This window comes from Ornithorhynchus anatinus, chromosome 21 (genome assembly GCF_004115215.2).
Source record: "Ornithorhynchus anatinus isolate Pmale09 chromosome 21, mOrnAna1.pri.v4, whole genome shotgun sequence".
In the NCBI taxonomy this organism is placed as follows: Eukaryota; Metazoa; Chordata; class Mammalia; order Monotremata; family Ornithorhynchidae; genus Ornithorhynchus; species Ornithorhynchus anatinus.
This window is the reverse complement of record NC_041748.1, coordinates 15,636,999-15,692,670: the sequence shown is the minus strand read 5'-3', so window position 1 is coordinate 15,692,670 and position 55,672 is coordinate 15,636,999. Positions and strand designations below refer to the sequence as shown.

Below are 55,672 nucleotides of genomic sequence, written 5' to 3'. Positions count from 1 at the left end.
TCATTCATTGACTGGGTCAGTGTCCCCTCTGAAGGAGGCTTGCTGTTGTCTGAATTGAAGGGTCAGGGGACCCCAGGAGGGAGGGAGCTCCAGGCTTGGCAATCGGCAGTTTCCACATGTGGTAGAGTGGCGTAGGAGGGGCCCAGGCTACAGCCTTATCCCTGCAGCCAGAGAGGCGGGGCCTGGGAAGGCCGGAGCAGCTGGGTTGAGCCGCACCCCAGATAGCAGAAGCCAAAGCCCCCCAGCATGTGCTGTTCCCCCACCCCTGCTGACTCCCCCTTGAACTGTCCTGCTCGCAGCTTCCATCCCGGACAGCAGGGCCCAGGCCCCACCCCTTTCTCTAGGCCCATCTGAGGAGGAACAGAGCAAAAAGATGGGCCTACATTTGAATGTCCGTGATCATGACAACTGGAAGTTTTAACACATTTGTGAAGGATGGAGAGAAGATTGGAATAGTTGACATTTTTTCTCTCCTGGTATCTGGTCGATAATAATAAAGGAACTAGTAGTTGAGAAATATGCCAAAGATTACTTTTAGGAAAGCTTGCTACGAATAGCCTGGAAAAAGTCATGAAATGTTCTGATGTCACAAAAATTGTCACAAAAATACAAATTGTCAATTCTGTGGTGTTTCCGGTGACAGCGTATGGATCCTAAAGATGGATGGTGAAAAAATAGGATAGAAAGAGCATAGATTCTTTTGAAAAGTGGTATTGGAGAAGGCTTCTGAGAATACCATGGGCTGCCCGGAAAACAAATAAATGGATTTTGGAGCAAATTAAGCCAAAATGGTCTTAAGAAGCCCAAATGACTCGACTTCAGTTTGGCATATTTTGGACACATAATCACGAGGATTAATTCTCTGGAGAAGACACTAATGCTAGGAGAAGTCCAGGGAAAATGTGGATGAGGCAGACCAGCAACTAGATGGATAGAGACCATAACAATGATAGTGGAAGGACCGTTAGAAAGGTTGCAGAATATGGTAGAGGACAGGACGTTCTGGAGAAAATATATCCATAGAGTCGCTATGAATCAGAAACGACGCAGTGGCACTTGATAATAATAATAACTGCAGAGGAAGGAGGGGAAGGGGAGTCACCCACAAGGGCCCTAGAAGGCCCAGGACCACCCCACTCTCCCCTTCCATCCCTGGGGGCCAATGAAACAGCTCCCCTGGCCACTTCCTCCGCCACTGGCCAGCCAGGACCAGAGCTGGGTTCCAGGCTGGCCCCTGGGATGGAGCAGAGGCCGGGAGAGGGTCATCCAGGTGCTGAGAGGTGCCTCCTGGATCAGCCCCGTGGCCTGCCCAGGCCGAGAGCAGCGTTGCCTAGTGGATAGAGCAGGGGCCTAGGAGTCAGAAGGACGTGGGTTCTAATCCCTACTCTGTCACCTGTCTGCTGTTTGACCTTGGGCTAGTCACTTCACTTCTCTGGGCTTCAGTTACCTCATCTGGAAAATGAGGATTAAGACTGTGAACCCCATGTGGGACAGGAACTGTGTCCAACCCAATCACCTCACATCTACCCTAGTGCTTAGTACAGTGCATGGCACATAGTAAGCGCTTGACAAATACCATTAATTGTGGGCGGGGAATTTGACTCTTGTATTCTCTCAAACACTTAGTAAAGTGTTCTGCACACAGTAAGCACTAATTAATACAACCAAATAATTGTTGTATTTAATTGTGGTATTTGTTAAATGCTTACTATGTGCCAGGCACTTTACTAAGCGCTGCGGTGGATACAAGCAAGTTGCGTTGGACACAGTCCCTGCCCCACAGAGGGCTCACAGTCTTAATCCCCATTTTACAGATGAAGGAAATGAAATGCAGAGAAGTTAAGTGACTTGCCCCAGGCCACACAGCAGAAAAGTGGAGGATTCAGGATTAGAATCCAGATCCTCTGACTCCAGGCCCGATCTCTATCTACTACACCATGCTGATTGATTGAAGTGCCCGAGAGGTGTTTCATGTGTGTGAATAAAAGACTGAAGTGCCCACAGTGCAGGGCCAATGCTGCGCTCAAACCCCTGACTCTCCCCCTCCATCCCTGACTCTCTCCCAGTGACCCAGTGTGGACACTGGTCCAGGCAACTGCCCATCCCCCTGCCCGCTGCAGAAGCTGGCTGGTGTTTCAGGCAGCACAACTTCCTATGAGAACAGATTCTCTATGCTCACCCCTCACACCCTGGGGTGATGAGCATTTCCCTTTGATTTGAACCTGACCCTTCCAGATTCTTGGGGTGTCCCTCGCCCTTGGGAGAGGGGTTGATGCGGGGATCCTTGTATCTGTGGTATTTGGGGCTGATAAACAGGGCTGGTTTGGGAGCCAGTATACTGGGGCCAGTGTCTTGGAGCTGGTATGTGGGGCCAGTATTCCAGGACTAGTGTCCTAGACCAGTATGTGATGTCAGTATACTGGGGGTAGTGTCCTGGGACAAGTATGAGCAGTCAACCTGGCACCTTGGGGCTGGTAACCTGGGGTCAGTGTATTGGGAGTGGCATACTGGATCTAGTGCATTGGACCTGGCATATTGGGATGGTCGACCTGGAGCTGAAATACTGGGGTTAGTATACTGAGGCTGATATTCAGGGTTGGTATACCAGGATTGGTTCATTAGAGTCAGCAGACTGGGGCTGGTATGTCTGGTATGTTGAGTTTGGCACCTTAGGGCTGGTATGCTGGGGCTGGTATACTAGGGTCAGTGTATTAGGGCTGGTATACTGGATCTGGTGTACTGGGCCTGGCACATAGGGGCTGGTATGCTGGGGCCGGTATACTGGGGTCAGTATATTGGGGCTAGTATAGGTGGCATGTTGAGCCTGGTACCCCAAGGATGTTATGCCATGGGTGGTATATTAGGGTCAGTATACTGGATCTGGTATACTGGCTCTGGTTTGTTGGGCCTGGCACATTGGGATTGGTATACAAGGGCTGGCATACCAGGGTCATTATACTGGGTCTAGTACCCTGGATCTGGTATGTTGGGCTTGGCACAATGGGGCTGGTAGGCTGGACTGGGTGTACCGGATCTGGTATGTTGACCCTGGCATGTAGGGGCTGGTATCCTGGGGTCAGTATATTGGGGCTGGTGTAACTGGCATGTTGAGCCTGGCACTCTGAGGATGGTATGCTGGGTCTGGCTATAGTGGGTCTGGTACACTGGCTCTGGTATGTGGGTCCTGGCACATTGAGACTGGTATACGGGAGCTGGTACGCTAGGGTTGATCCGTGGGGCCAGTATTCTGGGGCTGGTGTCCTAGGGCCAGTATGTGGAGCTGGTACGTGGGGGTGGCCTTGGGGACCCAAGCCGGTTCCAGAGGTCCAGGGGGTTGGATGATGGAGAGATGTTTGGGGCTGGCCCGGGGGTGGGAATGTGTCAGCGCCGGAATTGGGGTGAGCCCATTCATTGGATCAGCCACTGGACTCGGCCTGCTGGGCGGGGGGGGTCCAGTTTGGGGCAAATGGTTACACCGAGAAAGGGAGTGGACACATGAGGCCCAGTGGGCCCCCGGGGTGGTCAGCATGGGCCTGGGCGGGGGGGGAATCTATCTCCTAGTACCTGTCAGTCTACCACCCCTCAAGACCCCCGGCCCCCTCCAGGCCCCACCCCCGCGCTGACCCCTCCCACCCCTGCCCTGGGCTGACCAATGGACAGGCGAGTGGGGGGTGCAGTTGGGCCAGGGTCGGGAGCATATAAACTCCGAGCCCACCGGATTCTGGCACTGGACTCGGCAGCTTCCAGCCACTCCCCAAGCGCAAGTCCCACGGTCCCGCACCGTTGTCTACCGTCCCCAGCCACAACCATGGTCAACTGGACCTCTGAGGAGAAACATGCTATTGTGTCCATCTGGGGAAAGGTGGACATCGAGGAGACCGGGGCCAATGCCCTCAGCAGGTAGGGTGTGCCGGGCCGAGGAGGACAGATCCGTGCCAGGGGCTATGTCGAGGTGGGCAGACCCGTGCTGGAGGCCAGGCCTAGCTTGAGCCAGGCAGACCCATACCAGGGGCTGGGTGGAAGAGGATGGACCCACATCAGTGACCGGGCCAGTCTAGCCAGGCCAGACCTGAGGGTCCCTGCTTTCCTTGGGGGTGGGCAGGATGGGAGTAGGGAGGACGGGCCCATGGTTGACCTTCCTGGGTTTCCGTGCCAGGCTGCTGGTCGTGTACCCCTGGACGCAGAGGTATTTCAGCGCCTTTGGGAACCTGTCCAGCCCCACGGCCATCGTGGGCAACCCCCGGGTCCGTGCCCACGGGAAGAAGGTGCTCACTTCGTTCGGGGAGGCCGTCAAGGACCTCGACCACGTGAAGAGCAACTTTGCCAAGCTCAGCCAGCTGCACTCCGAGAAGCTGCACGTGGACCCCGAGAATTTCAGGGTGAGCTGCCCCCCATCTCTCCCCCTCCAGGGTTCAAGGCCCCCAATACCCCAGGACCCCCCCCCCAACCCCGGTCTCCCCTTAACTCCCCCTCCCCCTCTCTGCTTTTCAGCTCCTGGGCGACAACCTCATCATAGTCTTGGCAGCCACGCTGGGCAAGGACTTCACCCCCGAAGCCCAGGCTGCCTGGCAGAAGCTGGTGGGCGTCGTGGCCTCGGCCCTGAGCAGCCAGTACCACTGAGATCCCTGGCACCGGTCGGGGTTGGGGCATAAGCGCTTAGTACAGTGCTTTGCATACAGAGAGCGCTCAATAAATAGGATTAAGTGAATGAATGCATCTGGCCCTCGGGCCTGGACGCCGGCGCGCCCTCTGCTGTTGAACGAGTGAATAAAGTTTGATTTTTTTTCCCATTTTTCTGTCCAGACTCTTCTGTAATAACAATAATAATTATGGTATTTGTTAAGCGCTTCCTATGTGCCAAGCACTGTTCTAAGCGCTGGGGTAGATACAAGATAATCAGGTTGTCCCACTTGGTCTTAATCGCTATTTTACAGACGAGGTAACTGAGGCACAGAGAAGTGAAGTGACTTGCCCAAGGTCACACAGCAGACAAGTGAAGGAGCCGGGATTAGAACCCACGTCCTCTGGCTCCCAGGCCCGTGCTCTTGCCACTAGGCCACGCTGCTTCTCTGCTGAAGGAGTGGGCTGGGGTGGTGGTGGAGAGGGGCGGGCTGGGGCCGACTCCTTTCCCCCTCAAAAAAAGGGGGTGGGCCTAGAAGCACCGTTCAAGCTGGGGTAGATACAAGATAAAGAGGTTGGACACAGTCCCTGTCCCACAAGGGGTTCACAGTAGAAGGGGGAGGGAGAACATGATTGAATTTCCATTTTACAGAGGAGGGAATAATAATAATAATAATAATATTTATTAAGCACTTACTATATGCCAAGCACTATACTAAGCACTGGGGTGACTAAAAGCAAATTGAGTTGGAAACATTCCTGTCCCATGTGGGACTCACAGTCTCAATCCCCATTTTACAGATGAGGTAACTGAGGCCCAGAGAAGTTAAGTGACTTGCCCAAGGGCACATGGCAGACAAGTGGCGGAGCCGGGATTTGAAGTCAGGTCCTTCTGACACCCAGGCCTGGGCTCTATCCACTACGCCATGCTGCTTCTCTAAGGCCCAGGGAATTTATGTGACTTGCTCAAGATTACACGGAGGGCAGGTGATAGAGCTGGGATTAGAACCCAGGTCCTCTGACTTCCAGGCCCTGGGCTCTTCCCACTAATCCATGAATTAGAAGTTCTTATGGTTTTCATGGGTGCTGGTGCCTAATTTCTTAAATTCAACAGGGGCACTCGACCACATTCCCAACAGTAGATATTTATTTCCCAAACCAGTAGATATTTATTTCTGACATCCCTTCTGAACATAGGCACCCCCCTCTGTCCTCCCTCCACCTCACCACGGTCCTGGTGTGGACCCTTTCCACTCCTCCCTCCGGTGGCCAAATCTTTCCCGGGCTCCCTCTCCCTCGTCGGCTTCCTCGCGGCTAGTCGGAGCCAGAGTGCAGGTAGGTGATGACCACCTGATCGTAGAGGGACGACTGCAGCTTCTGAAAGGACTCAGCTATCTCCGGGGTGTAGCAGGGGCCCAGGTAGTCTTGGCACACGTCCCCGACGCACTTCAGCATGAACTGGAGGGGGAAAGCCCCTCAACCAGTCAATCAACCGTATTTCTTGAGTGTTTACTGTGTGCAGAGCACTGGACTGAACGTGTGGGAGAGGATGATAGAACGGGCTTCCCTGCCCATGACGAGATTATAGTCTACACAAGGGAGGCAGACGTTAATAGAAATGAATAAATCACAGATGTGGACATGAATGCTGTGGGGTTGAAGGAGGGGGGAATAAAGGGGGAAAATCTAAGGAAACCGAGATGGGGGACGGAGGTGTAGGGGAGTGAGCAGAAGGCAGGCCAACCAGGCCCCAAGCCCACCCATACAAGTAGCTTCTACTACTACTACTGAAAATAATAATAATAATAATAATAATGATAATAATAATAGTTGTGGTATTTTTAAGCACTTATTATGTGCCCATCAGCGTTCTAAGAATTGGGGTAGATACAAGCTAGTCAGGTTGGGCACAGTCTCTGTCCTATATGGGGCTCCCACTCTTAATCTCCATTTACCAGATGAGCCTCCCCGGCCTACTCCTCGGCTCAGAACTCCCTCTCCCCCAATATCGGATGGACCCTCGCTCTCCTCACATTTGAATCCTTCCTAAAATCCCCCTCCTCCAATAAGCCTTCCCCTAATTTCCCAGGACCCTCGGCTACTATTCCTTCAGCTGACTCTAATACCGATGGGTTCATGTCCACTCTCCTTAGCATTCGTGTATAGATAATAATAATAATAATAATGTTGGTATTTGTTAAGCGCTTACTATGTGCAGAGCACTGTTCTAAATGCTGCGGTAGATACAGGGTAATCGGGTTGTCCTTCATGAGGCTCACAGTCTTAATCCCTATTTTACAGATGAGGTAACTGAGGCCCAGAAAAGTTAAGTGACTTGCCCACAGTCACACAGCTGACAAGTGGCAGAGTTGGGATTCGAACCCATGACCTCTGACTTCCAAGCCCGTGCTCTTTTCACTGAGCCACGCTGATGATTAGAGCATTTTTTTAAAGCACTTACTATATGTCAAACACTGTTCCAAGTGCTGGGTAAAGGGCAACTTAATAATAATAACAACAGTGGTATATGTTCAGTGCTTTCTATGTGTCAAGCACCGCTCTAAGTGCTGGGGTAGATACAAGTTATGCAGAATGGACACAGTCCCTGTCCCACATGGGGCTCACACTCTTAATCCCCATTTTTCAGATGGGGGAACTGAGGCCCAGAGAAGTGAAACGATTTGCCAAGATCACGCAGCAGACATGTGGCAGAGTTGGGATTAGAATCCAGATCCTTCTGATTCCCGTGCTTTATCCACTACGCCACACTCCTTTGCTCAAGGTCTTAATCCCTCTGCCACTTGTCGGCTGTGTGACTGTGGGCAAGTCACTTAACTTCTCTGTGCCTCAGTTCCCTCATCTGTAAAATGGGGATGAAAACTGTGAGCCCCACGTGGGACAACCTGATTCCCCTATGTCTACCCCAGCGCTTAGAACAGTGCTCGGCACATAGTAAGCGCTTAACAAATACCAACATTATTATTATTATTAAGTACAGTTGCTGGCCTAAGGTCACACAACAGACAAATGGCAGAGCCGGCATTAGAACCCATAATTCTTTTGACTCCCAGGCCCGTGCTCTGTGTATCCACTAGGGTTCACTTCTCCTATTATTACTAGTGGTAGTAGTAATAATAATAATTATGGTATTTGTTAAGTGCTTACTATGTGTCAGGTAGTAGTATATGTTTCTCTGGATCTATTTCATACATCTATGGATACATCCTGATCCTATTATTAGTAATATTATCGCTTACGTGTATTTGTATCTATTTTTACATCTATTAGCACATTCAGCTTATTCGCTCATTAGTTTCACCTCATGGGTCTGCACCGGTTCCTTCTCAACCTTATTCTTCTTCTCGTCTCATTACCTGTCCACCATTTCTGTCAGTCTCCCCACTTAGATCATAAGCTCCTCGAGAGCAGGGTGCCTGGGTCTGTTCCCAAGCGTTTATTACAGCAGTAAGGCGCTCAGGATGTGTCATTGATGGATCGTTCCAGGCCTCTACATCTATCTGCTACCTCTCTCTCTTAGACTACCGCAAGTGGGACAGGGACTGTCTGGTTGGAGCCTCCTGTGTCAACCCCAGTGCTTAGCACAGTGTTTGATGCATGGTAAGTACCCCAGCCCCATCCCCACTGCACTTACGGATATAACCATAATTAATTTTTTCGTCTATCTCGCCCTCTAGATTGTAAGCCCTTGGGGGCAGGGAATGTCTACCAACTCTGTTGCATTGAACCCTCACAAGTGTTTTGTACATAGTAATATTATAATAGTTTTGATTGGGTACTTGTGATGTGCCAAGCACTGTACCAAAAGTGCTGGGGCAGATACAAAATCAATAGATTCCACATGGGACTCGCAGTCTAAGTAGGAAGGCAACAGACATTGAAACTCCATTTTGCACAGGAGGGAACTGAGGTTTGGAGAAGTGAAGTGATTTGCCCAAGGTCACCCAGCATCGAGTGGCAGAGCTGGGCTTAGAACCCAGGTCTTCTGACTCCCGGGTCCGGGCTCTTTCTGCAAGGGTCCTCTGCTTCTCAGCAAGGGAATATGACTGATTGGCTTAGAAGCAGCGTGGTCTAGTGGGAAGAGCATGGGCCCGGAAATCAGAGGATCTGGGTTCTAATTCCAGTTCTGCCACTCATCTGCTGTGTGAGCTTGGGCAAATAACTTTAGCTTCTCTGTGCCTCAGTTACCTCATCCGTGACATGGGGATTAAGATTGTGAGCCTAGTGTGGGACAGGGACTGCATCCATCCCGATTATCTTATATCTACCCCAGCCCTTAGTACAGTTCCTGGCACATAATAAGCACTGACCAAATACCACTATTATTATTGTTGGTGGTGAGTACTTCAGCAATGCAATAGGGAAAATAAAAAACGATAAATGCAGCCAGTGGCCACCGTGATGGAGGTGAGGGTGGGGTTGGGAGGACCAGGAGCCGGGGTTCCTGCTGGGGGGATCTGCGGGGAGGGGTTGGGGGGCGCTTCTACCCACCTGGAAATTCTCCACATCCACAGAGTGGATGATCTTGTGCTTCTCGGCCAGGGGGTTGAGGATCTTGCACACCTGTTTCCAGTTGTCCAGGTTCTGGATGATGCGGTTGAGGGCCACCATGACACGGCGGCCGTGGGAACGAAGGAGAGGGTCTTCCTGCAAGTTTCCCTCTAACGGGATGTTCTTGAAGTACTTCTTTGTCTCTGGGTATTCTCTGAAGAGCCTGGAGGAGGTGGGAGGACGGGGCGGTGGGGAGGATGGGTTCCCCTCCAAGGCTGCCCTCCCCACCCTGTCCGGCCTGGCCCGGCCCCCTCCAGATCCCACCCCTTGGGACCCCGGCGTGGCTGGGAGACCCTGGGGTCGAAACGGGGAGAGCTACCTTTCAAGAAAGGTACTGGGCACCGGACATCCCCCCACCAGGGCAGAGAGATCAGAGGCTACCCTGCAGCTCAACCTGGCTCCTGATTTCCAAGGGAAGAAGGATGGACAGTCCTCTCCTCCCCCTCCATTCCTCTGTCTCCCTCATTCATTCGTTCAATCATATTTATTGAGCGTTCACTGTGACTGTACTAAGTGCTCGGGAAAGTACAATACAACAATTAACAGTGACATTTACGGCTCACAATGAGCCCTCCTGGGTCAGTCACAAGATGGTAGCCCCACCCCCTGTTCCCTGGCCCCCTGAGCCATCTCTGCTCCCCCCAACTCCACCCTCGTCCTCCACCGTCCGCATCCCCTCTGATTCCCAAGCCGTGTTCTTGTCACTAGGCCATGCTGCTTTACTAAGAACTGGGGAGAGTACAGTACACTAGAGTAAAAACCCTCCCTTGACTCCACAGCCCCCTCCAGTTATTGCCCCATCTCCCTCCTACCCTTCCTTTCCAAACTCCTGGAGCGAGTCGTCTACATTCGCTGCCTCCAATTCCTCTCCTCCAATTCTTCCTGGAATCCCTCCAATCTGGCTTCAGTCCCCTCCACTCCACTGAAACCTCCTGCTCAAAGGTCATCAGTGACCTCCTTCTCATCAAATCCAATGGCTCCAACTCCATTCTAATCCTCCTTGACCTCTTAGCTGCCTTTGACACTGTCAACCATCCCCTTCTCCTCAACTCATTATCCAACCTTGGCTTCACGGACTCCATTCTCTCCTGGTTCTCCTCTTATCTCTCTGGCTGTTCATTCTTAATCTCCTCCACAGGCTCCTCCTAACCCTCCCATCCCCTAACTGTAGGGGTTCCTCAAGGGTCAGTTCTTGTTCCCCTTCTGTTCTCCATCTACACTCACTTTCTTGGTGAACTCATTTGCTCCCACCGCTTCAACTATCATCTTTGTAGTTGACACCCAAATCTGTATCCCCTCCTCTGTTCTCTCTCCCTCCCTCCAGGCTCACATCTCCTCCTGCCTTCAGGACATGTCCACCTGGATGTCCACCCACCACCTAAAACTCAACATGTTCAAGACTGAGCACCTTGTCTTCCCTCCCAAACCCTGTCCCCTTCCTGACTTTACTGTCACTGTGAATGGCACTAACATCCTTCCCTTCTCACAAGCCCGCAACCTTGGTGTCATCCTTGATTCCGCTCTCTAATTCACCCCACATATACACTCCGTCACCAAAACCTGCCAGTCTCACCTTCACAACATTGCCAAGATCCTCCCTTTCCTCTCCATCCAAACCACTACCATGATAGTACAATCACTCATCCTGTCCCTACTGGATTACTGCATCAGCATCCTTTCTGATCCCCCAATCTCCTGTCTCTCCCCACTTCAGTCTATACTTCACTCTGCTGCCTGGATTATCTTTTACAAAAACATCTGCATATGTCACCCCCCCACACTCAAAAATCTCCAGTTGTTGCCTGTCAACCTTCATACCAAGCAAAAACTCCTCACTATTGGCTTCAAAGCTGTCCATCACCTTGCTTCCTCCTCCCTCACCTCCCTTCTCTCCTTCTCCAACCCAGCCCGTACACTCCGCTCCTCTGCCACCATTAACCTCCTCACTGGGCTTTGTTTTCTCCTGCCCCACAGTCGACCCCTGGTCCACAACCTACTTCTGGCCTGGAACACCCTCCCTTCTCACATCTGCCAATCTAGCACACTTTCCTCCTTCAAAGCCCTACTGAAGGCTCACCTCCTCGAGGAGGCCTTCCCAGACGGAACCCCCCTTTCCTCAGCTCCCCCCCCACATCACCCTGCTTTGCTCCCTTTGCTCTATCCGCCTCCCCCACACATCACCCCGCTATGGTCCCTTTGCTTTACCGCCCCCCCCAGAACTTGTGTACATATGTACATATCTATAACTCTATTTACTTATATTAATGCCTGTTTTCCTTGTTCTGATGTGTAAATATATATCTCCAATTCTATTTATCTATATTGATATTATTGATGCTTGTTTACTTGTTTTGATGTCTGTCTCCTCCCCTTCTAGACCTTGATCCAGTTGTGGGCAGGGATTGTCTCTGTTGCTGAATTGTACTTTCCAAGCGCTTAGTATAATGCTCTGCACACAGAAAGCACTCAATAAATACGATTGAATGAATGGAGTTGGTAGACATGTTCCCTGCCCACAAGGAGCTTACAGTCTCACAGGGGGAGACAGGCATGAAAATAAATGATGGATTTGGACATAAGTGCTGTGGTGCTGAGAGTGGGTAAACATCAAGTGCTTAAAAAGAAAGGGGAGAGACCAGTACAAGGGCAATGCAGACAGGGGAAAGAGAGTAGAGGAAATGAGGGCTTAGCCAGGGAAGGCTTCTTGGAGAAGATGTGATTTTAATAAGGTTTTGAAGGTGGGGAGAGTAGTGGTCTGTCAAATATGTATGGGGAGGGAGTTCCAGGCCAGAGGGTTGGCAGTGAGGTAGATGAGATCAAAGGTGGGTTGGCATTAAAGAAGCAAAATGAGCATGTGGGCTGGGTAGGAAATCAGGGAGGTAAGGTAGGAGGGGCCAAAGTGACTGAATGATTTAAAGCCAATGGTCAGCAGTTTCTGTTGGATGCGGAGGGAGATGGGCAACCACTGGAGGTTCTTGAGTAGTGGGGAAACATGGACTGAACAGTTTTGTAGAAAAATGATCCCGGCAGCAAAGGATGGACTGGAGGGGGGAGAGACAGGAGGCAAGGAGGTCAGCAAGGAGGCTCATACAGCAATCACGGTGGGAGAGGATAAGTGCTTGGATCAGCATGGTAGCAGTTTGGATGAACAGGAAAGGGAGGATTTTAGGGATGTTGTGAAGGTTCAACCGACAGGACTTGGTGACAGATTAAATATGTGGATTGAATGAGAGAGAGAAGTGGAGAATAGTGCCCAGGGTTACAGCCCTGTTAGACAGGGAGGATGGTGGTGCTGTCTACAGTGGTTGCCTATCCTCTGCACACGGTAAGCGCTCAATAAAGCGTATCATTGGTTGACGGATAGACTTTAGTCCGTCAGAAGGGCCCGCTCTGAGCTGGAATCTCTCTCGGAGGCATCCGCGCCCCTGCCTCACCCTGACCCCGGGCTTTACACCTATGGCCCCAAGCCATCTGTCGGAGTCTCCCTCCGCCCGCCTGGTTACCGGCCTGTGCCCCCCGTCCCACACCTAGTGAAGATGTCTATGCCGTTCTTCTCCAGGTTCTCCATCATCTTGGACCAGATACTCTGGATGTTGGCCTTTTCGACATCCGTCACCTGCACCATGGCAATGGTAGGACTCTGGATGGGGGGCAAGAAGGGCGGGTCAGAGGTACTGGCCCCAGAGGAGGCCGGAGGGTGGGGGCCGGCAGGGGAGCCGCCCTCCACCCCTTCCCCTCGCCAGGAAGGACTCGACTTTGTTGCTGGGGAGCGGGCAAGGGGGCGGAGGGTGAAGTGTGAGGGGGTGGGCAGTGGAGGCAGGGGAGCAGAGGGCGAGGGGTGGGGTGGGGTGCGGGTGGGAAGTCAGAGGGCTTGGGCAGGGGGTGGGGGCGGGGATGGTCAGCCGGGGCACTGGGGAGGGGAGAAGGGTGTGGTTTGAGGGACCCCCGGCACCTCTTGGCGATTCCTCATTCCCCAAATGTGGCCCGTACCCTAGTCAGCCGCCTGGTCCTTGTGGATCCGCGCAGGAGCCGGTTGGAGACCCCAGCGGCAGTGGAGGGAGAAGGGGAGATGTCAGTTCGCTACTTTCGGGGCGCCCCGAACCCCGGAAACCCAACCTCCAGGGAAGAGAAAGGTGGGCCTGCTGTGTGACCTCAGGCCGGCCTCCACCCTCTCTGGGCCTCAGATGGTTATAGGGTTAGTTCGAGGCAGGCCAACGGGGCACCGGCCCCCCGGATTTCGATTCGACCTTACCCGGGGGATGAAGGGGGGGGGGGACCCCGGCCAGATTGCTGACCCTTGGGGCGGGGGGCTGTCCGTTGGGAGGCCGCCGCTGCTGGTGGGCCTCGACCTCGGCTTCCCGGGATCCCCCCTGCCCTGGGTTGACCCCGCCCACCCTCGGGGCGAAGGGAGAAGGGGAGAGGGCCCAGGCCCGCCCACCGGGTGCCCCTCCCCTGACCCCCAGCAGGGATCTTACCGGAGGGAGGCCTTGGGGGAGGCCGAGGAGGAGGCGACGGTTGGGGTGTCGCTGGGCCGGGGGCCGGGGGGGGGCTCCCCCTCTTTTTTGGGGAGGGGGCTGGGGAACCGGGGATCCATCCCCCTGTCCTCCGCGCCCCCGGCGGCCCAGAGAAGCTGGAGGCTGGACGAGGCTGAACCCCGACCTCCCCCGGACAGACGGAAGGACCGGCTCACACCCGCTCACACCGCAGCGCAGCGCGCAGCACAGCAGCGCGCAGAAACCGATCACCCGCCCCGCGCGCCCAAACCGCCCCGCGCGCTCAAGCCGTCCGAGAAGAAGAACAGTAATAATAAAGGTGGTATTTGTGAAGCGCTCACTACGCGCCAGGCCCCCTACTGAGCGCAGCAGATCGGGTTGGACGCAGTCCCCCGTCCCAGGTGGGGCTCACCGTCTCCAACCCCATTTTACAGAGGAGGAAACTGAGGCCCGGGGAAGTGAAGTGACTTGCTCAAGGTCAGGCGGCGGACGAGCGGCGGAGCCGGGTACACGCACCGCACACCGGCAACACACACACGACCACGTCCTCACCGCACATCACGCACACATCACACACACCTCCACGCACACACACACACACACACACACACACACGCAGACGACATATACACAGCCACACACCATACATGCCCAGACCGCATACACACACACCTCGCGATCCTCACTTCACTTCTCTGAGCCTCACGTGAGACCCACGTGGACTGTATTCTCCCAAGCGCTTAGTCCAGTGCTCTGCACAATAAATACGACTTCATCAATATGGGACAGGGACTGGATCCAGCTCCATTTGTTTGTATCCATCTCAGTGCTTAGTATAGTGCTTGACACATAGTAAGTGCTTAACAAATACCAGAATTATTATTATTCATCCCCACTCCCATCCCCACGGCATTTATGTACCTATCTGTAATTTATTTATTTCTATTAATGTGCCTGGCACATAGTAAGCGCCTAACAAATACCAGAATTATTATTATTCATCCCCACTCCCATCCCCACGGCACTTATGTACCTATCTGTAATTTATTTCTATTAATGTGCCTGGCACATAGTAAGCGCCTAACAAATACCAGAATTATTATTATTCATCCCCACTCCCATCTCCACAGCACTTATGTACCTATCTGTAATTTATTTATTTCTTTTAATGTCTGTCTCCCCCTCTAGACTAAGCTCGTTGTGGACAGGGAATGTGTCTGTTTATTGTTATTTTGTAATAATAATAATGATAATAATGATGGTATTTGTTAAGCACTTACTATGTGCCAAGCACTGTTCTAAGCGCTGGGTTAGATACGAGGTCATCAGCTTGGATACAGTCTCTGTCCCACGTGGGGCTCACAGTCTTAATCCCTATTTCATAGATGAGGTAACTGAGGCACTGAGAAGTTAAGGTTCTTGCCCAGTCACACAGCTGACAAGTGGTGGAGTCAGGATTAGAACCCACGACCTTATGACTCCCAAGCACGTTTTCTTTCCACTAAGCTACGCTGCTTCGCTTGTATTCTTCCGAGCTTTTGGTACAGTGCTCTGCACACAGTAAGCGCTCAATAAATACAACTAAATGCCTGGCTGACAAGTGGGGAACCAGATAATATCCTCAAAGGAGTGTGGGGACCAAGAGGCTTGGTCCAGTTCCGGGGCCGACCCCCCTCTTCTTGGGCCTAGGGAGCCAAGAGACCCGAGACCTGCTGGCCGGCTGGGTGACCTCTGAGCTAGCCTCTTAAACTCTCTGGGCCTCAATCTTCTCAACTGTGAAATGGGGGTGGTGACTGCCTCTCCCTCCCTGCCCCCAGGGGGATCTTCTGAGGACAAGTGGGATTGTGAAAGCAGTTGGGAAAAAGCCAAGACTGCCCAATGCCATCCTCTGATTGAGTCTGGAGAGTCAGAGGACCTGAGTTCTAATTCCAGCTTTGCCATTTGTCTGCTCTGTGACTCTGGGCAAGTCCCTTCACTTCTCTGTGCCTCAGTTACCTCATCTGTAAAATAAGGATTAAATTCTCTTCCCTCCAACTTGGGCTGTGAGCCCTATGTGGGAAAGGGACTGTATCCAACTTTACCTTTAATCTAGTGCTTAGAACTGTGCTTGACACATAGAAGGTGCTTAACATACACCATGCCATAAAAAAAAATTGCCTGACCTGACATCTGGTTGTGGACAGGGATCACGTCTACCAACTATTGTCTTCTCTTAAGCCCTCAGTTCAGTGTACTGCACAAAGTAGGCACTCAATAAATACCACTGATTAATTTCTGTGTGACCTTGGGGAAATTACTTCTCTGTGCCTCACTTTCCCTATTAATAAAATGGGGATTAAGTACCTTTCCTTCCTCCTGTTTACACTGTGAGCCCTATTTAGGGCAGGGGCTGGGTCAGTCAATCAACCAATCAATCAATGGAATTTATTGAGTGCTTGCTGTGTTCAGAACACTGTACTAAGCACTTGAGAGGGTACAATAAAAGAGTTGGGAAGCAAGGGTCCACTTGGTCCACTTGATTATCTTGTGTCTACCCCAATGCTTAGTGCAGCAGTCTCAGCAACTACCAGAATCAGATGTCAAGAGCAAGAGGCCCTCCTGCCTCACCAAATGCAGCTGAAACTTGGGAGGGGCAGACATTTCCCAGGCTTTGGAAGTCCGCAGGTAGTCACTAAGCTCAAGACGTTGATATTCATTCCACCCTCAACCCCAAAGTACATACCACACTTCCCCCCTTCAAAGCCCCACTGAAGACTCACCTCCTGAGAGGCCTTCCCAGACAAAGCCCCCCTTTCCTCAGCTTCCCCTCCCCCTCGCCCCAACTCGCTCTTTGCTCGACCCCCCTCCCCGCCCCACAGCACTTGTGTATACATGTACATATCTATAATTCTATTTATATTGATGCCTGTTTACTTGTTTTGATGTCTATCTCCCCCCCCCCCAGACTGTAAGTCCGGTGTGTGCAGAGATTGTCTCTATTGCTGAATTGTACTTCGCAAGCACACTGCACCCAGTACATGCTCATAAATACAACTGAATATGTCCATATCCTTATACTCTATTTCCTCTGTCTGTAATTTATCTTGGCATCCGTCTCTCCCTGTAGACTATAAAGCAGCATGAGAAGCAGCATGGCCTAATGGCAAGTGCACAAAAGTTTGGGAGTCAGAAGATGTGGGTTCTAATCCCAGCTCTGCCACTTGCCTGCTGTGAGGCCTTGGGCAAGTTGCTTAATTTCTCTGTGCCTCAGTTACATCTGTAAAATGGGGATTAAAACTGTGAGCCCCACGTGGGACAACCTGATTGGCTTGTATCCACCCCAGTGCTTAAAATGGGGCTCCGCACATAGTAAGCGTTTAACACCATAATTATTATTATTACTATAAACTCCTTGAGGGCTGGAATCGTAATTACCAACTCTATTGTCGAGTATTCCCAGAACTTAGCCTGGTGTTCTGCACACAGTAAGCCCTCAATAAATACCACTGATTGCCTGAGCACCCCAGCAAGAGTTGCTCAGCTTGGACGCAGCCCCGTCCCTGCCCTTGACCTCTTTTCCTCTTCTCCCACTCCCTTCTGCATCATCCTAACTCGCTTCCTTTACTCATCCCCACCCTCCCAGCCCCACAGCACTTATGTCAGTGAGCCCCTCCATAGGACAACCTGATTACCTTGTATCTACCCCAGCGCTTAGAAGAGTGCTCAGCAAATAGTAAGCGCTTAACAAATGCCATAATTATTATTAAATCAAGACAGTAGGGGCCCACCACACCCCCGCTGACTGCACCAGCCAGGAGCAGCACTACACTGACAGGTTCCCCAAGCTGGTCAAGGGTCGGGCAGTTCTCCGTCCGGTGCCGCTGGCTGCCCTGGCCCGAGAGGGGTCGGGAGAGCCAGATGCAGATTTCTGGCCACTTGCTTGAGGCCAGCTTTCCCCTCCCAGGCCTAGGTCCTCTCCAGCTCGGAAATCAAGATGGGATCCCCCCCCCCCCGAGACACCTCCAGCTGTTGGGTGCCGGGGGAAGGCTGGAGAGTGGATAAGGGGTTAGCTAGGCAAATAGGATTACCTCTCAGAGTGGACATTGAGCAGCTTGGAACTCTCTGCCAACCGCTGAGTCTCAGGCCACTTCTGGCCTCTGCCACCCCCTACTGACCTGCTGAGTGACCTCGGAAAGGCCACTCGTCCCTTCCCGAGCTGTGAAAGGGGGAAGAATAAAACCGTCCGCACCCCCCAAGAAACAATGAGGACCTGGGCCCCGACCTTCTCTGGGAAATCAGGAGGGTCGTGAGTGACAGGGGTTAACCTCATCGATCCCAATGCTCTAAAGACATCGGCGATGGATGGTCTGGTGTTATGGGGGCCTGAGAATACTGCTCCCGTTGGACAAAGGGAAAGGCCGGCCTCCCTCTGGCCCAAGCAACCCCTGACCCCGAGGAGCCCCATCCTCGGCCTGCTGTCTGTGCAGAGGAGGGCACAGATGGCTTTGTGCCCTGGCATTTGGGCTCTGGGAAAAAATCAAATACACCTCCACCTTGTCCCAGTGCCCTCCCCTCATCCCCCCACCAGAACCAAACAGCAACGTTCCGCTCCAGGCCACGGAAACATAAAACTTTAATGTGAGTTAGACTGGCAGGAGCACAAGGTATTTTACGGACATGTTTATACTTAGACCAAAACTCCTTAGAAGCAGAGGAGCCACACAACAAATCCACTTTTGGCCGCCGGGACTCACACGCGGGTGTGTGTATGTGTGTATATGCATGGATGTTGGAACAGTGTGACGGGGCGGGCTGGGGGAGGGGGGACGATCTTCCAATGGCCTCCGCCTTGGGATCAGCTCGCAAACGCATCGGACACGGGGCCGGGGGGAGGAAGGTTGCCCTTCGGGTCTCTGAAGAGCAGGGAGGGCAGGGGAGAGGAGGGCAGGGGAGAGGGCCGCGGCAAACACCGAATCATCGCAAGGCGGTCTCTGAGGTACAGCCATGAAGAACAAGGTGGCTGCCATCGGGAAACATGCATCAGTGAGAGCCAACAAGGCTGGACTAGAAAGGGTGATGCCCCCCTCCCCCAGCCCCCCCAGAGGGGATCGCCCATCTTCAGCCTGCCTCCCACGGGGAACACTGGTGGAACCCCGAGGGCCACGTGCAAACGATGACCGGTGGGGGGTGGGGAACGGGGCAGGGACTTCAGCCTGCATCCCCCTCCCCAGGGCGTTCCAACCCAGGGCGGGACACCCTGCGGGGGATGCTGGATGCTCCCCGAGGCATCCGCCGGGGACCTGTTCCCATGGATGTGGACAAATCTAACGCAATTGGGAATGACTGGAATGAGCACCCGGGCCAGTCTTGTTGGCGACTGCTGCCTGGGGAATCCATGCGAGTGAAAGGTCAGCGGTCAAGGTAGGCCGGGCGACACGCTGGAGGTGACATTGTGACCCTGGGGGCAATGCCGCCGACCAGTCCCAAACCGGCCCGGGCCCTCCGGGGAGCTAGAAAACCGGTGACGATCATTGGAGACAATAAAAACCCCCCCAAAGCTAAGAAAGATGAGCTGTGCTCGGCAGAAAGGAACAGCCGAACAGGGTCCGGGAGAGAACATGTCTCGGGGTGTTTGCGGGGGCCGCTCCCCTGCCCCCCACCTCCCACCCCCCGCCCCGAGGTCAGATCTCGCCAGCTTCCCTTTCCTCCGACCGCCTGGGCCGTGGTTTGTCATTGGTGCCCTCGTGCCGCTTCTCCAAACTCTTCTCCTTCCTCTCTCCGTCCCGGGACTTTTCTCTTGTAGACCGATCTCTGGGTGACCTGGGAGAAGGGTGGCCCCATGAAAACTTTTCTTTGCTTTTTTACAGTATTTGTTAGGTGCTTACTATGTGCTAAACACTGTTCTAAGGGCTGGAATAATACACATTAATTAGGTTGGACCCAGTACCTGTCCTACCTAGGGCTCATAGTTTGGGAGAACAGGTACTTAACCCCCATTTTACAGTTGAGGAAATGGGCACAGAAGCAAAGCGACTTCCCCTAACTCACTCACGACAACTGGAGGAGCGGGGATCAAAACCCAGGTCCTCCAACTCCCAGGCTCTTTCCACTAGGCCCCATTGCCTCTCCTTCAGCGAGGGGCAGCGACTCTGCCCCTCGGCTCTCATGGGAGCCCACCTGACCAGGATGAGAGCTACCCTGCAAACCCTGAGCCCAGCCCTGGCCCTCTGGCCCACCCTGCGGACTCCCCCGACCTTCGGCTCCTAAGCCCCCTGAAGGTCCCCACCGATGGGATGTCTCCCCTCAGCCGGCGCAGATCCCCGCCCCCCGGGTCCAGAGGAGACCCCGTTTCCTGGAGGGGGTGGAGGGAGGCTCAGTGCTACAACGAAGTCCTTTCCCCAATGCACTGCACCCAGTGAGCTTTTAACAGCGATCTCAACTCTACAGACCAGTAAGGCGGCAGAGCCAAACCCCGCCATCCGCCCCAGAGCCCCGGCCTGCAACCCTCAGTGTGGACGTCACTAGCTGGGGCTGGGCCCACGAAAAAACCTGGGAAGAGCCCCCTGCTGCCATGCAGCCCAGGCCCCTGCCCTCCACGCCACCCTCGGGGGCCCCTTCCCGCCCCGGTCCCATGAGACAAAGAGAAGGAGGCTCACTCCTGCTTGCCGCGGCGCCCAGGAGTCAGGGTAGTTACTTGTGTTTGGAACTGCGGTCTCTGGAGCCCCGGCGGTGGCCCCGGCTGGGGCTGCGCGAGCGGGTCCGATGGCGCCTGTGGCGCTCGCGGGAGCGGGAGCGGGACTTCCGCCGCTCGCGGGAGGCCGACCTCGACCGCCTCCGCCGCCTGTCCCGAGATCGTGACCTGGGGGCCGAAACAGACCATCGCCCGCTGGGTCCCGGGCCCCGGCTGGTCCGCCCGGACCCCGGAACTGCCAGGCGCCTTTCCTTCTCCAGGCAGACCAAGGCACCGCTGTGCCCTGGACGTTTTGGTTTTTCAAAAAGGTATTTGTTAAGCACCACGTGCTGCACACTGAACCAAGCGCTGGGATAGTTACAGCGTCATCAGGTTGGACACAGTCCCTGTCCCACGTGGGGCTCACAGTCTTCATCCCCATTTTACAGATTAGGGAACTCGGGCCCAGCAATGTGAGGTGACTAGCCCAAGGTCCCACGGCGGACATGTGACCGAGCCGGGATCAGAACCCAGGTCCGTCCTCTAACCCCCAGGCCTGGGCTCCTTCCATCAGGCAAAACTGTTTCTCATTAAGCGATTACTATGGGTCAGGCACTGTACTAAGTGCTGGAGCAGATACAAGGTAAGGCTGGTTCCCCGCCTAACCTCCCCGTGCGTCAGGCTGGTCACCCCAACTGGTGAGGGTGAGCAGGCTGGCCTTTTCCTGCTGGCATTTCCTCCAGCCTAATGGTGGGCGGGGTCCACCGGGGCCTGGAACCCACCTTCTGCGATCCCTGGTTCTTGATCCGGACCTGGAAGATAAGAGTCTGGATGAGGGGGAGGCCGGGCAGCACGTCCCGGGAAATCTCTGGACCGGCGGTCACCTGGGGTGTGCTTGACAGAGCCGCCCCACGGCGACAGGATGGATGACCTCCAGCGGAGGTTGCCATCAGGCCTGTGGACTGGGACCCTCAGAGGCTCACTTCAGCTCATCTCCCACTCCCTTTGGCGTCGCCCTGACTTGCTTCTTTTGCTCTTCCGACCTCTCCGAGCCCCATGGCGCTGATGTATATCTGTCATTTTATTTATTTGTATTGATATCTGTGTCCCCTCTAGACTCTGAGCTCATTGTGGGCAAGGAATGTCATTGTTTATGGTTGTCTTGTACTTTCCCAAGTGTTTAGTAAAGTGCTCTGCACACAGTAAACACTTAATAAATATGACTGAATGAAGTGAATGGGAGGCACGGTTTTGGGGTTTAGCCAGTTGGGCTTCCCCTAAAGAAAATAACCCCAACTCCTTCACCACAGCACAAGTGTATCGTGCTCTTCCAGCATATGCGGCGGCAGGGGGGTGGGGGTGGGTGGGGGTGGGGTGGTTTTTTTTGTTTTTTAAAATCCTTGATCTTTCCCATCACAGGTGGATCAACCGCTTCCCAGGAAGAGGTTCTCGGGTCAGAAAGGCTCTGGACCACAAAGGTCCTAGGAACCCAGTTGCCACGACCTCTCCATTGCCACTTGGCCAGACCCCGGCCTCCACAAAACCCAGCGTCCGATGCCTTTCTCCGACCCCAAAACTCTCCATGGGCGCCTGAGGGCTACCAGAGGCCTAGAAGGGAGAGAGAGTCCGGGACTGGGAGTCCCAAGACCTGAGTTCTAGTCCCAGCTCTGCCCCCAGCCGGCTGTGTGACCTTGGGCAAGACACTTGATCTCTGTGGGCCTTCGTTTCCTTTTCTGATAAATGGGAACTAGACACCCACCATCCTTCCACTATGTCAGCCCTGGGTAGGGCAGGGCCTGGGTCCTGCATCTACCCCAGCGCTCGGCACAGAGTTTGTGCTTCATCGATCCCGAAATCATTGAGGGCTGCGGGGACCCTTTAATCCATCCTCTGAGCCGGTTCTTCCCGACCCTGCCATTCTCTGGGCCCAGCCCAGTAGCGACAATCTTGGTCAGCCCCATTGAGGGACCGGTCTCCACCTGCCCTCAACCACTGCTTCAGAGCCACGTCATAAATGTTCCTCCCGGGTCCACCCAGACTGCCTGCCGCTCCCTAGGATCGAACCCTGTACTCACCTCCTGCCCAGCCTTTCCTCGCGTTCGCGCTCTTCTCGCCGCCTCAGGCGATCCTGGTTTCTTTTCTCCTGTTTCTCCGCCACGGTTTTCTAAAAAGCGGGGAGGATCGATGAGTGTGAACCGCTTCCCATGGACATCTGTCGGCTGAAGGGGCCCGGGCAGTGGCCATCCTTCCCAATTTGGGGACAAGACACGACCTTGCTTTCTAGCCTCCATGAACAAGGCTAGGAAGACACCCGGAGCATATCTGACCCACCCACTGATTTGCCAGTGGTGTTTATCGGACACCTACAGTATGCTCGGTGCCTCTTGAGAACTTGGTAGGCTACCAGTCAGCAGACACGATCCCTGCCCTCGAGCAGAGTCTGGTCTGGGGCCTCTCAGATGCTGCCCCTGCCTCCGCCTGGGCACGGCAACTGACTGGAGAAAGCTACCCACCCCAACTGCTGGGCGTGAACCTGCCTTCTTTCAGGGAGGCGGCCACCGATCGCCGCTGCTCAGTTGCCAGAGCAGACGCTGCCAGCTCCCGCTGTCTCGTATCTGGGCACAGTGGTTGGGATAGAGGCGGGGAGACTGGCTTCCAGAGCCCCCTTGGGACCAAGCCCTAGCAGCAGCTGACGGAGAGCATCTTTAGTCCGTTGCTGCGGCATCCATGGGGCTGGTAAGGGACAGGGGCATCAGTGGGACCAGGCGAGCAAACACCCTGGGCCCAGTAAGGGGCAGAAAAGGAGCGAGGACAAGGACACTTTAGAAGGCCAGCACCTGCCAACTGGCCACCCTGGCCCAGTGGGTTCAGATCTCGGCTATGGGACCCCCCTCCCCGTCTCTAGTCTTTCAAGGGCCTCAAAGGTCCTGCCTCACTCCAACGCCTCGGCCAGCGTTTTGGCCCCTGAACTGTGAATGGTTTTCATGCGGAAACCCAGAAAGGGAGCGAAGTTTGGTAGGGAAGCAGTGTAGCCTAGTGGAAAGTGCCCAGACCTGGGAGTCAGAGACTTGGGTTCATTCATTCAATCATCCTTATTAAGCGCTTACTGTGTGCAAAGCACTGTACTAAGTGCTTGGGAGTGAACAATACAACATCAAGCTCACAATCTAGAGAAGGAGACAGACATTAATGTACATAAATAACATGCGCACACACGCACACACACACACACACACACGCACACACATGCTGTGGGTTCTAATTACAGCTGTCACTTGCTGCTTTGTGGCCCTGGGCAAATCACTTAACTTCTCTGCCCCTCAGTTTCTGCCCCCATACAATCAATCAACGGTATTTATCGTACACTTACTACGCGCAGAGCATTGTACTAAGTGCTTGGAAGAGTACAACATAATTAGTAGACACCTTCCCAGACCCTAACAGATTTATAATCTAGAGAAGGAGATAGACATTGAGATTTGCTACCCGTTCTCTCTCCCTCTTAGACTGTGAGCCTTATGTGGGACAGGGACTGGGTCCATCCTGATTACCTTATGTAATAATAATAATGATGGTATTTGTTAAGCACTGACTATGTGCCAGGCACTATACTAGGCACTGGGGTAGATAAAAGGAAATCAGGTTGGACCCAATCCCTGTCCCACACGGGGCTCACAGTTACAATCCCCATTTTAGGGCTGAAGGAACTGAGGCTCAAAGAAGTGAAATGACTGGGTCAAGGTTACACAGCCATAATCTTCTGACTCCCAGGCCTGTGCTCTATCCACTACACCATGCTGCTTCTCTTATAGCTACCCCAGTGCTTGGTACAGTGCTTTGCACAGAGCGAGCGCATAACTAATACCATTAGTATTATTATAATCATCATTACCAGGAACGGCAGGGTAATCAGAATCTTTCGGGGCAATAGCAGGATCGGCTCTATGGGCCCCTCTGGTGAAACCAAACCTGCTTGTTAACAATAATAATAATAATGGTATTTGTTAAGCACTTACTATGTGCCAAGCACTGTTCTAAGCACTGGGGTATATACAAGGTAAACAGATTGCCCCACGTGGGGCTCACAGTCTTCACCCCCATTTTACGGATGAGGTAACTGAGGCACAGAGAAGTGAAGGGACTTGCCCAAAGTTACACAACACTGACAAGTGGAGGAGCTAGGATTAGAAGCCATGACCTCTAACTCCGAGGCCCGTGTTCTTTCCAGTAGGCCATGTTAACTAAACAGTGGGCAGGTGGGGCAGGGAAGGGCAAGACGGCAAACTCACCCTCAACTGGTCCAGCTTCTCCCGGATCTGAATGAAGCCCAAGTGTAATTTGCCTCCAAAGTGGTCGGCCAGTCGGCGATCGTTGTCATGGAGACCCAGGTACGCCGAACAGACTTCACAGACCCGCAATTTCTGCTGCTGGAAGCTGGAGGCGGGCATGGAATTTCGATATTCTTCCTAGGGAGGAGAACATCAAGCAAGATACTTAGCTGGGGTGAAGTGCCCAAAAAACAGCCCCCGCTCTGCACCCGGGACCTAGTAACCAATGACTAAGAGAGAAGCCAGGGCCCAACTGGTCCAGTGCCGCCCGCCGTGTGAACTTGGCCGGGAACCAGCTATAGCACTAGAAACCGGGGACTCCGGGGAATGGAGGGCCGGGCTATGGGGGAGGGGCCCTGGAGTATGAGTCGCTTGGACACACTTTGCTCTTAGGAGGGTAAAGCGAGGCAACAAGAAAGGTCTTTGCTGGGGTCAAATGGGGTGAGCCCGGTCCCTAATTTCTCTCCTAGGCCAATGGAATCCCTAGCTCCGTTTTCCGCACTCAGAACCAAGGATGGGCGTGACACACGACGGCCGAGGTGGAGCCGGGCAGGGGCCCTTCACGGCCTCAGCCGAGAGCAAGCTGGCAAGTCTGCACCCCCGGCTGTCCCCCCCGCAGGGGTCCGGAGGCCCAGGAACGGACCCCCAGGGTCTGATTCCGCTGGACCTTCCCTCGTCTTGGCAGTTGGGGAGAAGCGCTCCCTGAAATGGAGGCCAAGCTCTCGGTGGGGAGAGGCCCGTCCTTGGGAGGCCGGGGGAACGGCCATTACAATTTACAAGTCCACCCCCCACGAACCCGGCAAAGTCTGCCCCTCCTCCTTGGGTGCAAGGGAGGACTTGGCCCGCCTCGGGCGCGGAGGGCGGGCACGGGGCTGTGGTTCGTCACATCCTAAGCTGCCGCCCACTGAAACTATAAGGGCATGGACAGGAGCCAGAGGGGCACCTCTCCCGGGCAGGCAGTGAGCGTGTGGGAGCCAGAGGCTGGCCGCCAAAGTGGTAGATTCCCAGGGGACTGGATGAGCTGGGTAGGGGAACGAGACATCCTTCCCTGAACCATGCACGAAGGGTGGGCGGGGTGGGGGAACGACCTGGATGGGCCACTGAGGGATCCCCATTTGAGGTTACCACATAGTAACAATAATAATAATAACTGTGGTACTTTAGTGCTTACTGTGTGCCAGGCACTGAACTAAGCGCTGGGGTGGATACAAGCAAATTGGGTTGGACGCAGTCCCCGCTCCACATGGGGCTCACAGTCTTAATTCCCATTTTACAGATGAGGTAAATGAGGCCCAGAGAAGTGAAAGGCTTGCCCAAGGTTATATCACCCACCAAGGTTACATCTGGCAGCACCCCTGCCCAGCCCCCGATACGGCCCCCAGCAGCAAGGCGATGCCTAAGGCTGCCTGGGATGGCCACTTTGCTCCTCACTAGTTTCATTCTTGACCATTTGGGGGCTCCAGATCCAAGGTGGGCCCACTCACCTTCCCAACTCCCCTGGCATCTGGCAGCTACCCCACCTGGGCCCCCGATATGTCCATCTACCAGTGCCCCACTCCCTCCTCAACTCCCAGGCTGGTTCCCCCTCCGGACCACTGGCCTGGAGGGGGGTGAGGGGCAGCTGTAAGGGGCTGCCGTCTGCTCCGGCTCCCCGCACCCCCGCCATTCTTGGGGTGGCCCCAGACCACCCTTGGTCCCTGAGCAGCTGTCCTGGGTCCCAGCGTCGGGGGAAGAAACTGCCAACCCGACCCACCTCGGCCTCTTTCTTCTTGGCCCGGACCTTCTCCACCTCCATGAGGACCTTCTGGGACTCGTCCACGTTGCCCTCGGCGCCTAGCTGCTCAGCCTTGGCCAGCAGCTTCCCGATTTCCTCATTCAGCTCGTGCACTTTCTCCGCCTGCGAGGAAGAAGGGAGTCGTGAGCCATGGTGTCCGGCAAGGAACCAGTACATGTTAGGGAGCTGGCTGCCTCACTGTAACCTGACCCTCTGGACCGGTGCCATTTGGGGGAGTGTGCTGGAGAGGGAGAGGAAAGGGTCCCTGCCCTCCAGGACCTCGTCACCTAATTTGTTCATCCTCATCCATGGCACTAATTGAGCACTTACTATGTGTAGAGCATTGTGCTAAGCGCTTGAGAGAGTATGATACAGCAGAGTTGGTAGAGACCTTCCCTGCCCAAAATGAACTTAGAGGGGAAGACAGATATCAATAGGAATAATCTTTAGCTAATAATTTGTAGATAGGTACAAAAGTGCTGTGAGGCTCAAAGTGGGGCAAATATCAAAATGTCCAAAGGTCACAGATCCACATGCGTAAGCAATGCAGAAAGAAGGGGGGTAGGAGACAATCGGGGAAGGTTTCTTGGAGGAGATGTGTTCTTAATAAGGCAGGGAGAGTGGTGATCTGGTGTGTGTATGGAAGGGTAATGATATTTTAGTAAGTGCTTACTAAGAGCTCAGCGCTAAGGGTGGTCACAGGGTAGGAATGGGATCGGACACAGTTCCTGTTCCCCACAGACTAAGAGGGAAGGAGAGCAGACCTCTTCTCCCCCATTTTACAGAGGAGGAAATGAAGGCCCAAAGAGGCTAGGAGACTTGCTCAAGGTCACAGAGCAGGCCAGGGATTAGGGGCCCGGGGCCACTGTTCCTACCAGGTTACGCTGCCCTGCACCAGGTCTAAAGAGGAAGAACAAATGAAGACAGACACAGATGGAGTTGCGGGCACGTGCATGCACATACACACACACATAAGGCAAGAGTGGCACCGGGCAACTTCCCTGAGGCTCCCCTAGGCCCCTGGTTGGAAGCTGCTCGGCTGTGGCCCCTGTAAACCTGTGCTTGGGAGGTCAGACATGACAGCCACGCGACCCTGGGAGTCAACCTTGGAGTCAACGTCCCCATAAGGTTATTTACTGAGCTCCCTTGGGCACAAGGCACTCAGATAATAATAATAATAATGATAATAATAATAATAATGGTATCCGTGAAGCACTTACTATGTGTCAGGCTCCCTACGAACAAGCAAATCAGGTTGGACACAGTCCATGTCCCACATGGGGCTCAGAGTCTTCATCCCCATTTTACAGATGAAGTAACTGAGGCTCAGAGAAGCAAAGTGACTTGCCCAAGGCCACAGCAGACAAGCGGCGAAGCCGGGATTAGAACCCATGACCTTCTGACTCCCAGGCGCTCTTGAAAAGGTCTGGAGCCAAAGTGACGTGTTCCCTGCCCACCAAGAGATCACTCAACAGACTCAGGTGGCAAAATACTAGACTGTGAGCCCATTGTTGGGTAGGGATTGTCTGTATTTGCTGATGAATTGTACTTTCCAAGCACTGAGAACAGTGCTCTGCACACAGTAAGCGTTCAATAAATATGATTGAATGAATGAAAATACTTATTCTGTGAGCCCCATGTAGGACCTGATTGCCCTGTATCTACCTTAGCACTTAGTACAGTGCTTGGCACAGAGTGAGCACTTAGCAAGTACCACAATTAGGATTTCCCCTAGGGCACGCTGCTTCTCAACCTACTATGGGGCTGGCAGCACAAGCTGAAATACTGTGTTGGGGTGAGAAAAATGCCATTCGGTGTCAATGGGCAGGGGACGGAGGAAGGGAGAATTCAACTGTCTGAGAAGTCTGAGTTTAACCGTTCACAACATAGAAGCCCCTGCAAAGGGCAGAAGGGGATCTGAGATTCCCCTCCGAATGATGGGGGGAAAACATTCCCAGCAAAAACAAAAGAGCTGGAAGGGGAAAATATGCTTGGGGAGATTAATCTTTCAATCTGCTTACCCACAATGAGGTCAAAGACAGCTCGTTTGGTGAGTCAACCGGCAGCCTTGAAAAAAGACGGGCTTCAAAGAAACGGCTGCCGCCTCCTCCCGATCCTTGGGAGACAGAGCAGGCGCCAGCGGGGATTTGGGGATTTGGGGGATTTTGGAATCGTTGGGTTTCGGGCAGGGCTAGGGGCTGTCCGAAGAGAAATGGGCCCTGCCCCTCGGCCTCTGCCCGAAAACCAGCATCCATCTGCTTCTTTGAGCTGCAGTTTAGAGCAGGGAGAATCCGGGGCATAAAAACAAAGCAGAGCTAAATAATGTTCGCTTTAGAAACGAGAGCTGGCTGCCCAGCTCTGGAGGGAAGGGGCTGGATTGTGGGCAGTCATTTTTTTTTTTAATGGAATTTGTTAAGCACTTACTATACGCTAGGCACTAGGCAAAGCGCTGGAGTGGATACAAGTTAATCAGGTTGGACCCAGTCCCTGTCTCACATGGGGCTCACAGCCTTTACTCCCATTTTACAGATGAGAAAACTGAGGCGCAGAAGTTAAGTGACTTATCCAAGGTTATACAGCAGGCAAGCGGCAGAGCCAGGAAGAGAAGAACACTGATGCCCTGACTCCCAGGTCCGTCCTCTTTCTACTAGTCAGTCAGCGGTATTTACTGAGCACTTACTGTGTGCAGAGAGTACTAAGTGCTTAGGAGCGTACAATATTATATTGTGTACTCATTCCCTGCCCAGAGCGAGCTTACGGTCTAGAAATGGAGTCAGACATTAATATAAATAAATTACAGATAAACGTATAATAAATGAATTATAAGCGCCCCTAGTACTCCAGGGGTATTAGGTCACACTGACCCCTGGGCCCAGGCACCAATCTGCCCCTCATATTCTTTCATTCAGTCGCATTTATTGAGCACTTACTTTGTGCAGAGCACTGTACTAAGCACTTGGGAGGGTACGATACAATAATAAGCGGACACGTTCCCTGCCCACAAGGAGCTTACAGTCTAGATGGGGGGAGACAGGCATCAATAGAAATCAATGAACTACAGATATGGACATGAGTGCTGGGGAGGTTGGGGGGGGCTGGGGCTGAATGATAGGTGCAAATCAGGGCGATGCAGAAGGGAGAGGGAGAAGAGGAAGGGAGGGGCTTAGTCTAGGAAGGCAGGGGCTTAGTCTAGGAAGGCCTCTTGGAGGAGATGAGCCTTATAAGGCTTTGAAGTTCTCTGCTGGATCTGAGGCCCTCGATGGGTTCCACCCCCAGGGAACCCCCAACATCAATTTCGACCACCTTGCAGCCTACGGCTCCGGGCCCCCAGAATCGAGCAGGACCTTGGAGCGCAGGGGGATCTAGGGAAGGAGAAAAGGCAGGTCTTCCATGGGCACCCGACTGGGCTACAAACCCTGTCGGTGGGAACTGGCTACGACCCCGACCACTGGCAGGTGGGGCCGGGGTGTGGACAGGGAGACTTTGGGTCTGCTGGACTCTCCAGCCCCCGGTGGTTGTTCCTGCCTCCCAGATCCCGACTCCACCCCTCCCACCTTCCCAAGCACCGACCAAAACCCACCCTTCTCCAGGCGTCTTCCCGGATTAACTCAACCTGCTCCCCAGACCGCCCACCGTGCCCTCAACCCATCCACCCTCCAAGTTTCAGACCTCCTTCATGTCCCCCCATTTCTATGTCTGTCTCCCCAGTCAGAGAATAATCAGCCAATAAATGGTATTTATGGGGCGCTTATTTAGAGCAGAGCACTGGACTAAGTCCTTGGGAGAGGACAATACAACAGAGTCGAGAAGCAGCACGGTCTAATGGAAAGACCCTGGGCCTGGGAGCCAGGACCTAGGTTCTCGTCTCAGCCGTCTGTTGTGTGACTCTGGGCAACTCACGTAGCTTCTCTGGACCTCAGTTTACCTCATCTGCAAAATGGGAAATAATAATAATAGTGGTATTTGTTAAGCGCTTACTGTGTACCAGGCAGTGTACAGCCAAATCAGGCTGGCCACCGTCCCTGTCCCAGATGGCACTCATAGTCTTAATCCCCATTTTACAGATGAGGCAACTGAGGTACAGATAAGTGAAGTGACTTGCCCAAGGTCACACAGCAGACAAGAGGCAGAGCCAGGATTAGAACCCATGACCTTCTTACCTCCAGGCTCATGATCTATCCACTATGCCAAGCTGCTTCCAATTCCCTGTCCGACACCCTTTTAAACCTGTCTCCCCTGTTAGAGACTAAGCTCTTCGTGGGCAGGGAATGTGCCTCGAGGGTCTGTTGAATGCGCTTATGTGCTCAGTCCAGTGGCTAGCACCCATTTAACAGTGTTGCCTCCTTGTGGGTGTTGAACTTGTCTACTTTCTCAAGCGCTTAGTTCAGTGTATCGCACCGAGTGGGTGCTCAATCCGTGACTTGAAACCAACAGGCTGCAGTGCCAGGCCCAATCTCAATCTCTCTCTCTCTCTCTCTCTCTCTCTCTCTCTCACACACACACACACACACACACACACACACACACACACACTACCTTGGCAGACACTTCGGCGCTGATCTCCTCCTGTGTCTCAGCCAGCCTTTTCTTGGCCAGCTCTGTCCTCCGGTCGCACTCGGCAATGAAAGACTCCAGGTGATCCATCGCCTGGGTTTGGAGAGAAACAGATGGAATCATGAGCTGGTTTAGTCTGCCTCCCACTCTGAGATCGTCGGCTCCGTGCAGGTAGGGATCGTGTTTACTGAACCTACTGGACTCTCCCAGGGACCTAAAAACAGTGCTCGGCATACAATAGGTGCTCACTAAAGTCTACTGATTGAGAAAATATCTGTAGGTAATTTAAGCCTGCCTGACTCCCTCATTATAACTTTTAACTTCTTAGGGGCAGCAGTCTGGTTTACTATCTCCATGGTAACAACAATAATAATGGTGATAGTAATAATAAGAACAACAACAACAAAACTGCAGTGTTTGCTTACTGTGTGCAGGCCCTGTTCTAAGAGTTAGGGTAGATGCAAGCAAATGAGACTGGATGCAGGCCCTTGTCCCACATGGGTCTCACAATCTTAATCCCCATTTCACAGATGAGGTAGCTGAGGCATAGAGAAGTGAAGTGATTTATCCAAAGTCACATACCAGGCATATGGTAGAGCCAGCATTAGAACCCAGATCTTTCTGACTCCTAGGCTCGTGCTCTATCCATTGCTACTCGCATGGTACTCTGCCAAACTCCCAGCACGTTGCTCTGCATACAGTAGGCGGTCAGTGCTATTTGTTGATCGACTTGGGGTTTTGAGTCAGGCGGTGTTCCCTCAGGACAGGACAGCTGTCCAGACCAGGCCCTCGGTATTTTCAATGCACACTCTGAATCGAAGACAGATCTTTGGCTTCCGGATGCTAAGTGTTTCAAAACAGGGAGCGTCTAAGTTTGAAGACCGTCACTGCCCTGGCCAGGACCAATTGTTGACTCGGGTTTGTTTATGCAGAGGAATAGGAGGATTTTCTAGATTTGGAGGGGAGAGAGAACGGAGATCACCCTGGCCAATGGCCCTGACCCAAGAATGCAACGTGGCTGCCATTGGAGGACAATGGTAAATTAAGTATTCTGCTTGGCCCCTAGAGCTGTAGCTAAAATAGATGGTCGAAGGATTTATGCACTTGGGGAGAGTACAATGTAACAATAAACAGATATGTTCCCTGCCCACAGGGAGCTGACAGTCTACCCAGGGATACAGACAGTGGCAGCTCTTTTGAACAAACATTACAGGAAGGGAATAGAAGAAGAGCAGATTGACAGCAGGGGCTAAGGATAGATCAGTTAAGAAAATTACTAAGGTAATGAAAAGAATCAATGCTTAAAGCCAATATAAAAGGCCCTAAAACATTCCCTGATTAAAGGGATGTTCCAGATTTACCCAAAGGGCATAGGAGAAAGCTGATCACAGGGTGTGGGAGTTACTTCAGAACCCCCCCCCCGCAAAAAAACAAACCCAAACCAAAACAACAACAACAAAAAAAAAACTACCTACAAGTTTAGAATAAAAGCGGTGATTGGGAAAACAGGGGGACAGGTCCATAGAATGAAACTATCAAGTTGCTGCATTCAAGGCCAGGTTTTTTATTTGTTTTTACTTATTCATTCAATCGTATTTATTGAGTGCTTACTGTGTGCAAAGCACTGTACTACTGTACAATTTGGCAATAGAGACAATTCCTGCCCAACAATGGGCTCACAGTCTCATCGGGGGAGACAGACAACAAAACAAAACAAGTAGACAAATTAATTAGTGTACTCTCCCAAGCGCTTAGTCCAGTGTTCTACATAAACTAAGCACTCAATAAATACGTCTGACTACTGACAGACTGACTGCTCTGCAACCCCACAGGGATAAGCCGATTAGACTGTAAGCCCGTCAAAGGGCAGGGACTGTCTCTGTTGCCGATCTGTACATTCCAAGTGCTTAGTACAGTGCTCTGCACATAGTAAGCGCTCAATAAATACTACTGAATGAATGAATAAGCTACTTGTCCCTGAAAATCACTTCCTGCTAGAGAATAAGTTCCCTGAAGAGGTGGATGGTGTCTTTTTAAAAATGGTTACAAACGGTAATAAATAAGCGCTCGATTGACTGATTTCCCAGGAGGTTCCACTGTCACTTCCTGCCTGCTGGCTAGGCTGACCTGGCTTTGGGTCACCAGGCTCTGGGTCGTCAGTCTAGCCGTTGGTCACTGGCTGCCTGCAGCTGGAGAAAAGAGGGGGACTCCGCCACCGGGCACCCCTACAACACCCCTCCAGAACTGGGCCATATGGCAAGGAACTGTGGGATGTTTGGATGGGACTTTTCCTCTGGGCACCTCATCCTGGCCCTGGGAGTCTATGAGGCAGGAAAAACAGCTCTCCTAAGTCCATCTGCACCATTTATTCATCCCCACCTTCCAGCCCCACAGCACTTATGTCCACATCTCTAATTTATTTACATTAATGTCTGTCTCCTCCTCTAGACTATAAACTCGTTGTGGGCAGCGAATGTGTCTGCTGTACTGTAAGGTCTCCCAAGCTCTTAGTACAGTGCTCCGCACACAGTAAGTGCTCAATAAATACGACTGATCTGCAACTTCACTGGGATAAGCCAAATGACCCTGGAAATCACTTCCTGCTAGAGAGTAAACCTCCTGAAAACTTAGATTGTGTCTTTTTTTTTTTTAAATGGTATTGATTAAGCATTATTATGGGTTAGACATAGGCCGGGTGGAAGAAGGCGGTGGCTCCACCCCGCAGGATGGGATGGCAGGGCAGTCGAAACTGGCCACGGAATATCCAACCGGGAGAGGGAGTGGGTCTGTGTGAGAGACAATTTTCAGTCTGATGGGGGGCTGTGAAACTTGGCATGGGAGCAGAAAAAACCATTATGGTATTGTGTGTTAAGCCGTAGCAGTGTGTCAAACATTGTGTTTAAAGTGCTGGGATAGATACAGGATAAACCGTATCTGTCCTTGTCTCATAGGGGGCTCAGGCACACTAAAGCAGAGGGAGAGCAGTTAGCATCTCTTCCCTTCTTACAGAGAGAGCAACCAAGGCCCAGAGAGGGGAAGGGACTTGCTCGAGGTCACCCAGCGGGCCATTGGTCAAGCTGAGACTAGAACCCAGATCTCCCGGTAGAGCCCTGCCCTTCCCCGAAGGCCCTGCAGGAGGGCCCGGACGTCCGCCCAATACGGGAGCCATGAGCCGACTCTAGACTGTGAGCTCGTTGTGGGTAGGAATGTGTCTGTTGTTATACTGTGCTCTCCCAAGGGCTTAGCATGGTGCTTTGCACACAGTAAGCACTCAATAAATGGGACTGAACGAACGAATGAGGGAAGGGACTCGAGCCTGGAAGCTGGACGACCTGAGTCCTAATCCTGGCTGCGGGACTTGTCCGCTGTGGATCCTTGAGGAAGTCTCTTCACTTCTCTGCCCCTCAGTTCCCTCATGGGTAAAATGGGGATTAAGACTATGGGCCCCATATGGAATGTGGACTGTGTTTGACCTAATTGGCTTCTATTCACCCCAGTGCTAAGTACAGTGCCTGGCACATTGGAAAAAAACCATTAATAAAAGAAAACCCACTGCTAAACCTTGGTTCTCCCCTCTCTGCCCCTGGGCTCTGACCTTCTACCTCCATGATCTGGCAACCCTTCTCCAACCCTAGGTTGCTGAACTCCAGCTCCGCTTGCTCCTTAAGCGCTTAGTACAGTACTTTGCACACAGTAAGCGCTCAATCGACCTGACAATGAATGACCAGCTGGTCTGTCCGCCTTTTCCGGCAAACTCTCAGTCTCCTGACGCTGGGATTCTCCCACTCCCCAGGGACCAGAGGGAGGAACTATTTCCTTCCGTTTTAAGTCCCATTAAGGTAATGGTTCCTTGTGGGCAGGAAACGGGCCCTTTCTTCAGGCAAAATTTTCCCCACGTGAAGAGCAGCTCAATATGCTCAGTGAGTACCAGCACGACCCCTCAGCGTGTGGGGATAAACTTGTAGTCAACATCGCATCCTGTGCCCAAGGGATTCACTAAAGGGCCCGGATGTTGAGCCAAGCTTGTGGAGGAAGCGAACCCTGGGACGGGTAGAAGGGGTGAGGGGCCCAGCCCAGCCAACTTACATCCAGCTCAAAGAAGAGGTCTCTCTCTTTACTTGCGATCTCATAATCCGCCCGGAGTGCCAAGTCATGGATTTTGGTGCACTCTCCCAGGTCCATGCGCTGCGGAGAAGAAGGCAACAGATCAACGCTCTTACCCAGAATCCCCGCTCCCGCCATTAGCAAGGACATACGAGGGGGCGAGTGAACGCGGGTTGACTGTGAACAGTGATGTTGATCGGCAGCCGATAGGGTCAGGCAGGGACAGCCCTTCCCCGACGGCCAGTTGGTGGCTGGGCCAGGCTGCTGGACCGCCGGCGGTCGTCCCCTGGAATCCGACCTCCGGGGCCCGACCGGACGGGAGAGGCACTGTGCCCTCCTCTGGCCGCCAGGGCTCCTGCTGGCTCTCGATCCGGCCCGGGCAGGATTGGCTGGAGGCAGGTGATCATCTCGACTTTCAGCCAGCCGTCATGGCCACCGCCGATTCTGAGGCTGCTGGTCCGAGCTGGAAGGGGCCCCAAATCCTTTCCTGTTTATCATCATCCTCCTCTTTTGCATCTTTATCTTTCCTTACGTGTCAGTCACCCCTCCCCACCCCCAACCCCATCCAACCCTCACCTCAAACATTCACAGACTGAGGACACCTTGGAGCCAGAGACTGAAACCAAATCCCATCCGTGAAATTCTTCCCCGGCGCTTAACATAGTGCTTTCCACACAGTAAATGCCACTATGGCTAAAGTTGAATATTAGCATCCAGATGACTTTGACTCATTTCCTGGACATATGGTTACTATATTACATTAAGACTATACTACTACTACTACATTAAAAAAGTGAGCCCCATGTGGGACAGGAACTGTGTCCAACCCAATCTGCTTAAATCCACCTCAGCACTTAGTAGAGTCCCTGGCACATAGTAAGCACTTAAATACCCAAATTATTTCAGCTCCCACAGATAATTGCATGTGCACACAAGCCCATAAGCAAACATGTATGGGGGTAGTACAGGAATTAGAGGAGGGAAAAGAGTGGAAGAGAGGGCAGAGAAACGGAAAGGGGCTTTTCATAATGTCTAATAATAATAATAATAATGGTATTTGTTAAGCGCTTACTATGTGCCAGGCACTGTACTAAGCGCTGGCGTGGACACACGCAAATCGAGTTGGACACAGTCCCCGTCCCACATGGGGCTCACAGTCTCAATTCCCATTTTACAGATGAGGTAACAAGTAGGGAGAAGTGAAGTGACTTGCCCTAGGTCACACAGCAGACAAGTGGCAGAGCTGGGATTAGAACCCATGACCTTCTGACTCCCAGGCCCAGGCTCTATCAACCTCTGGGAGGTCAGCCCTATTGGAGGGGACTGCCTCTGCCCAAGCATCTTCCCCAGCCCACTGAGGGCACAGCCTATGACGCAGACGCCCGATAAAGAAATGGCGACCTTGCGTCCATCCTCGGAAGGCCTGGTGGGTGGACTGCAGTGGGATCCTGGCCCCGGCCACGAGGTCCCAGGCGCCGGCGGAGTTCACTCCGAGGGTGGTTGTCGGCACCTACTGTCTCTCCGGCCCCCTCAGAGTCGTGTCCCAACACTCGGCTTTCCACGGAGCTTTACAGGGAGGTAGAGGGAGAGGAGATAAGGGGGACCCAAGAGGTGAGAGGAGAGGTGATATGCAGTTGTCTGCTCATATTCTTCATCTGAGGATGCACTTCCTTCTACTGAAGACAAGGCGTGCTTGATAATCATCCCTCCCTCAGCAGCTCTGCCCACACCTCTAATTTATTTATTTTGATGCCCATCGCCCCCTCTAAGCTGTTAGCGTCAGATGGGCAGGGAACACATCTGCCAACTCTACCGTACTGTACTCCTCCACTTGCCTGTTGGGTGACCTTGGGCAAATCACTTCACTTCTTTGGGCCTCAGGTCCCTCATCTGGAAAAGGGATTCAGACTGTGAGCCCAAAGTAGGACACGGACTGTGCCCAAACTGATTTGCTTGTATTCACCCCAGTGCTTAGTACAGTGCCTGGCACATAGTAAGTGCTTAACAAATACCGTTATTATTATTAGACATTGTGAAAAACCCCATTTCGCTTCCACTCCCCACCACTACCCCCCCACCCCAGCACTTAGTACAGTGCCTGGCACATAGTAAGCACTTAATAAATACCAGTTACTATTATTATTATTATTACTCTCCAAAGCGCTTAGTACAGTGCTCTGCACACAATAAGCAAGCACTCAACAAACACCATTGATTTTCTGATTGAAGCAAACAGCATTTTAGATGACCCAGAGCAGTGAAAGCAGCAGCATGGCCTAGTGGAAAGAGCCCAGGCCTGGGAGTCAGGGGACCTGGGTTCTCATCCTGGTCTTACCACTTGCCTACTGTATGACCTTGGGCAAGTCACTTCACTTCTCTGTGCCTCAGGTACTTCAACTGTAAAATGGGGATTAAGACTGTGAGCCCATGCGGGATATGGACTGTGTCGATCTAATTAGCTTCTACCTACTCCAGTGCTTAGCACAGTGCCTGGCACAGAGTAAGCGCCACTTGTCAGCTGTGTGACTGTGGGCAAGTCACTTAACTTCTCTGTGCTTCAGTTACCTCATCTGTAAAATGGGGATTAAGACTGTGAGCCTCACGTGGGACAACCTGATTACCCTGTATCTACCCCAGCGGTTAAAACAGTGCTCTGCACATAGTAAGCACTTAACAAATACCAACATTATTATTATAAGCGCTTAACATACCATCCCCCCCCCCCCAAAAAAAGACTCCATTTTTCTGGACATCAGTTTCCTCACCTGAAAGTGAGTGTGACAAATCTGTTGCCAGTTTAGACTGTGAACTCCATGCGAGTCAAGGACTACTTCCGATCTGCTTCTCTTGTATCTGCCCCAGCGCTTAGTACAGGGCTTAGCACACAGTCGCTTCACTTCTCTGGGCCTCGGTTACCTCGTCTGTAATAGCCCTGTGTGGGACAGGGACTGTGTCCAACCTGGAATCTACCCCAGCGCTTAGAATAGTGCTTGATAAAGAGGAAGTACTTAGCAAATACCATCATTCATTCACAGTCAGCCTGGCCCCAAGAATAAATGCCAGCTGCTATCAGTCTGAGGGCCAGGAGGTCTGGCTGCTGGAATCGGGAGCGAGCCGGTATCCCCCGGCCCCTTGGGAAGTGTCGGGAATTCTTACCTGTAAAATGAGAACCCGCCTTCCCAGGGAGCTGCGGGCCATCGCGGATGAGGCCTGGTGATGGAGGGGCTCCCAGACTGGAGACTGATGGGACGGTGGGGGCTTGATACCAAGTGAAGACGAGGTGGCGAGGGTCACTGAGGCAGCAGCCTGGAAGCTGTCAGCCCCCTGCTTGTGGGGAGGAGGCGGGGGGGGGGTCCCCCGATGGCCTCTCCTCCCTGACCCACCAGCTGGCCGCCACTCATCCGCCGCCCCTCGTGTTTGGTCTCCCAGGTCCAAGGGGTGAGAAATGGTCTGGAGAGGATCCCTGGCCTGGGACATTCCCCCAAAACCTCCCCAGAGCCTCAACAAAGGAGAGAGCCTAGTTTGCATCATCTTATCTGGGTGGTAGGGAAAGGTGACGTGAGAAATTAGAGGGGATTCTGGGAAGCAGAGAAGGCCCGCACCCCACCCACCTTGGCCACCCTCTGATGGTGAGGCAGATGGTCTAGGTCCCCTTGGAGGGGAAGGAGAATGAGGAAATGGGGAGAAAGTCCAATCAACCCATCAATCAAAGGCACATATTGAGCCCTTGTGTGTGCAGAGCAATGACTAACTGCTTGAGTTTTGTACAATGGAGTAATAATAATAACTGGTATTTAAGTGCTTACTACGCCAGGCACGGTACTAAACACTGGGGTGGATACAAGTAAGTTGGGTTGGATCCAGTCCCCATCCCACATGGAGATCACAGTCTCAATCCCCATTTTCCCCATGAGGTAATTAAAGTCCAGAAGTGAAGCTACTTGCCCAAAGTCACCCAGCAGACAAATGGTGGAGCCGGTATTAGAACCCATGACCTTCTGACTCCCAGGCCCGTGCTCTATCTGTTACGCCAGGCTGCTCCTCTAAACCCTAGAGCAGGTCTAAATGACCCATCCCCACAAGGCACTTCCAATCTAGAGGAGGGAAACCAGTAACGTGAACATAAGCTACAGACAGAATGGGAATGTGGCAGAGAGTAATGATGTGGACAAAAGTGCTGTGGGGCGGGGCTGGGGGACATTCTCAATCCAGATCCTGAGGATTGGCAGGGTGAACATTGGCCAAGAAGCCACAGATTAAAAAAAAAAAAAAAAAGAATGAAGGGTGTGACCAAGCAAAATCCACCTAGCACACCCGGTCCCACCCTTGAACTCCAAACAGGCCCCTCTGTCCAAAGGGAATGAAAGCAAACCGGCGGCTCCTGCGCTAGCCAACGTCCTCAACAAACAAGCCATTTTTCTTTCTCCTTTCTCACAACTTGAGCCAAGTTTCTGTCAACGCTCTTGTACACCCTCTGGGTGTGTCCGGTGGCTGAATAACTTCTGCTCCGCCGGGCTCAGGCCGTGGGCCGGCTCTGGTAGTAACAATATACATAATAAAGATGGTATTTGTTAAGCGCTTACAGCGTGCCAGGCACTGTTCTATGTGCTGGGGTAAATACGAGATAATCGGTTGGACGCAATCCCTGTCCCACATGGGGCTCACACTCTTGATCCCCATTTTACAGATGAGGGAACTGAAGTCCAGAGAAGCGAGGTGACTTGCCCAAGGTCACACACAGACATATGGTAGAGATGGGATTAGAACACAGGTTCTCCTACCAGGTCTCTGTTCTCTCCATGAGGCCTTGCTGCTGCTCAGGCCCTGCAAAGCTGGTCATTAGTGCCCAGTCCTGGAAGGGGAGTGAATGTGTTCTACTGACTCCTTTGAACTGTCCTCTCCCAAGCGCTTAGTACAGTGCTCTGCACCCAATTAAGTGCTCCCCAAATACCACTGATTGACTGGCGATTAGGCCACATCTCCAAACCAGAAGCAGGCCCCTTGTTTTTTAGAGCCCGCTGGCTCTAAAAAGTGATATCAATTGCGGAAGCGGGGGCTAAACAGAGGAACGTGGAGGGGGAAGTGAAGCCCAAAAGGTTCAAAAAGGAACCGAAGATGCGGTCTGGGGTTCGAAGGTGGCCAAACCCACAAGTTGGCCAAACTTCCTGCTATGAAGAGTCGGCTTCCCCGAGGTGGAGGGAGGTCAGATGTGAGCCTGAGGCCAGACAAACCACCTATCAGAAAATGGAAAATTGGGTAGAAACCCAACTGGGAGGTCACCAGAGTTGGAGGGAGTGGAGAGGTAAAATGGTGGACTTTGCTGCTAGGGAAGAGGAGAGGAAAGGCAGGGGCTGAATGGGAACAAGGAGGGAGGGGAGGAGCAGAGGGCAGGAGCCCTGGCCTGGGATGGAAAAAATAATAATAATTATGGTATTTGTTATGCGCTTACTATGTACCAAGCACTGTTCTAAGCACTGGGGTAGATACAAGGTATTCAGGTTGTCCCACGTGGGGCCCACAGTCTTAATCCCCACTTTACAGATGAGGTAACTGAGGCACTGAGAAGTGAAGTGACTTGCCCAAGGTCACACAGCAGACAAGTGGCGGAGCCAAAATTAGAACCCACATCCTCCGACTGCCAAGCCCGTACTCTTGCCACTAGGCCACACCAGGCAGCAGATGTGGGGAGGGCAGGGAAGGAGCAAGCTTACTCCGTTTCTTGCGGCTTAGACCCTCTGCCGGACTTCTGTCAGTCTGGGGACAAATGCTAATGAACACGTGTACACGTCCCCCAGCGCGTACTGAGGTAAGAGGCCTCGGGCTTCGGCCAAATGGGCTGCCTAATCAGCAAATACTATTTATTGAATGCTTACTATGTGCAGAGAACTGGATTAAGTGCTTGGGAGAGTTTAATACAACGGAGTTAGCAGACATGTTCCCTGTCCATAACGAGCTTAGTCTAGAGGAGCAAATTAGAACAACTCTGAAACAAATCCGGGCCAGCCCTGGGGAGTGAAGGAACATCCCCGTTCACCAAAGCTGCCTTCGCTGCCAGAGAAATACCAGTAAAATCAACTTCACAGAAATAATAATAATAATATTAGTTAAATGCTTACCACGTGCCAAGCACTTTTCTAAGTGCTAGGGTAGATACAAGGTAATCAGGTTGTCCCACGTGCGGCTCACCGTCTTCATCCCCATTTTTCAGATGAGGTAACTGAGGCACCAAGAAGTTAAAGGACTTGCCCAAAGTCACACAGATGATACGTGGCGGAGCCGGGGTTAGACTCCACGACTTCTAACTCCCAAGCCCAGGCTCTTTCCACTAAGGCACGCTGCTTTTTGAGGGGCACCCACTAGACTGTCAGATTTGAGGCCAGGGATCGAGGCTAACTGCTCAACTCTTCCAATGAGTACAGTGCTCTGCCCCAAGTAGGTGCTCAAAAAATACTACTGATTAGCTGATTTTCTTTTATCACCGGGTCTGCTTATGAACTCAATTCTTCCTTTTCCCTCAGACATGAGTTATACTGGTCCTACTAGACCGTAAGCTCTTTCAATTAATCATATTTATCACGCATTTCTTCAAGATCTAAGGGGGAGAGAAAGGTCGGGTGCTTTAATTCCCATTTTTACAGATAAGGAAGTGGAGGCCTAGAGAAGTTAAGTGACTTGCCCAAGGTCACCCAGCAGGCAAGTGGCAGAGCTGGGACTAGAACCCGGATCTCCTATCCCCTGGTCCTGTGCTTGTTCCCGCTGGACCCCGCTGCCCACAGTGGGCCGACTCCTGGCGTGGGCAGGGGGTGGGGAGAGGACCTAAATTCTCCTGGGATCCAGGGGTTTGTGAAGTCTGGAGGGGCAATCCACTGGCACAGAGAAGGAGGATCAGGGAGGAAGCTAACGGGGAAAAGAAAGGTCAGTCGAATGGAAGGCCCCAGCCAGTGGCCCCGAGGCTGGCCTTGTCATAGCCAGGAAGAGTAGGAACCCAGCCGAGGGCGAGAAGCCCCAGAGGGGTGACGGCTGCCCTGGGAGATGCCTTCTCTCTCCCCCTGTCCCCTTGGCCCTGATGCAAATTTAGGATCAGGGCATCTTGCGACCATCTGGGCCCGATCGTCTGATACCCTATCCCAAAACTGCACCCGCCTGGCCCCTGCAGTCAGTCATATTTATTAAGCGCTTACTGGGTGCCGAGCACCGTACTGAGTGCTTGGGAGAGGAAAATAGAACAATAAATGGACACATTCCCTGCCCAAAATGAGCTTACAGTCTTGAGGGGGAAGCTCCTCCAACCCGCTGAGATGACAAAATCGGCATTGTCTGAGGATGGGCTGCCAGCAGTTGGGTTTTGAAGCCATAGAAAAGACCCCTCTCCTCCCAAATCCCATCCACCACCCCTGAGCAGAGAACACAAGAAGCCACCGATCCGAGGAGGCAGCTTTATTTTGGGCCAGGCGATGCCAAGATCGGTGAGTCACCAGCAGGCCGACTCAGAGGAGTCGGTACCGTCTGCCCATGATTACCTCCTCCCCCCACCAAAGTTTGGGACATCAGGGCAAGATGTCCAAAAGGGCTTAGAAATAGGTCTGGCACCTCCGCCCCCAGCCCGACTGAAATCTGGGGATGAGAAAAGCTGGCGTGAATCTTCAAGAAAGAGGTCAGATTGACAACTGGTAGAAGACTCCGACTATTGAGGATATGCACACCTGCTCCAGGAGGCCTGGAGAAGCCAAGAAAAAGCTGCTGCTCAACCTATAGTGAGCAAGCATTGTGGCCTAGTGTAAAGAGCCCGGGTCTGGGAGTCAGAGGATCTGGGTTCTCATCCCGGCTCCACCATGGACCTGCTGTGTGACCATGGTCAAGTCATTTCACTTCCCTGTGTTTCACTTACCTCATCTGTATAATGGGGATTAATCCTCCTCCCTTGCATTTAGAGTGCAAGCCCTCTAGGCACTGTGTCCAACCTGATTATCTTGTATTTACCCCAGTGCTTAAAACAATCTCTAGGGAAAAGGTAAGTGCTTAACAAATACTGTAAAAAAAACCCAAAAAGACAAAAAACCTTCCCTAACATTGAGAAATGGCAGCCGAAGTCCGCAGAACAAGCTTGTACTTGCAAAGCCTTCTCATCTTTTAACAACTCTTCCCTTGGGTGACCTGAAGACAGATTAAGGACTTCCACATTTTCTTGAGGCTTTGAGATGGATCCTAAGTAAAACATGGCGGCCCAGGGAAGCGGCACCCCACAATTCAGCTGTTCAAAATGGAACTTCCCTTTCAAGGAATGTGCCCGGTCATCCTGTGGGGTTCGCCCATCTGGCCGGAGGGAAGCTCGGGAGCGAAAGGTGATTCCCCTCCCGGCTTGTGGTAGGGCATTGGGAGCAGAGAGAGTTTGGGCCTGCTGAGGTTCATTTAGGGGGGACTCGAACCTTTCTCTGGTAGGTTCCCGCCCTAGGGTCTTGGGGTTAAGCTGCCCCAATTTTCTCTAGCGTCTCTAGGTTCCGTGGCTTGACCTAGGCGAGCAGCCCGGCCAGCTGGTGGTTAACAATTTTGTTTTTTCCCACCATTTCCTAAACCACTCCTTGTTTCCCCAAAAGATGTTCCTTCAGTTCATATTCTTGGAAACAGGAAAACCGACGGGAAAGGGACTGGGCTTGGAGGATCCAGAAACTAGGCCCATTAGATCCTGAGATCCCAGCACCCTCTTCTGCCCCAATTTCGGCTTCCTTACTTCCCACCCCCAAAACAGTCTCTCCATGACTAGTACTACCACCCAACTTCTATCGTGCTGGTAATAATAATGATGGTATTTGTTAAGCGCTTACTATTTGCCAAGCACTGTTCAAAGCACTGGGATAGATACGAGGTGATCAGGTTGGTCCCCGTGGGGCTCCCAGTCTCAATCCCCATTTTACAGATGAGGTAACTGAGGCCCCAAGGTCACAGAGCTAAGTGGCAGAGCCAGTATTAGAACCCACGACCTCTGACTCCTAAACCCACGCTCTTTCCACTAAGCCGTACTGCTTCTCAATCAATCCATCAGTGGTACTGGGTGTTTACTGTGCAGAGCACTGTACTAAGCGTTTGGGAGAGTACCATACGCCAGAATTGGCAGGGTCTTCCCCTGGCCATAAAGGGATTTGCATCCTTTATTCAATCCCACACAACTTTGTATACATCTGTCATTTATTTATACTAGTGTCTGTCTTCCCCTCCAGACTGTAAGCTCCGTGTGGGCAGGGAAGGTTTCTACCAACTCTGACACTGTACTCTCCCATGCGCTTAGTTCAGATACCAGATATTAAGGTGGATCCAGTCCCAGTGTCACATGAGGCATCTACCCCAGCATTTTCCCTCTGAGAATGGCACCTGGAGAGTTTCCAGTACTCTATCAGTCTCAGCTACGGGAGGGAGGGTCAAGCAGAGGCCTACTCGTTCCATTCCTAGCTTAGGCAGTGGCTAACGAGTGGTAGGCCATCTGCTACAAGTCAAAACTCACCTGTGCTAGACAGCGGGGCACGGGAGACAGTCGAGAATGGAGACTCAAGTTGACTGCGTGGAAGGAGGAGATGGTAAACCACTTCCGGATTTTGACCTAGAAACCTCTATGGATCCACTACCAGAATGACTGCAGATGGAGGTGGGGCGCTCTGGGAGAGATGCGTCCATGGCTACGCCATGGGTCGGAGGTGACTCAAAAGCATAAGACAAGACCCAAGCACTTCGCTCGGTGGTTGGCACATAGTAAGCACTGAACCAACCACATTGTTATTATTATTATCCCCTACCCCAGAGGGCCTGACCCTGGAGAGAAGTGGGGAGGTGGAGATGCAGGGAGACCGCCAACCCACCCAACTCCTCCTTCGGCTTGTCACAGCCGGTGAAATAGACAGCTATTTCCTCTTCCTAGCACTTCTCCTGGTTCTCTCTGCTCCCCCAGCTCCAGCTCTGTCACCAGTGAAAAACTGCCAGAGGGAAGGTCCGTAACTCGTTAGCGCACAGACCAGCCATTACGTAGAGGCCTATATACCAACTAAGTAAATATTCACCTATGTGTCCAGACTCCTGCCAGCCTCCCTTGAGCCGGCAAGGTTCTCAACGGTACAGATCGCATCTCCGACCCCTACTGGGCTCTCCCAAGTGCTCGGGACAGTGCTCCAGGCAAGGCAGGAGCTCGATAAGCCCGGCAGTCAGGGCACTAGGAGACCAAGAAGGGAGAAGGGGAGGGAACGGGCCCAGACGGCGGCCAACCTTGTCAGCTGACAACGGGCCACGGTGAGTTTCCACTCTGGGCACGGGAGATGCCCTCAGCTCCGCCCCCCACAAGTTGATGCACAGCTATTTCCAGGCTAAGCATTTTCACCTGCAAGTTGTCAAACTGCGGATGTTACGCACTCCAGCCTGCTCTTCAGCCCCCACCTCCCGATCTGAGTCCAGAGCCCTGGGAAAAAAACCACCCCCTCTTCCAGCAAGTCTTTCCTGACTCATATCAACATTCATCATTCACTCATTCAATCGTATTTATTAAGCACTTACTGTGTGCAGAGAAACACCCCAAGTCAGAGGAACCGGAGAACCCAAGAGCCTCCACCTGCAATTATGTACCTCTAGACTGTGAGGTTGTTGTGGGCAGGGAATGTCTGTTGTTGTATTGTACTCTCCCAAGTGCTTAGTACAGTGCTTTGCACACAGTAAGTGCTCAAAAAATATGACTGAATGAATGAATGTACCTAATTACACCTTTCCTCAGCACTTGTTTTTACATGAATATCCGAGTGCCCCAATTTCTATTGATTCCACTGTCTGAAGCAGCGTGGCCTAGTGGGAAGTGCCCGGGCCTGGGAGTCACAGGACCTGGCTTCCAACCCCAGCTCCGCCACTTGTCTGCTGCGTAACCTTGGGCAAGTCACTTCATTTTTCTGGGCCTCATCAGTTTCATCATCTGTAAAATGGCGATTAAAACTGCGCCCATGTGGGACAGGGACCTTAGCCAACCTATCTTCTATCCCAGTGCTTAGTAAACTGCCTATCAGACCAACCACTTAATACCAAACAAAAAAACCTGCCTCCCCTTTAGAATGGAAGCTGCTTATAGGCAAGGAATATGTTGCGTACTTCTAACACACTTTCGCAAGTTCATAGTACAATGCAATGCCCATGAGGAGGGGAGTACTCAGTAAATATAAATATGCTCCCTGTGATCTTACAGAGAGAAAAAATTTCAGGTGTGAATCAATCAATGACATTTATTAACCACTTACTATGTGCAGAGCACCCCTCTCAGGGTCACACCTGGAGTTTCAAGTCGTCTACCAGTCTCGGCTAAGGGAGGAAGAGTCAAGCAGAAGCCTGTCCATTCCATTCCTAGCTTGGGCAGTCACTAGTGACTGGAAGGCCATCTGCTATAAGTCAAAACTCACCTGTGTTGGGCAGCAGCGGCATAGGAGAGTCCAGGGCAGAGACTCAAGTTGACTGCGTGGAAGGAGGCAGTAAACTACTTACAGACTTTTACCGTGAAAACCCTATGGATACACTACCAGAACGACTGCAGGCGGAGGTGCAGGGTTGTGGGAGAGCTGTGTCCATGGCATCGCTATTGGTCGGAGACGACTAGACGGCATAAGACGAGCAGAACACTGTACTAAGCACTTGGGAGAGGATAATATAGCAATAGACACATTCTCTGAGCTTGTCCGGGCTACGCCCCACCTTGCCCTGCTCCGCAGGAAAGCAATGATTCATCCCAGAGAAAATTCAGGGGTGTAGGGCCAGAGTGCTTAGTCTAGTGATCTGCACAGAGTAAGCACTTAATAAAGGCACTCTTGAAGGCCGATCTCCTCCAAGAAGCCTTCCCTAACCAAGCCCTTCTCTCCTCTTCTCACACTCCCTTCTGTGCCACTCTCACTTGCCCCTTCATTCATCCTCCCTTTCATCCCCACAGCACATTCGAATATACCTGCGATGTATTTATTTATATTAATGTCCGTCACCCCTTCTAGACTGTGAGCTCCTTGTGGGCAGGAATGCGTGTGTTTGTTCTTATAGAATACTCTCCCAAGGGCTTAGTACAGTGCTTTGCAAACACTAAGTGCTCAGTATATAAATGAATGAATAAATGATTGTCCAAATCATCCCCACTAGGAATGGGCACAAAGGACCTCTGGGTGGAGGTCTCCTATAACCACACCTGCATTTGGTGTAAAATACAGACATCTGGCGACCTCAGTGAAAATCTGTTTCCATAATAATAATGACATTTGTTAAGCACTTACTATGTGCCAGGTACTGTTCTAAGTGCTGGGGTAGATACGAGATAATAGGGTTGAGCATAGTCCCTGTGCCACATGGTGCTCACAGTCTTGATCCCATTTTATAGATGAGGGAATTGAGGCCCAGAGAAGTGTTTGTAATGTGTTTTCCTCTCCCAAAGACCCTTTCAACCTAAGCTACTCCAGGGACTCATTTCAAGTAGCTCCTTCTTTTCCTTTCATTTTAACATTGGAAAGGAGGTTAGAACGCAGCCTACATGGTTCTTGAGGAGGATAAGGGGGAGCTACTGGAGAAATCTAAAACTTAGGGTGCCAACAACTGATCAAATCACTTGCCTTTTCCGGACCTCAATTACCACCTCTCTAAAATGGGGATTTCATGTGAGACATGGACTGTGTCCAACCTGATCAGCTTGTACATATCCAGCGCTTAGGAGAGTGTCTGGCATACAGTAAGTGCTTAACAAATACCATTTTAAAAAAATGAGAGACCTGGATTCTAATCACAGGTCCTCCACTTGCTTGCTGCATGGCTTTGTGCAAGTCACTTCACTTCTCTGTGCCCCAGTTTCCTCCTCTGTTAAATGGGGATTAAGACTTGGAGCCCCAAGTGGGACATGAACTGCAACCAACCTGATTGTCTTGCATTTACTCCAGTGCTTAGTAAAATGCCTGGCACAGAGTAAGTGCTTAAATACCAAAAAAAGAAAGTGGAAAAGAAAAACAAAAGAAAAAGGAAAAGAAAGGAAGAGAAAAATCACCCATTTGGGTTAAGAAGGGAAAGAAAACACTTTTCCAGCTGGACAATCGGGGTGCAATTTTCACTGGAAAATTGGGAGCTGAGAATTTAGCCAGGTCCCCCAAGTTAATTAGACCCCACAATCCAATCCAGAGGGAGGCGGGCAAAAAGGCAGCACTCCAGTAGGCAAAGACGCCAGGCCGCCTCATACATAAAGGTTTCGGAAGGGGAGGATAATCTAGTCCGTGAGCTCGTTGTGGGCAGGAAATGTGTCTGCTTATTGTTGCACTGTACTCTCCCCAAAGCTTAGTAATGTGCTCTGCACCCGGGAGGGGTTAATAAATACGAATGAAAGAATATTTTTGATCCGGCTGACCCCACCCCCCAAAACATTTTCAAATGAATTCGAGGGCCAAACTATGCCATCACAGAACCCGCTGTGCGTTCAAAATGGAAGCTCGTTGTGGGCGGTAGATGGTATTTTAGAGCCGGCTGACCTCTGCCCCTGACATTTTCAAGTTGCTGCAGGGGCCAAACTATGCAATAATAAAATCGGATGTATATTAGAGGGGAAGGTCCTTGGGGCAAGGAGCAAGTCTCATGCTTCTGCTGTGCTCCCCCAAGTGCTCAGCACAATGTAGCGGATGACCTTGTGAATAGAGCATGGGCCCGGGAGTCAGAAGGTCAAGGGTTCTAGTCCCGGCTTCGCCACTTGTCTGGGGTGAGAGCTTGGGTAAATCACTTCACTTCTCTGAACCTCAGTTCCCTCATCTGGAAAATGGGGATTAAGAGTGTGAGGCCTATGTGGGACAGGGACTGTGTTCAACCCATTTCTTTGTTTCTACCCCAACTCTTAGAAGAGTGCCTGGCAAAACAAACAAACATCCCATTCGCCCTCTTCCGGGACCCCCTCGGACTAGAGGAGCCAAAAGAGAGTGCCTCCAGCTGGTTGCCGCTGGCAGCTAAGAAGCGCCGCCCGACTACCTCGCCGCCCGACTACCTCGCCGCTGTGCCCGCCCCAGACAGTCGGAGCGGGGTCATTCTGGTTACCGCCCTCCGGGAAAGAATCCACCTACCGTTCCGGCCAGGATGTCATGAGGACAGCAGTCCAGGAGGTGACTCTTGCACACTCGATCGTCTGTGAACTTGACCCGCTGCCTGGTTTCGTCTCCTGAAATTCACGGGGGGAGTGTGAGTGGGGTGGCAGGAGGCCCCCCCCGCCCCATTGGCCACGCACGAGCGGCGGGTGCACCAAGTCGGCCCAGGCGCTTCCCCATCCGAACAATCGAAAAACCAACCGAAAGAACCAAACCGAAACCAAACCAAAAAAAAAAAAAAAGAAAAAAAAAGGGGGGGGTCTAAGTCAGCTCAATGCTCGGGCTTAGGTGGGAGGCACATGACGATATGGGGCTCAGGGACGCCCAGTGGGACCCGACCGGCTGCTTGTGCGAAAGGAAAAGGAAACGAAAAAAAAAAACCAACATAAGGCAGACGGGCAGTTCGAGTAAAGAGGCCGCCAGCCTCGTGACGTTCATTTTGCCCCCACGGGCGGCGGCGGCGATCAGGAAACCCAGGCTGACCAGGGTGAAGCACAAGGCCCAAATGGCCTGGTCTCGGACACTTATCCCTCTTTAGCTCTCAGCACGGATCCCTAAAGAGGTGGTGCTGGGTCCCGAGTCATCCGGGGAGTGAGGTTTTTTAAACCTCGGACTGTAACTGGTTGGGGGGTGGAGGGGGTGGGGGGAGGTGGTTCCCTCTTTCTTCCCCTGGCTCTGCAACCACCCCACCCATATGAAAAAAAAAAAGAAAGTCTCAATCCGGAAGTCACTTTTAACAAGACAATATGAGAAGGGGGGAAAAAAAAAAGGGCAGAAAGAAACTAGGTTAGTCAATACACACTGCGAACTCCAACACATACTGTACCCATCTGCATTCTTCAAGACCTCAGCTGCAGAATTTTATGCCCGCGGTTGAAAAGTTTTAAAGGGAAAGTTTTCTGGCCCATACCTGCAGTAAGGAAGTCAGGGGAATGATACATAGAAGTAAAGGCAAAGTGGCAATGGTATGTGACAATTTTAATGCTACTCCGTGTATACGACACCGATCCGTGAAACAACTAACGAAGGTCTATATTTTTAGGGTTTGCAAGCATCCGGGACTCATGGAGTGTCTTTTGGTTTTTTCTTTCTTTCTTTCTTGTATTGAAAATGTTCTTCCTTTCTGAACTACGCTTTTAAAAGTTACTTGTGAAAAAAGGCAAACACTTTTTTTTTTTTGTTATAACAGCTTTAAAAATTGGTTGTGACTCACGGCTCGATGAACATGAGGCTTTTCTGCAACTCCCTTGCAGATTGATGTAGGCAGGCAAAGATACACTGAACCTTTATGAATAAAATAGAGGGGCCACAATTGTTCAGTTTGTAGGAAATAAAAATATGGGAAGCAATTCAAAAGCAACTCTAAACACAAAGAAAGCTCAAAGGCACTTATTCCTCTACGAAAGTACGTGCAAGGTATTGCTACAGCCCTTCAAACTGCCGATGTGAATTTCCCATCTCATTACTTCGGGGGGGAAAGGGAAGAAAGAAACCACCGTGGGAATCGAGTTTGGACCAGGAGGCAACCTGTTTATCCCCCGGGGCCACGAGCGCAGTTTTCCACACTCCGGACAAACCTTTGGCTTCTGGCGGACTCTCCCAAGCGCTTAGGACAGTGCTGGGCACTCTGTAGGCGCTCAGTAAATACCACTGATTGGTGGTGGACCTAGGTCTGTCTGTAAACACAGAGGTTCTCGAGTGAGGCTGTGGGTTGGGGTGAGGGGGAGGAAGAGAGGAGAGGGGGAAGGGGTCCAAGAGTCATTTTGTGTAAAACCCCAACAAACCCGCTTTCCTGGGCTGGCACCGTTGTCTACTAGCTACTAGATTCTCCCAAGCACTTAGTACAGTGCCAGTTAACCCATCCTCGTTGGATTTAGGATAAACAGCACGGCCTAGTGGAAAGAGCACAGGGTTGGGGGGCCGGGAGACCTGGATTCTAATCCCGGTCCCGCCGTCTGTCTGTGGAGTGGACCCTGGGCAGGACACTGAACTTCTCTGTGCCTCAGTCTCCTCATCTGTAAAAGAGGATTTAATTCTTCTCCCTCCTGGCTACAACTGTGAGTCCCATGCGGGTCGGGGGCTGTATCTGAACCAAGCTGATCTGCACCTACCCCAGCGCTGGGCACCACGCCTGGCATGGAAAAAGGGCTTTGGCAATATCACCGGGTCGGTTCTTATCGACAGCTGGCCTGGCAACTCCTCTTGCAAGTCGGAAAGATAAGATTGGACCAAAACTGACCTAGGCTGTCAGCTCCTTGTGGGCAGGGAACCCATCTACCTGCTCTGTTGTACTGGGAGAGCCCACGCACATAATACAGTGCTCGGCACACAGTAAACGCTCAATAAATTCCAACGAGCGATGGGGCAGCCGGGGCTGGGCCTCTCCCTCCCTTCCCCTGGAAGCCCTGGGATGACCTCGCTTCACGGGTGGCCGGCCCCTGGCTTCGGCCACCCATTAATCTGTAATTTTATTTACTGGTATTGATGTCTGACTCCCCGGCTCTAGCCCATAAGCTCATTGTGGGCAGGGAATGTGTCTGTTTATAGTGGTATGAGACTCTCCCAATTGCTTAGTTCAGTGCTGTGCACAAAGAAAGCGCTCAATAAATACGACTGAATGGACTGAACGAATGAACTTTCCAGAGGGGCAGGCAATCCGTGACAGGGGGAAGTCGGAGACGGTGGGCGGTATTAGCTGTCGGGGTCCGAAAAGCGGAACCTTACTGAAGGCCCACCTCCTCCGAGAAGGCTTCCCGGATTAGGGCGTCATTTCCTCTTCTCCCGCTCCCTTCTGCGTCGCCTACGCATCCCTCCCTCAGCCTCCCAGCACTTACGTCCACATCGGTCGCTTATTTCTGTTAACGTCCGTCTCCCCCTCTAGACTGTCAGCTTGTGGGCCAGGAACGTGTCTACCCCACTCTGCTGTACTGGACTCTCCCAAGCGATTAATACAGTGCTGCGCACACAGGAAGCGCTCAAGAGATACGACTGCCTGCTGGACTGGAACCAGAGAGGCAGCACAGCCTAGGGGCTAGCGCTCGGGCCTGGGAGTCGGAAGGTCAAGGGTCCTAACCCCTGCTCCGCCACTCGTCTGCTGCGTGACCTTGGGCCAGTCGCTTCACTGAGGCGGCGTGGCTCAGCGCGGGCTTGGGAGTCAGAGGTCGTGGATTCTAATCTCGGCTCCGCCGCTCGTCAGCTGTGTGACTTTGGGCGAGTCACTTCTCTGGGCCTCAGTCCCTCCTCTGCAAAATGGGGGTGAAGACTGGGAGCCCCACGTGGGACAAGCCGATCACCTTGTATCCCCGCTCAGCGCTTAGAGCAGTGCTTGGCACACAGTAAGCCCTTAACAGATACCATTATTACTGTTACTATTCTCTGGGCCTCCGTTCCCTCCCCTGAAAAATGGGGGGGGAGGGGGGTGCGTCTGTGTCTGTGAACCAGCGGGGCTCAGTGGAAAGAGCCCGGACTTAAGAGTCAGAGGTCACGGGTTCGAATCCCGGCTCTGCCACCTGTCAGCCGTGTGACACTGGGCAAGTCACTGCACTGGGCCTCAGTTCCCTCCTCTGTAAGAGGGGGATGAAGACTGCGAGCCCCACGTGGGCCAAGCGGCCGTCCCCGTATCCACCCCCAGCGCTTAGAACAGTGCTCGGCACCCCCTAGGCGCTTCACCGCTATTCCCATTATTATTATTAATAATAACCCCGGGTGGGACAGGGACCGGGTCCAACCCCCTTGGCTTCGATCCGCCCCGGCGCTTAGCACACAGGGCGCGCTTCGAAAACACCACCTTTCTCATTCGTTATCATCATCCAAAAGAGTGCGGGGAAGGGGCGGTCTCCCGGGCCGGGACCGGCCGCCGGGGCCTGGAGACAAAGGGGACCCCGGTGGGGGAGGGGGCGGGGAGGGGGGGAGGGGGGGAGGGGAGACGGCGGCACAAAAGCCCCCCCTCCCCCGCCCCCTTCCCCCGCCCGGAGCCGCGGGCCGGGGCGCATGCGCAGACCAGGCCACGCAGCTCCCCCCCCCCCCCGCGCGCCTTCCCCCCCTCCCGGCGGCCGCGCGCGCGCGCGCGCCATCCCCCTCAGCGGGGCCCAGGCGGCGGCCGCCCCGCACTCACCGTCCCGGGCCGTGCCCATGAGCTGGTCCAGCAGGGCCCGCATCTGCGCCTGGGCCGACATGGCGGCGGCCGGAAGGACGGGAGAGGCCGGGCCGCGCCGGGCTCCTCTCACGGCGGCGGCGGCGGCGGCGAGGTCGGATGGCGGCGGCCGCGAGCTCCCGAGCGCCTGCCCTGGCGCGGGGGATGGCGGGAGGAAGTGCGTCTGCGCCGCGCGGGGGGTTCTGGGTCTTGTAGTCCTGGCCCTTCCACCCCCCCCCCCCCGGGGAAACAGGGCCTAAATTTTCGTTATTTCTTCCTGTGGTATTTGTTGAGCGCTTACTATGTGCCAGGCACCGTACTAAGAGCGAGCAGTTGGGAGCCAGAGGTTGTGGGTTCTAATTCCACTCTGCCTCTTAGCAGCTGGGTGACTTTGGGCAAGCCACTGCACTTCTCTGGGCCTCAGTGACCTCATCTGTCAAACGGGATGAAGTCTGTGAGCCCCACGTGGGTCAACCTGATGACGTGGTATCTAGCCCCAGCGCTTAAAAGGGGGCTTGGCACATAGTAAGTGCTTAACAAATTCCACCATCATCGTCATTATTATTATTATTAAGCACTGGGGCAGAAACACTAATCGAGAAGTAGCGTGGCTCAGTGGAAAGAGCACGGGCTTTGGAGGCAGAGGTCAGGGGTTCGAATTCCGGCTCGGCCACTTGTCAGCTGTGTGACTTTGGGCAAGTCACTTCTCGGTGCCTCAGTTCCCTCATCTGTAAAATGGGGATGAAGACTGTGAGCGCCACGTGGGACAACCTGATTTCCCTGTGTCTACCCCAGCGCTTAGAACAGTGTTCGGCACATAGTAAGCGCTTAACAAATACCAACATTATTACTATTATTATTATTAATCGGGCAGGGGACACAATCCCTGTCCCACGTGGGGCTCCCAGGCTCAATCCCCATTTTACAGGTGAGGAAAGTGAGCCAAGGTCACAGCAGACAGATAATTGCTCTCCCCCACTTCAAAACCTGATTGAAGGCACATAACACCAATAATTGTGGTAATTGCTAAGCACTTACTAAGTGTTAAGTACTGTACTGCGACTAATAATAATAATGATGGTATTTGTTAAGTGGTTACTATGTGCAAAGCACTGTTCCAAGCCCAGGGAGGGGCGGGATACAAGGTCATCAGGTTGTCCCACGTGGGGCTCACAGTCTTAATCGCCATTTTACAGATGAGGTAACTGAGCCCCAGAGAAGTGAAGTGACCTACCCATGGTCACACAGTTGACAAGCGGCAGAGTGGGGATTCAAACCCATGACCTCAAACTCCCAAGCCCATGCTCTTTCCACTCAGCCACGCTGCTTCTAGTAAATAGAGCACAGGCCTGGGAGTCAGAAGGCTGTGGGTTCTAATTCTGGCTCCACCACTTGTCTGCTGTGTGTTTAAAAAATACCATTAATTGATTGGTTGCTCAGCTCTTCTACTGGCTGGTTGCAGAAGCAGTAAACCTCTCTGAGCCTCAGTTTTATCATCTGTATAATGGGGGTAAGATACCTCATAGCATAGTGGATAGAGCACGGGCCTGGGAGTCAGAAGGTCAAGCGTTCTAATTCTGGCTCCACCACTTGTTTGCTGTGTGACCTTGGGCAATGCATTTTATTTCTCCGTGCCTCAGTTACCTCATCTGTAAAATGGGGATTGAGACTGTGAGCCCCTTGTGGGACAGGGACTGGGTCCAACCTGATTTGCTTGAATCTACCCCAGTGCTTAGTACAATGCCTGGCACTTAACAAATACCACAGTTATTATTGTAATAGTAATTTATTTTTATTAATCATATTTATTGAGTGCATACTATGTTCAGAGCACTGTACTGAGTGCTTAGGAGAGCAAAATACAACAGAATTAGCAGACTTGTTCCCTGCTCATAATAAACTTACAGTTTAGAGATGTCTGCCTCCACTTCTTGTAGGCAGAGATCATGTTTACCAACTCGGTTGTTCTATACTCTCCCAAGTGCTTAGTACAGTGCTCTGCACTCAGGAAACGCTCAACAAATACCATTGCTTGATTAACTCAGTGAGTACCAGTATTAACATCAGTCAATCAATGGATCAGTGATATTTATCGAGTGCTAACTCTGTTCAGGGCACTGTACAGAGCTCTTGGGAGAGGACAATTTTAGGAAAAATTTGGTAGACATGTTTCCTGCCTACCATGAATTTACAATCTTGAAGGGGAGAAAGGGCTGGAGAAGGTCCTTTGCGAGGTGACTGAAAATTTTAGGACTCTTCAATCAGCACTTACATACACAGCTTTAAGTTCTATATTATAAATTATTACTTACATTTATATCTGTCTCCCCCTCTAGCCTGGAACTCG

At 52.4% G+C, this 55,672-nt stretch overlaps 3 protein-coding genes across 9 annotated transcripts; 1 reads left to right on the top strand and 2 right to left on the bottom strand.

Moving 5' to 3' along the window:
* The first annotated feature begins 3,760 nt into the window (after positions 1–3,760).
* LOC114806148 (hemoglobin subunit beta-like) lies at positions 3,761–4,790 on the top strand. Its single transcript, XM_029049445.1, has 3 exons — positions 3,761–3,900; positions 4,157–4,379; positions 4,492–4,790. The coding sequence occupies exons 1-3, from the start codon at positions 3,809–3,811 to the stop codon at positions 4,618–4,620; spliced, it is 444 nt and encodes a 147-aa protein (XP_028905278.1). The 5' UTR covers positions 3,761–3,808; the 3' UTR covers positions 4,621–4,790.
* Positions 4,791–5,745: 955 nt separating this feature from the next.
* On the bottom strand, positions 5,746–13,698 carry LOC114806036 (hemoglobin subunit alpha-D-like). The gene is made up of 5 exons (XM_029048724.1): positions 13,665–13,698; positions 13,180–13,198; positions 12,717–12,829; positions 9,130–9,352; positions 5,746–6,078 (listed from the first exon to the last, which is right to left on the bottom strand). The coding sequence occupies exons 3-5, from the start codon at positions 12,812–12,814 to the stop codon at positions 5,935–5,937; spliced, it is 465 nt and encodes a 154-aa protein (XP_028904557.1). The 5' UTR covers positions 12,815–12,829; positions 13,180–13,198; positions 13,665–13,698; the 3' UTR covers positions 5,746–5,934.
* A 4,577-nt stretch (positions 13,699–18,275) lies between these two features.
* On the bottom strand, positions 18,276–53,448 carry LUC7L (LUC7 like). 7 transcript variants are annotated; one of them, XM_029049269.2, is made up of 11 exons: positions 53,308–53,446; positions 50,407–50,477; positions 49,173–49,267; positions 35,074–35,172; positions 30,970–31,080; positions 26,413–26,556; positions 24,621–24,797; positions 22,407–22,495; positions 21,114–21,143; positions 20,356–20,520; positions 18,276–19,481 (listed from the first exon to the last, which is right to left on the bottom strand). In XM_029049269.2, exons 4-11 carry the CDS (start codon positions 35,167–35,169, stop codon positions 19,343–19,345), a joined length of 951 nt encoding a protein of 316 aa, XP_028905102.1. In that variant the 5' UTR covers positions 35,170–35,172; positions 49,173–49,267; positions 50,407–50,477; positions 53,308–53,446; the 3' UTR covers positions 18,276–19,342. The 7 variants fall into 7 exon arrangements, with proteins under 7 accessions (XP_028905102.1, XP_028905100.1, XP_028905101.1 ...); XM_029049267.2 differs by having other exon boundaries at positions 50,104–50,477; positions 53,308–53,334; XM_029049268.2 differs by lacking the exon at positions 53,308–53,446 and adding an exon at positions 50,020–50,103 and having other exon boundaries at positions 50,407–51,278.
* Positions 53,449–55,672: the final 2,224 nt, after the last annotated feature.

What these genes read in the sequence shown, in the direction of transcription:
- LUC7L (XM_029049264.2), bottom strand. Translation starts at nt 53,368, where the DNA reads ATGTCGGCCCAGGCGCAGATGCGGGCCCTGCTGGACCAGCTCATGGGC. An exon ending in CCAAGAAGAAAGAGGCCGAG is followed by an intron (nt 24,798 to 26,412) that starts GTGGGTCGGGTT and finishes TCTCCTCCCTAG; the next exon opens with GAAGAATATCGAAATTCCAT. An exon ending in AGAAGCTGGACCAGTTGAGG is followed by an intron (nt 22,496 to 24,620) that starts GTGAGTTTGCCG and finishes CCCGCTTTTTAG; the next exon opens with AAAACCGTGGCGGAGAAACA.
- LOC114806148 (XM_029049445.1), top strand. Translation starts at nt 3,809, where the DNA reads ATGGTCAACTGGACCTCTGAGGAGAAACATGCTATTGTGTCCATCTGG. An exon ending in GGGGCCAATGCCCTCAGCAG is followed by an intron (nt 3,901 to 4,156) that starts GTAGGGTGTGCC and finishes TTTCCGTGCCAG; the next exon opens with GCTGCTGGTCGTGTACCCCT. An exon ending in TGGACCCCGAGAATTTCAGG is followed by an intron (nt 4,380 to 4,491) that starts GTGAGCTGCCCC and finishes TCTGCTTTTCAG; the next exon opens with CTCCTGGGCGACAACCTCAT.
- LOC114806036 (XM_029048724.1), bottom strand. Translation starts at nt 12,814, where the DNA reads ATGGTGCAGGTGACGGATGTCGAAAAGGCCAACATCCAGAGTATCTGG. An exon ending in GGCATAGACATCTTCACTAG is followed by an intron (nt 9,353 to 12,716) that starts GTGTGGGACGGG and finishes CACCTCCTCCAG; the next exon opens with GCTCTTCAGAGAATACCCAG. An exon ending in TGGATGTGGAGAATTTCCAG is followed by an intron (nt 6,079 to 9,129) that starts GTGGGTAGAAGC and finishes TTCCCCCTCCAG; the next exon opens with TTCATGCTGAAGTGCGTCGG.